At 34.5% G+C, this 72089-nt stretch overlaps 2 protein-coding genes across 2 annotated transcripts; one reads left to right on the top strand and one right to left on the bottom strand.

Moving 5' to 3' along the window:
* The first annotated feature begins 39541 nt into the window (after nucleotides 1-39541).
* LOC116022729 (protein NRT1/ PTR FAMILY 1.2-like) lies at nucleotides 39542-44080 on the top strand. The gene is made up of 4 exons (XM_031263580.1): nucleotides 39542-39885; nucleotides 40355-40572; nucleotides 41869-42413; nucleotides 42993-44080. The coding sequence occupies exons 1-4, from the start codon at nucleotides 39771-39773 to the stop codon at nucleotides 43864-43866; spliced, it is 1752 nt and encodes a 583-aa protein (XP_031119440.1). The 5' UTR covers nucleotides 39542-39770; the 3' UTR covers nucleotides 43867-44080.
* A 9599-nt stretch (nucleotides 44081-53679) lies between these two features.
* LOC116021583 (protein NRT1/ PTR FAMILY 1.2-like) lies at nucleotides 53680-58795 on the bottom strand. Its single transcript, XM_031262017.1, has 4 exons — nucleotides 58544-58795; nucleotides 57886-58103; nucleotides 56409-56941; nucleotides 53680-54678 (listed from the first exon to the last, which is right to left on the bottom strand). The coding sequence occupies exons 1-4, from the start codon at nucleotides 58644-58646 to the stop codon at nucleotides 53802-53804; spliced, it is 1731 nt and encodes a 576-aa protein (XP_031117877.1). The 5' UTR covers nucleotides 58647-58795; the 3' UTR covers nucleotides 53680-53801.
* Between the last annotated feature and the right edge of the window lie 13294 nt (nucleotides 58796-72089).

Raw genomic sequence — 72089 nt, 5'->3', positions numbered from 1 at the left:
GCCGCTTCTCTGTCTGCTGCGCATCACTATGTTAGCATTAAGCTAACGAACAAGAATTTCTTGTTTTGGAGGACGCAGGTTATTCCGTTTCTTCGTGGGCACGACCTCATGGGTTTCGTTGATGGCACGAACTCTTGCCCTAATCGTTTTCTTCCCGTTTCTGAAGGCTCCTCCGCTGCTGCTGCTCTACCCAACCCGCTGCATGCTCCATGGGTGCGCCAAGATCAGGCGGTCCTTAGCATGTTAATCTCTTCACTTTCGTCGGAAGTTATGTACCTCGCAATTGGTTGCACTACGTCGCGTGATCTCTGGTTGGCGCTTGAGCAGGCTCTCGCCTCTTCCAGTCAAGCTCGGATTATGCATATTCTTGGACAGCTGTAAACAATACGCCAAGGTGATGCCTCCACCGTCGACTACATTGCTCGTGCGCAAGTTATGGTGGAAGATCTAGCTCTTGCTGGCCGTGCGGTTCCTTTGGAGGATCAGAATATGTATATTTTCAGAGGTTTACGTCCAGAATATCACTCTGTCGTAGCCTCTTTGAATGTTCGAGGTCAGCCGGTGCGTCTTCCTGAACTCGCCGATCTCCTTGGCTCGCATGAGTTCGCTACCGGTGATAGCTATGGCAGTGTTCCAGCCCCTGCAGCTGCGGCTTTTGTTGGCCAGCGTGGTAGTGGAGGTCGGTCGCGGTCTTGGCGTGGCGGATCGAATCGTCGCGGTGGGAATCAGTCACGTGGCGGTGCTGTTTTCGCCGACCAGCAGCAGCAGCAGGGCGGTGGTGTGCAGCGTGGACATGGCTCGCATGGCGGTGGTAGGTCACGTGGGCGACGTGGTGGTAATTGGCAGCCTCAATGCCAATTATGTGGCAATTATGGCCATCTTGCACCAGCCTGTTTTTCTTTAATTGGCCGTGGACTCCAAGCTCATTTAACATATGCTGAGGATGCGCCGAATCTTGTGTCTGACTCGCATCTTTGGATTCCAGACATTGGGGCGACAAATCACGCGACCCCTGATATTGCTGCGCTCTCTACATCTAAAGAGTACACTGGTGGTGATGCTCTTCGAGTTGGTGATGGTACAGGTTTGCTTATTAGTCATACTGGTCATGCTTCTTTTTCTACCCCGTCTAAAGTATTTAGGATGTCTGATATTTTACATGTTCCTGGTTTGTCTTCCTCTCTTTTATCTGTGCAACGCTTTGCAAAAGATAATAAAGTCTTTTTTGAGTTTCATCCATCCTTTTTTGTTGTGAAGGATATAGCAACCAAGGCAATTCTTCTTCGCGGCAATAGTTGCGGTGGTCTCTACACGCTGCCCATTCCGAAAAACAGTCCCCGTGCGTTTATCTCGTCCCGTGCTTCCTCTTCCGTATGGCATGATCGTTTGGGACATCCTCATCAACGAGTCTTAGATCGTATTCTTCCTTTTTGTTCTGTTAGTGGTTCTAGTCACAATAATCGTTGTACTTCTTCTTTGTGTTCAGCGTGTCAATTGGGCAAGTCTGCTCGTTTCCCTTTGCCACGTGTAGACTCTGTTAGTTCGAATATTCTTGATTTGATTTATACTGATATTTGGGGACCAGCTCCTGTTTTGTCTTCTTCTGGTTATCGTTATTTTGTTCTTTTTGTTGATGACCATTCTCGTTACACGTGGTATTATCCTATGAAATTGAAGTCTGACTTGTATGCCATTTTTGACAAGTTCCGTGCCTTAGTTGAACGGTCGTTTAATCGCAAAATTAAGGTTATTCAGTCTGACTTAGGAGCTGAATACAAAAAGTTACATACTGTTCTTCTTCAGTTAGGGATTAATCATAGACAATCCTGTGCCTACACTCATNAGCGTGGACATGGCTCGCATGGCGGTGGTAGGTCACGTGGGCGACGTGGTGGTAATTGGCAGCCTCAATGCCAATTATGTGGCAATTATGGCCATCTTGCACCAGCCTGTTTTTCTTTAATTGGCCGTGGACTCCAAGCTCATTTAACATATGCTGAGGATGCGCCGAATCTTGTGTCTGACTCGCATCTTTGGATTCCAGACATTGGGGCGACAAATCACGCGACCCCTGATATTGCTGCGCTCTCTACATCTAAAGAGTACACTGGTGGTGATGCTCTTCGAGTTGGTGATGGTACAGGTTTACTTATTAGTCATACTGGTCATGCTTCTTTTTCTACCCCGTCTAAAGTATTTAGGATGTCTGATATTTTACATGTTCCTGGTTTGTCTTCCTCTCTTTTATCTGTGCAACGCTTTGCAAAAGATAATAAAGTCTTTTTTGAGTTTCATCCATCCTTTTTTGTTGTGAAGGATATAGCAACCAAGGCAATTCTTCTTTGCGGTAATAGTTGCGGTGGTCTCTACACGCTGCCCATTCCGAACAACAGTCCCCGTGCGTTTATCTCGTCCTGTGCTTCCTCTTCCGTATGGCATGATCGTTTGGGACATCCTCATCAACGAGTCTTAGATCGTATTCTTCCTTTTTGTTCTGTTAGTGGTTCTAGTCACAATAATCGTTGTACTTCTTCTTTGTGTTCAGCGTGTCAATTGGGCAAGTCTGCTCGTTTCCCTTTGCCACGTGTAGACTCTGTTAGTTCGAATATTCTTGATTTGATTTATACTGATATTTGGGGACCAGCTCCTGTTTTGTCTTCTTCTGGTTATCGTTATTTTGTTCTTTTTGTTGATGACCATTCTCGTTACACGTGGTATTATCCTATGAAATTGAAGTCTGACTTGTATGCCATTTTTGACAAGTTCCGTGCCTTAGTTGAACGGTCGTTTAATCGCAAAATTAAGGTTATTCAGTCTGACTTAGGAGCTGAATACAAAAAGTTACATACTGTTCTTCTTCAGTTAGGGATTAATCATAGACAATCCTGTGCCTACACTCATTAACAGAATGGTCGTGTTGAGAGGAAGCACAGGCATATTGTCGAAACTGGTCTTACTCTTATGGCTCGTGCGTCTGTTCCATCTCGTTTTTGGGACTTTGCTTTTGAAACTGCTGTTTACTTGATTAATAGAATGCCATCTAGTGTTTTGCAGAATTCCAGTCCTCATTTATTGTTGCATAAATCTTCTCCCTCATACTCTTTTCTTCGTGTGTTTGGTTGTCTTTGTTATCCTCACTTGCGTCCTTATAATCGTCACAAAATGTCGTATCGGTCATCTCCTTGTGTCTTCTTAGGTTATCCTGAGTCTTTTAGGGGGTACAGATGCATGGACTTAACGACTAATAAGATTTATATCTACAGACATGTACACTTTGACGAGAATGTGTTTCCCTTTGTTAGTAGGGTTGCTGTGCCATCTCCTCCCTCTGTGCAGAAGTCGTGGGCTGAATCGGTTTTACAGGTATTGCCATCTTCTCTTGCTGATTCTGCTTAGGCTGATTCTCCTGTCACCACCACTGCTGCTCCTACTCGTCAAAGAGGACGACCCCGTGGCAAGTCCACACGTCCGAATGTTCGCTCCCATGCAATGGCTACGAGGAGTCGGTCTGTGGCTCCACTTTTGGCTCTCTCTGCTCAGGCCTGTCCTACCGAGCCCACTTGCTACACTCAGGCAGTTAAATTTTCTGAATGGCGAGAGGCAATGGATCTGGAGTTCAATGCACTTTTGCACAATCAGACTTGGGTTCTAGTTCCTCCTCGCCCAGGTATGAATGTGATTNAGTCACGTGGCGGTGCTGTTTTCGCCGACCAGCAGCAGCAGCAGGGCGGTGGTGTGCAGCGTGGACATGGCTCGCATGGCGGTGGTAGGTCACGTGGGCGACGTGGTGGTAATTGGCAGCCTCAATGCCAATTATGTGGCAATTATGGCCATCTTGCACCAGCCTGTTTTTCTTTAATTGGCCGTGGACTCCAAGCTCATTTAACATATGCTGAGGATGCGCCGAATCTTGTGTCTGACTCGCATCTTTGGATTCCAGACATTGGGGCGACAAATCACGCGACCCCTGATATTGCTGCGCTCTCTACATCTAAAGAGTACACTGGTGGTGATGCTCTTCGAGTTGGTGATGGTACAGGTTTACTTATTAGTCATACTGGTCATGCTTCTTTTTCTACCCCGTCTAAAGTATTTAGGATGTCTGATATTTTACATGTTCCTGGTTTGTCTTCCTCTCTTTTATCTGTGCAACGCTTTGCAAAAGATAATAAAGTCTTTTTTGAGTTTCATCCATCCTTTTTTGTTGTGAAGGATATAGCAACCAAGGCAATTCTTCTTTGCGGTAATAGTTGCGGTGGTCTCTACACGCTGCCCATTCCGAACAACAGTCCCCGTGCGTTTATCTCGTCCTGTGCTTCCTCTTCCGTATGGCATGATCGTTTGGGACATCCTCATCAACGAGTCTTAGATCGTATTCTTCCTTTTTGTTCTGTTAGTGGTTCTAGTCACAATAATCGTTGTACTTCTTCTTTGTGTTCAGCGTGTCAATTGGGCAAGTCTGCTCGTTTCCCTTTGCCACGTGTAGACTCTGTTAGTTCGAATATTCTTGATTTGATTTATACTGATATTTGGGGACCAGCTCCTGTTTTGTCTTCTTCTGGTTATCGTTATTTTGTTCTTTTTGTTGATGACCATTCTCGTTACACGTGGTATTATCCTATGAAATTGAAGTCTGACTTGTATGCCATTTTTGACAAGTTCCGTGCCTTAGTTGAACGGTCGTTTAATCGCAAAATTAAGGTTATTCAGTCTGACTTAGGAGCTGAATACAAAAAGTTACATACTGTTCTTCTTCAGTTAGGGATTAATCATAGACAATCCTGTGCCTACACTCATTAACAGAATGGTCGTGTTGAGAGGAAGCACAGGCATATTGTCGAAACTGGTCTTACTCTTATGGCTCGTGCGTCTGTTCCATCTCGTTTTTGGGACTTTGCTTTTGAAACTGCTGTTTACTTGATTAATAGAATGCCATCTAGTGTTTTGCAGAATTCCAGTCCTCATTTATTGTTGCATAAATCTTCTCCCTCATACTCTTTTCTTCGTGTGTTTGGTTGTCTTTGTTATCCTCACTTGCGTCCTTATAATCGTCACAAAATGTCGTATCGGTCATCTCCTTGTGTCTTCTTAGGTTATCCTGAGTCTTTTAGGGGGTACAGATGCATGGACTTAACGACTAATAAGATTTATATCTACAGACATGTACACTTTGACGAGAATGTGTTTCCCTTTGTTAGTAGGGTTGCTGTGCCATCTCCTCCCTCTGTGCAGAAGTCGTGGGCTGAATCGGTTTTACAGGTATTGCCATCTTCTCTTGCTGATTCTGCTTAGGCTGATTCTCCTGTCACCACCACTGCTGCTCCTACTCGTCAAAGAGGACGACCCCGTGGCAAGTCCACACGTCCGAATGTTCGCTCCCATGCAATGGCTACGAGGAGTCGGTCTGTGGCTCCACTTTTGGCTCTCTCTGCTCAGGCCTGTCCTACCGAGCCCACTTGCTACACTCAGGCAGTTAAATTTTCTGAATGGCGAGAGGCAATGGATCTGGAGTTCAATGCACTTTTGCACAATCAGACTTGGGTTCTAGTTCCTCCTCGCCCAGGTATGAATGTGATTGGGTGTAAGTGGGTTTTTCGTACCAAACGTAAAGCTGATGGTTCAATAGAGAGGCATAAGGCGAGACTTGTGGCGAAAGGGTTTAATCAAGTTCTTGGTCAGGACTTTTTTGACACCTTTAGTCCGGTTGTGAAACCCACTACAGTCAGATTGCTTTTGAGTTTGGCTATTTCCTCAGGTTGGGTGGTTAGGCAGCTTGACGTACACAATGCATTTTTGAATGGTGATTTGGCTGAGACTATTTATATGCGTCAACCACCCGGGTATGCTGATGCTCAATTGCCTGATCACGTTTGTCTGTTGAGGCGTTCCTTATATGGCTTAAAGCAAGCTCCACGAGCTTGGTTTAATCGGCTGCATACTTTTTTACTCTCTGTTGGGTTTATAGCTTCAAAGACTGATGTGTCATTATTCTATTACTCTCGTGGTTTTGCATGTGTGTATCTTTTAGTATATGTTGATGACATTTTGGTAATGGGGACTGATGAGCTACTAGTGTCTGATTTACTCTCTAAACTGTCTAATGCTTTCAAAATTAGAGATCTTTGTGAACCTGGTTTCTTTCTTGGAATTGAGCTAGTCAAAACTAGCAATGGTGTTATTCTTTCTCAGCAGCGGTACATGTCAGACATCTTGAAACGGGCTAGAATGNGGCTAGAATGACTGATTGTAAACCTCTCGCCACTCCTATTTCTACATCGAAAACTCCATTGCTTAATTCAGATTCATATGAAGATCCAACGAAATACAGGAGTTTGGCTGGTGCTCTCTAGTATCTCACAATTACACGGCCAGACTTATCCTTTGCGGTCAATCAATTGTCTCACTGGGAGCAGCTAAAACGAGTGCTCAGGTATGTCAAAGGCACCCTCTCATTCGGCTTGCGTGTAACTCAGTCAAATTCTAGAGAGCTTCATGCTTTCTCTGATTCTGACTGGGCTGGTTGTCCTGAGGACTGTAAATCTACTAGTGGGTATGCAGTGTTTCTTGGCACCAATCTTATCTCTTGGGTGTGCAAGAAACAGAAGACAGTTGCAAGATCATCCACGGAAGCTGAGTATAAAGCCTTGGCTGATGTTTGTGCTGAGGTCATATGGATCATGTCCTTGCTGCGTGAGATCAAAATTGATGGCATCCTTACTCCCAAATTATGGTGTGACAATCTTGGTGCTACTTATATGTGTGCAAATCCAATTTTTCATGCAAGAACTAAGCACGTGGAGATTGACTACCACTTTGTTAGAGATAGGGTTGCCAATGGAGATATTCAGGTTAACTTTATTTCCACAAAAGATCAATTAGCTGATATCTTTACAAAAGCTTTGCCTAGTCCTAGATTTTCTTTTCTTAGGGACAAGCTTCAGGTTAGTAGTTTACCCTGCGCTTGAGGGGGAGTATTAGGACTCTCTGAGTTTGAGTCACGTTAGGACTAGCTATCCTACTCTACCTGAGACTCCCCTTGTATATATATCTCCTATTCCTCATCATTGTAATTGTTCAATTGAATCAATACAATATTCAGTTCTCATCCTCAAAATGAGATAGTACTCAACCAAATAATTTTGTTTGGCGACTCACTGCAAAAATTAGGACATCTAATGAAAAAAATTGTGACACTCTTTAACTTCAACATAAATAATAGACATTTTGTGACAAAAAAGAATTGATTGACATTATTGCTCGTGATAAACAAATGCGATGATAATTGTGATGCTTTAGTACTTGTTACTATTAAATTGTCACTATTGGCAGTCCTAGTTTAGAAGAATAAGTCTATGTTGGGGGAAGGGGTGAGGGGTGAATAGAGTGTTGGTCTCAAATGGTGTTTGAACAAGTCTAGATGGTGAATATACTTTTTAACTTTGAAAACTTTTTGCAAATAAATAATTTTGTAAATATGAGTTTTAATGCAGTGGAAATAATGCTATACCATTTTTAATTATGTGGCACGCTTGTCTTTGTTTACAAAATTTGTTGTGATGAAAGATAAAACAAGGCAATAAGTAAATGTGATATGTAAAGAGAGACAAGGTCTTCCAGATGACCTCTGGGGCTCATTAAACCTGTTGATCTGTCTATTCGGGTGACGATTCGGTCTATCATTCGGATGACAATTCAGTTTCCTGCTTCTTGAATTGTTAGGTTTCGAGTTGTTCCTTGGCTTTCCTCTCAAGTAGATATTCTTCTTAGGTTGACTATTCGCATGTTAACCATTCGGTCTACTAGTGCTAGATCTATTCTGTATAGTACTCAAGGTACTTTTTAGGTTACCTTTTGAGGTTTTACCTCTCGGAGGTTCCACAACCTTCTGAATAGTGTCACCTTTCAGTTGACTATTTGTTTGTGGTTCCTTGCCTTTATCAACAGCTCTCGTAGGTTCAGGTAGCAAGGTTTGACCTTTAATGAACATAGGATTTATACATCCACTGGTTGAAGGGTCTCTGGGTTTGGTCAATAATATATGTGAAGAAGAGTTGGGATTATAGCCAAGTCTGACCTTATCACCACTCGGTCTTTGCTCACCCACCATTCAATCAATTATCTTGGATGAATTAGTGAAAGTGGCTATGACCTCACGCAATTTTTGCTATCTTACCTCTCTTGCTTTGCACTCTTCCTTAAGTAAGAGAATTTACTTCTCGAACTAAACTATTGTGCTCATCATCTTAGTATTTTGAGCACAATGCTCTTGAGAGATTCACATTCTGCCAAAAGTCGAACATTCTCTTCTTTTAACTTAGATTGAGTGCTCTTAACATTTTTGAAGTCCTTCATCCGCTTAAAGATTGAATCCATAGGATCTTCATCGCAACTAGAATCAGATTCACATTGGGTTGAAAAAGATTAAGAATTGACCTCTTCATCCTTGACCATTATTAAGCACAATTCTTCATCATATTCATGCTGGATGAGTAGGCAAATGAGTCCATTCTCATCTCCTAAGCTTTCGCTCTCTGAACTTGAATTGGAGGAGTGGTGGGTGCCGAAACCAACATACAATAAATTACTTATTCTTATAAACTGCTATAGTGATGAGTAAGGTCATATCCACATAGATTGGTTAGAGTTATTTTTAACAAAAGACTTAATTAAGAATGAGATGAGAATTGAAACTTAAATAGCAACAATAAAACGGCAAACAATATCAAATCTATACTATCTATACTATCTATACTATATATAAAAGCATTATCCTCCTTCCAAACTTTCCCGCCCAAAGTTAGTGGCATTTTGGTAAATTCAGTTATTTTATTTATTTATTAATTTATTTATTAATTATTAATTTTTTAATTAATTTATTAATTATCCACCCGTGTGTGCCTATTATGGTTAAATGCTGGTGATTGAATAATTGGATTTATTAATTATCCATATATATATATATATATATATATATATATATATATATATATATATATATATATATATTCACCTATAATACTATTATGGTTAGATGTTAAATTAAAATGTTAAATATGTAATATAATATGGTAATATTAATTGGTGATTGAATAATTGATGATATAATTGGTGTGATATATTTGGTGATATATTTGTAATATATGTAATATATGTAATAGTATAAATAGAGCATTCTGCTTGACATTGTCAATCGCCACCGCTTTCTCAATAGCCAAGTACGTATTCATGTACTCTCTTATTTACACTGAATAGCAATGGCTTCACTTCACTCTGAGATTGTTGGTCGTGAACTCCATCCAAGGCTCATATGGAATATCGTCAAGTTTAGAGTGCTCCGTGTCGTCCGTCTTCCAGAGACAAGAGGTTTTGCAAAAATAAACTCCATAGAGTGTGTGGTTCATGATTTAGAGGTATTTTTTTTACTATAATATTAATATTTATGCATATATGTAGTTTTTTTCACAACATTTTATTTTGACTCTACAAATTCAGGGAATCTTTATACACATGCATATTCTGGAAAAGTTGGTTCAACAAATTTAAAAAAGGTGGAGTATATCGAATTTATAGATTTCAAGTGGTTTACAATACATATAGAAACAAAACAACAACACACAGGTATATGCTCCAGTTTTCTGACAAAACCACTGTATAGTCGAGAATTTTATAATCGTTTGGTGGGTGATATAACGTCACTAATTCCCAGTGGGGCATTGGCTCTTTGTGCTTCAGTAAGTTGAGAAAAGTATGTATGAACAGATACTACATTGTAACAGAGTCAATAGTATTTTAAAAAAAAAAAAAAAACGTCACTAATCCAGTCCTCATCTCCATATATATTTCTTTTTTCCTTTTTTATTTTATTTTATTTTTTTTTGTGCGAATCTCTCCATATATATCTCTAAAGAGTGAATGCACTTAGTATTTGTTACCTAAATACAAAGCGGTGTATCCTTTTAGGAAGGTTAATGCAAAATCACTCTGCTACTTGAATTGGCCATTGTAGCCGAGCCAGTTCGCGAGATGTCATCGTTGTCCAATATCCAACGGTTTTTGCATTCGATTACTCCTTCAGTCATGGCGCAGCATCACCCTAAGGTTCATTAATTAAACTTATTTTTTATGAATTATGATGGAGTTCGATTAAGTTTTTTGGAATCATTGAAGACTTAAACTTTTACGGAGTATTTTATACATTTATGATAGGAAAGATTACAATTTTTTTGAAGAGGAATGTGATTCAAATAATGAGGAATCTGTTTAAACCTCTGAAGTTTGAAATAGTTATCCAAAGATTGAAATAGTTATTATACTATAAAATAAAATGCTATTACAATTCGTTATTTCGTATATTATTCATTGTTCTTCTGCAATACGCATTTGACACTTATTAATAATAAAAGTCTATTAATAATACGCATTGTTCTTCTATAATACGCATTCTTGGAATTGGAATTGGATATTATTAGTGCTGATTAAATTACACGATCTCTTCTATAAAAATCAATCACATATTACCAAATAAAGAGTTAAAAATTAAGAGTCAAAATTAAAAAAAAAAAAAAAAAAAAAAATGAACTTATTTTCACTCTTAAAATGATCAGACACATATATAACTTAATGGACATTATAGAAGGTCCAATATATATTAAAAAAAACAATATATATTTTCCCTTCTTTCAATACCGACGTACTATTATTTTTATATATAAAATGAGTAATTTATGAAACGGGTAAGTGTTAGTTGGGACGAAATTTATTGTATTTTAATTTTAATTTCTAACCATTTATAATCAAAATTCAAATGGTAATATCCTACTAACATGGTCAACCTTATTCCATTTTATATTTATATAACAACTTAACAAAAATATCAATTTTCTGAGTTTAAAAAAGAGACACATTAATAGAAGGTATTTTAAAAATGAATAATGACATTCTTTTTCTAATTTTATCTCATAACATTCATGACAATAAAATCATTTTTAATCATTGACTACTATAAATTGGCTGACCCCATCTTGCATTTAAGTTTTTTTTTAAAATAATTTATTAATTAATCAAATACTATTATTTAAAAAGTCAATCACATATTACCAAATAAAGAGTTAAATATTAAGAGTCAAAAAAAATTTTTTTTAAAAAAAAAGGAAAAAGAAAAAAAAGAATTTAGCATCACTCTTATAATGATCACACACATATATAACGTCGCATATTAAAACCAATATATATTTTCCCTTCTTTCAATACGGACGTACTATTATTTATATATATATAATGAGTAATTTATGGAACGGGTAAGTGTTATTTGGGACAAAATTTATTGTATTTTAATTTTAATTTCTAACCATTTATAACCAAAATTCAAATGATAATAACCTACTGACATGGTCAACCTTATTCCATTTTATATTCATATAACAACTTAACAAAAATATCTTCAATTTTCTGAGTTTAAAAAAGAGACACATTAACAGAAGGCATTTTAAAAATGAATAATGACATTCTTTTTCTATGTCACCCCATCTTGCGTCTAAGTTTTTTTTTTAAAAATAATTTATTAATCAAATACTATTATTTAAAAAATCATACACATATTACCAAATCTATATCTATCTATCTATATACTATATATAAAAGCAATATCCTCCAACAAAGTTTTCCCGCCCAAATGTAGGGGTATTTTAGTAATATGGTATTTATTAATTATTAATATTTATTAATATTGAATAATAATATTAATGGAAATCGTAATGGTAATAAATTGTTATTGATCATAATCGTAATGGTAATTATTAATTATTAATATAGAAAAATAATATTAATGATAATTTTTATTGTTATTAGCAATTTGTAATTATTAATATATATATATATATATATATATATATATATATATATATATATATATATATATATGTATTATAATTAATATTATTAATATTATTCTATAATCTATACTATTCCAGTATTCCTGTTGAAATCCTAGACATTTATGTTTTTGGGCATTAAAGATTTCAAATTTTAAATTTGTGTAATTTATTTAAATATTAACATTTCATGATTTTACATTACTTTGAATATGCAGTTGTTTTATTCGTTTATTCATACCCTGTTCAGAGGTGAAATTATAGTTCAAAAAGAAAAGAATATTAAAAAATAATTAACTGAAAATTAAACGGCACGGAATTTAGGCCATTTGAATAACTAAATTCATATTAATATTTGATTCGAAATTGAACGAAAAAGGAAATGAATTTATTTTGACAATTAAATTATTATAATTATATTAATCATATTAATATTTATGAAGGAAAAAAATGAATATATTAATATTTCATTGGAAATATAATTTTCAATTATATTTTTATAATTATATTACTTATTAATTTTATGGAAATGAATATTAAAATCTTTTTATGAATGAAAAAGGGAATAAATATTACATACGGGAATTTGTTATTATTATGTTACTAATTTTACTAATTGGCACAGGAATCAGGCCAAACGAAAAAGGAGATTAATAATAAAAATTCACTATAAATATAACATAGCTTTCCCTATGCAAAAATTAGTAACCACCAAATGAAATATTAGGAATATTAGGAAAAAATTGTGAAGGAAAAAGAAATGGAAATGAATATTTATTACTTTTATCAAGGAAAAAGGAAATGAATATATTCATATTTCACTGAAAATATAATTGACAATTATATTATAATTATAATTATATTAATTATTTAGAATGAAAAACAAAATGAATTTATTAATTATTAATATTTCACTGAAAATATATTCAACAATTATATTTTTATAATTATATTAATTTTTAATCATATGAAAATTAATATTAGATTTGATGAACGAAAAGGAAATAAATATTACACGATAATCTGTTATTAATATTTTCTTACTAATTGGCAAAGAATCAGGCCAATTAATTGGCAATTATCAGGGAAAAAAGAATGGAAAGCAATATTAATTTTTTTGATGAAGGAAAAAGGAAATGAATATACTCAAAAGAAAATGGAATATTATGAAAAATAAAATGAATATATTAATATTTCACTGAAAATATAACACAAGTTTTCCCTGCGAAAAAATTAGTAACTACCAAATGAATGATTAGGAGAAAATTATAAAGGAAAAAAGAATGTAAAATAATATTAATTATTTTTATGAAGGAAAAAGGAAATGCATATATTCAAAAGGAAATGAAATATTATGAAAAACGAAATGAACATATTAATATTTTACTGGAAATATAACACAGCTTTCTCTACGAACAAATTAGTAACCACCAAATGAAATATTAGGAAAAAATTATGAGAGAAAAAAGAATGGAAATGAATATTAACTTTTTTATGAAGGAAAATGGAAATGAATATATTTATAAGGAAATGAAATATTAGGAAAAACGAAATGAATATATTAATATTTCACTGGAAATATAACACAACTTTCCATATAAAAAAATTAGTAACCAACAAATGAAATATTATGAAAAAATTATGAAGGAAAAAGGAATGGAAATCAATATTAATTCTTTTTTTATGAAGGAAAAATGAAATGAATATATTTAAAAGGAAATGAAATATTAGGAATGACAAAATGGATATATTAATATTTCACTAGAAATATAGCATAGCTTTCCCTATAAAAGAAATAGTAACCAACAAAAAAAATATTAGGAAAAAATTATGAAGGAAAAAGGAATGACAATCAATAATTCTTTTTATAAAGGAAAAAGGAAATGAATATATTCAAAAGGAAATTAAAATATTAGGAAAAATGAAATGAATATATTAATATTTCATTGAAAATACAATCGACAATTATATTATTATAATTATATGAATTAAATATTAATTAATTAATTTATTATATTAATTATTAATTATATTAATAAATACTACTCCATAATAATTAATATTTATTAACTAGAAGGTTGAGCAATTCTCTCACCAACTTTAGATGTCATTGATCAAATTAATTAGTACACGTGTGTGACATTAACACTGCAGAAGGTCGAACATATTTAATTTATAATAATAATAATTTTTGCATACACAAATTGATATTCATGTTAACGAAAAATACTTAATTTAGTGTAATTGACTAATAATAATTGCCTAATAATTATTATGGTAATTAAGCTAAATATTGGTCGTTGACTTTATTTTTATACTCCGTAATAATTAAAGTTACATTATTTCTCATTTTTTCATATTTATTTTTGTAATAATATAATTACTTAAGTTATATTAAATATCGATCTTTTATAGATAATTGTAAACAAACAAGTCATATATTATTCAATTAATTGAGTGATACTTTTGCACTAATCTTATAATCAATTAATGTACATGTTTAATATTAGATTTTTTAAAAATAATTTTATCTTTAATTTTATTATCTAAATAAGTAATAAAAAAATTTATCTCTCAATGGCACGGGTAATTGGACAATTATTTGCTCTAATTCAAGCAAAGAAAACATAATCAATTCAACCAATTTCATCAATTGCGCTATATAATATTCGATGTTATAATTTATATAATTGTATATCGATCCAAATATTTCTTAAAATATTATAACAAATTCATTTCGTGCAACGCACGGGCGAAAATACTAGTATCAAATAATAATAATTAATAGCAACTAGTATCCAACACAAGACATAATATCAATTTAATTCTAACAAGACAGATCATTGATTTTCAAGACAAAATGACTTTACTGTTTGTTAAATTGTTTATGGTTATTAACAAACTCTAACAACCTATCTTTCCTTACTTTGTCAGTAATCAAAACAAACTCTTTGATTACTTACCTAGCTAATAAACAATTCTAAACAAGCTCTTATGATTTAATTTACTAACATTATAAGAATTAGAAAGACTACCAATCTAGCCAACAAACTCTCGCAAGCTTGGTTCATTTAAGCTAGACTGTATATCTTCATAATACAAACTAAAAATCCATATATAATCAAATTGTGCCATTTGCTACCAGTTTAGAACACTTAAACAATTACAGATTCAAGGTTCTAAATAGCAATTTAATACATTGACAATTGAGCAAAGGAGCATTTGCAACAATTAATCAAGCAATAATTCAAATGTATATAACAGGAGATATATAGATAATAAAGTGCAAATAATAAATTAAGCTAAATAAATCTCACTGGTCTTGAAGATTCAAACTTCAATAACCCTTAAATTGGAAAATTAAGTGCCCGTTTACTAACTGGAAATTTTCTCCATTTTTCTGGAAATTTGGAAAACTGGAAAACAAAAAACAGAAAACATGTTTACTAGCACAATTTTTCATTTTGAAAACAGGAAATAATTTTCCAGTTTTCAAGAAAACTGAAACACTATAAAAAAAACTGTTTTCTAAATGGAAAACAGAATCAGCTATCATCTATTAGACTATATGTCACTATAACCACATTCTCACCATTATCTATTTACATATTTATTCATTACTATGATTACATTTATTATAATCTTCTTTCACTTATCATCATCTTCTTACTTATCATCATCTTCTATCTTTCCTACTTGCATTACTTATTTAAACATAACTTATTTGATTATGCTTAAAATTATACATCATTCACATTATCAAAATTAAAAATTGAAATCTATATCACGTTTTATATTTGGATTGAACTCAATTGATTATTGGTTTGGATATTTTTAATTATGTTATATTGGTCCAGATTATATCGGATACAAGTTTGATTGAACTAAATTTTATGTGAACTTAATAAGTTATTGGTTCAGATATATTTATATATATAAATTTGGTTCGAATATCAAATGTAAAAATTTTACATATATTGGACTTAAAAGAAAAATATATTTATTCTATTTAAACCAAAAATATTTTAAATATAAGGTCTAAAAATCACTCGAAATTAAACTTATTGTTAATTTTATAACGTTAATCTAAAAAAATAAATTTCAAAAAATAAGTGTTAGTAAACAAGTTTTCTAAACAGAAAACAGAGAATGAAAAACAGAGTATGAAAACTGAAAAATTAGAAAACAGAAAACAGTTTTCTGTTAGTAAACAGGCTTTAAAATTCAGCAGAACATTGCAAGGATTGTTTACAAAGTAAATAAAACTATTCTATGAAAACTAATGATACTCTACTGAAACATTCATCCTATTTCTAAGGGTGCAAGAGAAACGCCTCCATGCTTCCCCAATTGTTTCCATTGAGCCTTGCTTAAAATCTTGAATTTGTTTCCGGATTTTCAATGTCTTTGTGAGCGGGAAAAACTCTTGCATGAATTCCCTATGTAGTTGCTCCCATGATCGGAAATGATTGTCTACATGGGAGTCAAGCCATCTCGCGACCTCACCAATCAAGGAGAAAGGAAACATTTTGAGCCGCACTACCTCTTCGGGGACTCCATTCTGCCGGTACATACCACATAAACGAATAAATCGTGTAATGTGCACATGGGGATCCTCCGCCGGCGAACCGCTAAATGGTTGATTCTGAACAAGTGTAATCATGGCGGGCTTGATATCAAAATTGTTGGCCTCTACTGGCGGGACATATATAGAATTGTGCATGTTGAACTCTAGAGTCATATAATCGGCGATAGTCCTCCTTTCTTCCCTTCTTTGGTCTCTAGGATCATTCCGGTCTCTAGGATCATTCCTTGGAACATTTCTTCTAGGCCTAGGTGGTTCATAGTAATCCTCATCATCTTGTGGCTCATAATAAGCTTCTCTCCTTTGTTTAGGAGGTGGTGGTGGTTGCCTCATCGGTGGTACATCATAGAGTGGATTGTTGAATTGATCTCCAAACTCTAGTGCATACCTCCTTCTTAGCCTTGGTTCAACAAACTCGTCATCTTCGGCTTGAAATTGGGGATGAATGGGTGGTGCTCTTTGTCGAACCTCCTCCCTTTGTCTAGGAGGTGGTGCTTCTTGCTCATCGAATTGATCACCTCTTGTATTATCCCGCGGCGTATCCGTGTCCGCCCCTCTTGGTGATTCAACCATGGCATTGTTTGTATTGTTTCCACTTGTTGTAGCCATTTCGTCTTCTTGAACAACTTGTTGAGGTGGTTGGTCTCTACTAGCTTTCTTCCTTCTTCGGGCTAGTGCGTAGATCTCGGGATCTAAGGATAGTAAACCTTCACTACCTTTGGAACGGGTGTGCATACAATTGCCTTCCACCTACAAGTAACAAAAACAGGAGAGTAATTATGCAACTAAAAGTAGTTGCTCACAAGGTAAGCTCTGTGTGAAGTAACAAGTAAAAGAAACAAGTAAATGCAATGAACAAAAACAAGTAAACGAGTGGACTAGACTCTCTAATTTAGAAGCCTACTCATGTCAATCCCAAAGTGGACTTGCTTACACAAAACCGATGCCATCCCCGGCAACGGCGCCATTTGAAAAGCGTGTTTTGTTACGTGTGTGATGTTTGCGGTGTGAGTGAAGAGCTGTATAGTAGTAAGTGAAGAGTGTCGTCCTCTAGGAAGGCGTAAGGGGGGTGGTAAGCAAGCGGATTAATCACAAGAGCTTAAAGTGTTTGAAAGTTAGTCCGGAGCATATGTAGGAGTTAATCATGCAAAGAACAAAACAAGAAATGCAATAGAGAAGTAAACAATTAAGATAAAGGGATTCGAACCAACTCATCAAGCATATTTACCCTTGATTTCTTACGGTCCTAGGACCTAGCAATGCTTATTGGACAAGATTGAGACAAGTTCATTAGTGCCAACGCCACTCTCGTGGGCAGTGGCCTCTCTACCATGCCTTATCTTTATCCTCATAATAGCTAGGCTAGAAGAGGCAATTCATCGAACACTTGGTGTGCCTCATGCCTTCCAATCCCCCTTTTCTCAAAGGTGGGAAGGAAATGTGAATGGTGAGGGCTTGGTATACTCCCTACTCTCGTAGGTGAGTATTCCTTTCCTACTCCTCTATTACAATCGGATCCTTGTTGCATAGAGTCAAGACAATCATCCCAATCCACAATCAATCATCAAACAAGCATTATCTAATCCTAGGTTTAAGAATTTTAGAACTCAAGGGAGATTATGCAAGACTAATTGATTCAAATCCTCCAAAGATCTAGCTACTCATAGCGAAACTTGAAATCAAAAAGCAATTGAACTAAGCAAAGCAATAGATTCAAATCAACAATAGAAATTGAAATGCAAGAATAGAAAATGAGACTTAGCTTGAAATTGAAGTAGATTCCTTGAGTAATTTGGTTCAATACAATCTTGCAATGTAAATTCTTCTCTAAATCTAGCTATGGAACATCATTTTAGAGTGCAATTGAGCTATGGAATGGAGAGAATTTTAGAGCTAAAACCTAGAGAGAGAAAAGTTTCTGAAAATGGTTCTCTCCTCTCTTTTTAATATTTTTCAGAGTTGATAACCGCCACTTTACGCCCGATGGACGCTAGGTTGGACGCGCGTCCAATGGCGCGTTTGTCCAAGTGACGATTTGCGGTCTGCCTTGCAGCTTCTAAGGAGGGATACTTGGACGCGCATCCATGGGCGTGTCCAAGGCATGCTTCGCGGAATGCCTTGGAGACCTCCGAGGGGAGAGATTTGGACGCTTGGTTGGACGCGCGTCCAAGGGCTAACTCCCTTTTTCTCTTGCTTGGTGAACCGCACTGGCGTTCAATGCGGCTTTGCGTTCTCCCCCAACTTTGGCTTCGTGCATTCTTCTCCAAAATATCGCCATTTTCCCTCTTTAAGCACTTCTTTTTACCTACAAAACAATCCGTAAAGTGTGGAAAGTGGTACTACTATAATATAAAGTATTCTAAGGCAAATTAGGACTAAATCACTCATAAAAGCCATGACTTATGCGCTAAATGATCCAAGAATAACCTTATAAAAATGGCATCTTTTGCACTTATCAATCTACAAGATAGAGCCTAATGGATATATATTAATTGTGAGGATAAATGAAGACAATTAGTATTTACGAACTCAATGAATATATATTTATTTAAAGGTAAAGACTTATGTGGGACCATCTCACTTATCTTAATTCGTGAGACGGGTCATATCAATATAATTTGGGCCATATAGTTAATATTATGGGTCATAATTGTGTGAGAAAGATCCGTGAGAAGAGTCGGGTCAAGATGAAATGTAATACTTTATTCATGAATGCAATACTATAAGTATTACATTTCATCTTGACCCGACTCATCTCACGTACGATAAAGATCCGTGAGATGGTCTCACACAAGTTTTAGCCTAATATTATGAGTTGGTCTTTGGTTGGTTTCTATGACCCAAATTATGGTGACCCGACCCATTTTACGAATTAAGACCCGTGAAACGGTCTCACACAAGTGTGACCCTTATTTAAAACAGTAAAATTACTTATCTCGTACAGTACGTACAAGCTGTATCTTCAATGAGATTGTAGATAGGAAAATCCACTCCTCGTGAATAAACTGTTGAAATTTTTAGCTTAAAAATGGCATATAAGTGACTATTTTGTGGTACAAATATATGTGTGATTTATTTTCGATTTGGGTCGGGTTAAAGTGGACTCACACTACTCGTAGGGAGACAAAGAAATTGATATATTATATGCTCAAATATATGTGCGGTTTATTTTCGATTTGGGTCGGGTTAAAGTGGATTGGCACTACTCGTAGTGAGACAAAGAAATTGATATATTATACGCTCAAAACGGATAATAGGTGAAAGAGAAATTGATTCTCAAAGTAGACCATTTGAGTTAGAAAATAAAGGTGGAAAGACTTTGTAAAAACACTTGTCCCACATTAATTTGAGAAGTAGATTTGCATCACTATATATAAAAGAGTTGTTTTAATAGTAATTAAGTACAATTGTATAGTATATAGGCTTTCTCTTATGCAAATTGGTCCTCTCTAAATATACTATTTATGTGTATGGACTTATTCACAAACATAAACTAATCGTCTTTGGATTCAACTCCGGTTTATGAACTTTGTTCTGTCATGCATGGCCTTTTCCAAGAAAATTTAATGTTTGGCACGCAATTTTCTGGTCATTGCAAGACTCAATTCCATCTTTGCTGTGATGTCAACCATTGTTCTCATACTCTGAACGTTGTCGTAATCACAGCGATTGAAGAGCAATAAATATAATCGCTAATATCGTCGTCTCCCTGTTGGTTTGGAGTGTTGGCTACGGTCACCTGCTAGATAATGGCCCTGTTTAGTAAATAATCAGCCTATCAGTCAACTTATTTGATGACTATTAATTGGTAAATAATAAGCTTTTTGTAACTCCAAAATGCTAAAATTCAAAATGCTACTCAAAGTAGCCTTTTCAATTAGCTTTTTAAGAAAAGAAATTATACCAAACAGCTATCAACTAACAGCTAATTTATCAAACAACTTTCTATAATCAGCCAATGTTATCAACAAATCATACCTTCTAACCCAAACAGCCAACCCAATCAGCTAACAACCATTTACCAAACAGGGCCAATGTGATGTAAATCAGAGCATATTCTCATGTGAATCTTGTGTAATTGTATATTATACTCGGAACAATACAAAGAAGAAAGCGAAAGAACACCAGCAACCCGTTTTATTAGATAACTACATACAATAATGGGAATTGAAAATTGTATGCAATCAGGGAAAAACTAGATAATGACCACAAAATTTAAAACACAGCTTTTTTTTAAACATAATTTCACATACTAATTGTGACATCATTTGATTAATTTTAGTAGAATACTAGAATCTATCGATTTACAAATAATAATATTAGATGTAAAATCATATTAATTAACTTGTGTAAATTTATGACAGAATTTCTTGTATAAATAACACTTTCTCAACATATCAACACGGTTAGTTAAAAAATTCCATGTCCCATTTTTTTTTTTTTTTTACAATCGATTAGTATAATACTAAATTTTGTATAAAACCATTTTATATGAGACTTGAAATACTTTTTAATTAAGGGTCCATTTGGAAATACGAAAAAATGACTTTCAAAAGTCATTTTCTGGATTTTTTTTTGTGTTTGGGTATTTAAGGAAAATAAAGTCAACATTCTCTTCAATAAAAAAATGTCCAATTTGGTCAAAAATATATTCCTAGTTTTTTTGACGGAAAATATTTTCCTGATTCTTTATTTTCTGATCTCTCTTCACTCTTTCTTTTTTAAAGTTAGCTTTCAGATTATTATTACCATAATGACAAGCACAACAAAGAGCACACCAACACCAGCACCAACACTACCAACATCACAAACACTAGCACCACTAACATCACCAGCACGAGCACGTACCACTACCACTACTACTACTACACCACCATGGCACCATCCACCAGGCCCGTCCCTGGGCAAGGGTGGGCTGGGCCCTTGCCCAGGGCCCACGCGTGAAAGGGGCCCACCCTAGTCCACCACCGTTTATATACATATACTATAAAGTTTTAGTATAAGTATTAAATATACATTTACATTCACATTCAAGTAAAATAAATTTAATTTAGCTTAGTTGGTAGGACTTATAGCAGGCATTGTTGAGGTCCTGGGGTCCAACCCTCATGGTTACATATGTTTGTTTTTAGACTTTAAATTTTTGAACTCCCATGGATACTTTAAATTTTTCCTCCCACGAATTTAGAAATACATACTAATTTGAACTCCCATGGACACTTTAAATTTTTCCTCCCACGAATTTAGAAATATTATATAGTATATAGTATTAAAATTAAAATTAAAATAAAATTATAACTTATGAAATTTAATTTTCCCTCCCTACTCTTTAGAAAATGAATTTAAAAGTATTATATAGTATTCAAATTATAACATATGGAATTTATTTCTATTTCTAATTGTATTTTTTGAGTTGTAACTATGTGATTATTTTATATTTTTATATGATATTTATAGTATAGATTGATTTGTGATTCATATAAAAGTTTGAATATATTTCTATTCGAGTAATTCATTAATATTTAGAACATGTGTTATTTTGTGAACTTTATAATGATTTATGTATATGTAATATATTTTGTGAATTAGTTATGAAATAATTTTAAAAGATAGTTTTTTTTTATATGAATTATCGAGTCAATGTAGTTTAGAAATTCTATTATGTATCATTGACTCATTGTATTCATATTAATAAAAAAAATATTGAAATTGATCTTACTAAAAGAAAATTATTTATAAATATGATATCAATAGAAAATATGCGTGATTTATAATGTGTTTTCTATTCAAACTATTTTATCCAATTAATCATGTTTCATATTTTGTTATGAATATCATTTATCACGTTTTAAAGTATTTTGATTTATTGCTCCAAGTAATTCAGATTTCATGCTCTACTCTTATTTGTAAGTTGTGTTTTATAATTATTATTAATAATTGCTTTATTATTTTATTATAATAACAATGTGATTTTCTATAAGCTTATTTGGTTTTAAATTGTTTATTCATTTTTATTAACTGAAATTCTTTATTTATGAAGACACATATGCAAATATTGAATATTTTGTATTTTTTAAGCCAACAAAGAAAAATTCATTCATAACTAACGAAAGCATCTAGAGTTGTTTTCATTATTATTATTGTGTATGCAAATTTGTTAAAAACTTGTAATTCTTATTTCAAGTTATTTGTCATTAGTTTTTTTTTCCTTACGCATATATAAATTAATTTTATATGGGGCCCATTTTTTATACTATGCCCTGGGCCTATAAAATGATAGGAACGGGCCTGCCATCCACCACCACTACCACTGCCACAAACACCACCTTACGATCACCACAAACACCACATATTATTATTATTATTATTATTATTGTTGTTGTTGTTGTTGTTGTTGTTGTTGTTGTTGTTGTTGTTGTTGTTGTTGTTGTTGTTATAAACAAATAATATGTTCATTTTTAGGAAAATAAACTGAATAGAAAAAATGCAAGTTCTTAACTTTAAGCCAAACGAAAACATAGTTTAATTTTCTTTTCAGCCAAACACTAGAAAGTTATAATATTTCTAAAAAAAAAAAAAAAGAGTCATTTTCTGGAAATCATTTTTTGGAAAATATTTTCCAGGTATCCAAACCGACCCTAAAATGTTTTTTTTTTTTTGTTTTTGTTTTAGTTTATAAGAAAGTATTACTATATTTTAACTAAAAAGTATTACATATCTAATGTGAAACAGTCTCATACACGACCTATTATTATTTTTTTAGTATTAGGGATTTCAATCAGCCAAGCCCCCTCAGCTTTAGTCTAGCCCTAGCCCTATCAGGCAAGCCCCCTCAGCTGTTGAACGTATAGGGAGGTAAAATCGGGGACTATTTCCTATCAAGTAGGCCCCCAATCCGTGCCTTGATATCAAGCTAATGAGAAAGGTTTCGGGCTAGAAAATCTGACTATATAGTTTGTGACTTACTGCCTCGTTAAAATCCTTAGACTTAGAAAAAACCCAAAGGGAAAAAACTCTTAGCCAAGGAAAAAAAGAGCACAACCTGAATTAAGCGTCAATGAGGAAGAGTTCGGGGTTGGAAAATCTGACCCTATAGTCTGTGACTTACGCCGATTGCCTCGTTAAAAACCTTAGACCAAGAAAAATCCAATGGAAAAAATCTTAGCCAAGGAAAAAAGAGCACAACCTTAAGCATAGTCTTTCAGACTATAAGGGTCGTATGAACTCTACGGATCTAGGGATCGGATTTGCGATACCATTGAGATGTCGAATTTCATCGATCTAGTGACTGGATTATAAGTTATGACCTAGAGGTCAAATTAATCATTATTTAGAGATTCGATTTTAACAGTCGAGGGATTGGACTCACCTACGATCTAAAGTTCAAATCTTACCAATCAAGAGATTGGGTTTCACTAATCGAGAGATTGGTTTTCTAATGAGATCTAGTGATCAAGTCTTACCAATCAAGGGATTGGATTTATTCTCTGTCCAAGGACCTCTATTGCTCTTATCGATCATAAGTGGGAATGCTTCTCCCAATGCCCTTTACTCGAGCTAACTGATCTAGTTGGCTTGAGCTCGATCAAACCTCGATCCGGATTACCCGGCCACAAGATTGTTATTAGCTTATCACACTCGGTTGGTTTTGATTACCACTTTAATCATTATAACGGGTTTTTGAAAATCTAAACCATTTAAACATGGTATTTTCCCCCTTTTATGCTCGATTTAGGAACTAAGAATCCCATGTGAAGGGACGCTAGGAGACCCGAAAGTCTAACAGGACCGTGAAGGTCAATATGCTCGGGAAGTGCATTACGGTTGGGAATTGCTTTAGCGAGCTCCGTAGTATGAGGGAGTTGCCCTATAATCCCAGTAGTAGCCCCCCTTCCCTATGCTACGAGAACCACTAGCATAAGGGGATAGATATGATGGCTACCCGAGTTCATTTTCAATTTCGACTGTGGTCGGGAAGTGACTCGGTCGAGTTCACGGTGCCAATGTATTGGACTATACTTATAGTACCGAAGATCGATTTGCCTAACTTGTAAGACTTTGGGGATTGATGAGGTATAAACTTACCGATCAAGGGATCAAACCTCTAACACGATAGAGGGTTTGAATGCTATCAATCGAGCGATAAGATTTTTAACGTGACAAGGCGATCAACTTTTACAAATCAAGAGATTGGATTTACCTGGGGCAAGAAATCCGACCTGGCGGACTTAATTGCCTACTACGTAGGGCTTATAACGATGGTGGCTATAATGCCGACCTAACCGAACTTAATTGCCTACTATGTTGGGCGTATGCCAAGATATGATCTTGGGCTTATAGGGCCGGTGGTGGCAGTACCAACCAAATCGGGCTTCGCCATGGTTGCAGTAGGCGCTAGGCGCTAGTCGGGCGGTAGACTAGCGCCTAGCGCCTAAGCGGTCTGGACGGCGCCTAGGCGGTAACTAGGCGGTTCTAGGCGGCGACCTATAAAAACAATAAATTAATTCATGTGTGTGGGGGTATGTCATATATTTTATTATATATATTATATATATATATCTNCTCTTTAGAAAATGAATTTAAAAGTATTATATAGTATTCAAATTATAACATATGGAATTTATTTCTATTTCTAATTGTATTTTTTGAGTTGTAACTATGTGATTATTTTATATTTTTATATGATATTTATAGTATAGATTGATTTGTGATTCATATAAAAGTTTGAATATATTTCTATTCGAGTAATTCATTAATATTTAGAACATGTGTTATTTTGTGAACTTTATAATGATTTATGTATATGTAATATATTTTGTGAATTAGTTATGAAATAATTTTAAAAGATAGTTTTTTTTTATATGAATTATCGAGTCAATGTAGTTTAGAAATTCTATTATGTATCATTGACTCATTGTATTCATATTAATAAAAAAAATATTGAAATTGATCTTACTAAAAGAAAATTATTTATAAATATGATATCAATAGAAAATATGCGTGATTTATAATGTGTTTTCTATTCAAACTATTTTATCCAATTAATCATGTTTCATATTTTGTTATGAATATCATTTATCACGTTTTAAAGTATTTTGATTTATTGCTCCAAGTAATTCAGATTTCATGCTCTACTCTTATTTGTAAGTTGTGTTTTATAATTATTATTAATAATTGCTTTATTATTTTATTATAATAACAATGTGATTTTCTATAAGCTTATTTGGTTTTAAATTGTTTATTCATTTTTATTAACTGAAATTCTTTATTTATGAAGACACATATGCAAATATTGAATATTTTGTATTTTTTAAGCCAACAAAGAAAAATTCATTCATAACTAACGAAAGCATCTAGAGTTGTTTTCATTATTATTATTGTGTATGCAAATTTGTTAAAAACTTGTAATTCTTATTTCAAGTTATTTGTCATTAGTTTTTTTTTCCTTACGCATATATAAATTAATTTTATATGGGGCCCATTTTTTATACTATGCCCTGGGCCTATAAAATGATAGGAACGGGCCTGCCATCCACCACCACTACCACTGCCACAAACACCACCTTACGATCACCACAAACACCACATATTATTATTATTATTATTATTATTGTTGTTGTTGTTGTTGTTGTTGTTGTTGTTGTTGTTGTTGTTGTTGTTGTTGTTGTTGTTATAAACAAATAATATGTTCATTTTTAGGAAAATAAACTGAATAGAAAAAATGCAAGTTCTTAACTTTAAGCCAAACGAAAACATAGTTTAATTTTCTTTTCAGCCAAACACTAGAAAGTTATAATATTTCTAAAAAAAAAAAAAAAGAGTCATTTTCTGGAAATCATTTTTTGGAAAATATTTTCCAGGTATCCAAACCGACCCTAAAATGTTTTTTTTTTTTTGTTTTTGTTTTAGTTTATAAGAAAGTATTACTATATTTTAACTAAAAAGTATTACATATCTAATGTGAAACAGTCTCATACACGACCTATTATTATTTTTTTAGTATTAGGGATTTCAATCAGCCAAGCCCCCTCAGCTTTAGTCTAGCCCTAGCCCTATCAGGCAAGCCCCCTCAGCTGTTGAACGTATAGGGAGGTAAAATCGGGGACTATTTCCTATCAAGTAGGCCCCCAATCCGTGCCTTGATATCAAGCTAATGAGAAAGGTTTCGGGCTAGAAAATCTGACTATATAGTTTGTGACTTACTGCCTCGTTAAAATCCTTAGACTTAGAAAAAACCCAAAGGGAAAAAACTCTTAGCCAAGGAAAAAAAGAGCACAACCTGAATTAAGCGTCAATGAGGAAGAGTTCGGGGTTGGAAAATCTGACCCTATAGTCTGTGACTTACGCCGATTGCCTCGTTAAAAACCTTAGACCAAGAAAAATCCAATGGAAAAAATCTTAGCCAAGGAAAAAAGAGCACAACCTTAAGCATAGTCTTTCAGACTATAAGGGTCGTATGAACTCTACGGATCTAGGGATCGGATTTGCGATACCATTGAGATGTCGAATTTCATCGATCTAGTGACTGGATTATAAGTTATGACCTAGAGGTCAAATTAATCATTATTTAGAGATTCGATTTTAACAGTCGAGGGATTGGACTCACCTACGATCTAAAGTTCAAATCTTACCAATCAAGAGATTGGGTTTCACTAATCGAGAGATTGGTTTTCTAATGAGATCTAGTGATCAAGTCTTACCAATCAAGGGATTGGATTTATTCTCTGTCCAAGGACCTCTATTGCTCTTATCGATCATAAGTGGGAATGCTTCTCCCAATGCCCTTTACTCGAGCTAACTGATCTAGTTGGCTTGAGCTCGATCAAACCTCGATCCGGATTACCCGGCCACAAGATTGTTATTAGCTTATCACACTCGGTTGGTTTTGATTACCACTTTAATCATTATAACGGGTTTTTGAAAATCTAAACCATTTAAACATGGTATTTTCCCCCTTTTATGCTCGATTTAGGAACTAAGAATCCCATGTGAAGGGACGCTAGGAGACCCGAAAGTCTAACAGGACCGTGAAGGTCAATATGCTCGGGAAGTGCATTACGGTTGGGAATTGCTTTAGCGAGCTCCGTAGTATGAGGGAGTTGCCCTATAATCCCAGTAGTAGCCCCCCTTCCCTATGCTACGAGAACCACTAGCATAAGGGGATAGATATGATGGCTACCCGAGTTCATTTTCAATTTCGACTGTGGTCGGGAAGTGACTCGGTCGAGTTCACGGTGCCAATGTATTGGACTATACTTATAGTACCGAAGATCGATTTGCCTAACTTGTAAGACTTTGGGGATTGATGAGGTATAAACTTACCGATCAAGGGATCAAACCTCTAACACGATAGAGGGTTTGAATGCTATCAATCGAGCGATAAGATTTTTAACGTGACAAGGCGATCAACTTTTACAAATCAAGAGATTGGATTTACCTGGGGCAAGAAATCCGACCTGGCGGACTTAATTGCCTACTACGTAGGGCTTATAACGATGGTGGCTATAATGCCGACCTAACCGAACTTAATTGCCTACTATGTTGGGCGTATGCCAAGATATGATCTTGGGCTTATAGGGCCGGTGGTGGCAGTACCAACCAAATCGGGCTTCGCCATGGTTGCAGTAGGCGCTAGGCGCTAGTCGGGCGGTAGACTAGCGCCTAGCGCCTAAGCGGTCTGGACGGCGCCTAGGCGGTAACTAGGCGGTTCTAGGCGGCGACCTATAAAAACAATAAATTAATTCATGTGTGTGGGTGTATGTCATATATTTTATTATATATATTATATATATATATCTCTTACTTCTTTTACTTATATAAATAAATAAATTTAAATATATATAAATATAATAATAAAATTAACAAGGCCTAATCGCTCGAGTTAACTCGGCTAACTCTGCCGAGTTGGGCGAGTTAACTCGGCCAAATTCAGCCTAGTCGGCCGCCAACTCGACCCAGTCGGCCGAGTTAGGCGCTAGGCGGCCGGCCACCTAGGCGAACGCCTAGGGAGCAATTCGCCTCGGTCTAGGAGCGCCTAGCGCCGAGGCGGCCTAGGCGGGGATTTTTGCAACAGTGGGCTTCGCACACGACTAATCTATATACATGATCGTGTACTTTATAAACTTTGAGTAATACTTGTGTGAGACCATCTCATGGGTCGGATCTTTGATTAATTGATTAATGGGTTAGATCTTTGATTAATTGATTAATGGGCCAGGTCAGATCTTTGACCTCGTTGATTAAATATCCGACCCATCTCACGGATTGAGACCCATGAGACGGTCTCACACAAGTTTTTGCCTTAAACTTTTGTTTGTTATCTTAAATAGTAAATAGATGTCTAGAACCATTCAGTTTAGTTTCTAAATATTTTTCAACCCATAGATGTAGCACAATCAAAACCTCTCTAGATCATCATTTAAGTAATAGGTTCATAATAGACTTTGTGGTTCAATATTTGTAGATCTATGATATGTTTTTAACTAATTAATTTATTGAAAATTTATTTCTTTTAGTTCTATTATATCTTATTCCTCTTCATTTTAAATTGATAGATCCCGAGATGATTCATCATTCTTAAATATGTGAATCTCAATTAATTTAATAATATTATATTTAAATGTGAGACATTTAATTTACCCAATAACATTATATTTTTTTAAACTCCGCAAATGTAAGTTAGTTCAATTAGTTCATTTTTATGTTAGTTTTCTTCAGTTATGTTATTAACGTAAATTAATTTGTTTTGGGCTCATAATATTTAAATAATAACTATTATTTTAGATTTGTAAATTTTTATAATTTATGGTATTTTATAAAATTTGTTTATATCATTTGTACTACAAAACATTTAATTAATGCAATAATACTTATATTTGTCAGGAGTAGAATGCAAAAATCATAATAATGATATATTTTACCTTTCACATTTTTAAACTTTGAAAACCAACATCATTTATGTAGGGATAAACTTATATATAGTAGTAATAATATCGTAGTTATTTAAAACTTAGATGAAGTAAATAAATTGACCTGCACCAAATTTTTTTTAGTGAACTTTTGACATGCAACAATGATTCAATATGTATATATGAAATTGTATTGTGGGTCTTGAATGTACAATTTTCTATTAAGGTTCCAACATTATTTTAAAGCAATTATTTATCTGAAAGAAATAAACTATAAAAACAGATAAATAAACAACATGAAAATAAAGCAATAAAAATGGAACCAGACACCAGAATTGATCACGCAGTTCGGAGCTCCACTCCTACGTCTGCGGGGCACTTCACGTCAGCCCAATCCACTAGATGATCACAAGGGTTACAAGGAGTCTAACAACAACCATCCTACACTAATGGTTACAAAAAAATACTCCTAGCTAAGCCTTCCTCATCTTGGAGCTGACACTGTGCAATACATCACGATTCACCAACACGGCTGAATCTTCAAGCAACCAGAATAAGAACACGTGAAGAACTGTAGAAAAACCAGTATGAAATCCTCTTGTAAATTCTGATTTGAAAGAGTAATCGAATTGGGATTAGAATTGTAGTTGAGCGTGTGTAAAATCCCATGAGTTTGAGCTATATTTATAGCCAAACTATTAACCAATCTTCCCTCAATATTTGCAGCTGAAAACCACTCAAAATAAGGCTCAACCAGAAGTGTAGATCTGAGCAAAATGTGGATCATGAAGACTGAAATCTGATTTGAATAAAAATCGTCCACTGGACTGCTCGCTAGCTCTGCTCCAGAACTGTTCCAGCGAACTGACAAAACCACCTAATAAAAAAACCTATGTTTTTGACTAATAATTAAGCCAATTAAAGGTGGGACAAATGTGTATCATTTGTACACTTACAATCTCCCCCTTTGGCAATTATTTGTCAAAATCCTAAACTACAAATATACTTTTGAGGCAAAGGAATATGTAACCAAATTTCATTAAAATAGGCCTTCAAGTATATTTGTTTACAATGAATAGCCTATGAAGCAAAACTAGAAAGGCATAACGTATTAGAAGTACCTGACATAGGCTTCCAAAGATCTTCAAGGGATATTATACCCAATTCAACCAGGATCAGACAGACCATACCAAAAACGGATAGTAGATACTCAAAATAATTCTGATAATATACTTCAATGATAATCCACTCCCCCTTAATATTTACTCCCCCTTTTCGACAAAGGAATTGCCAAAGGTGATCATCCAGAGATAGAACTGGAAGCTGACGGGGTGCCCAGACGATTTGTAGTCACAACCAAAGAGAGTTGTACCCTGTTTGACACTATATGGGACTGTATCAGCCAAACTTGATATAACCAACCATCAATCTGATAAAGAAACATCCAAAAGAAAACCACTGCAGAAGCTTTTTCTCAGAACCACAACCCAAAACCTTAACTCATCATGGACTGGTTGACAACACATAACATCACATAGCACATAACATATTTTCACATAAGAAGTCATATAGCCATAGAGACACATATACAAACACATAAGTCACTTAAAGGCAAATAAGGCAAATTCAAGTCAACCAGAACATAATGAGCTGACCAAATAAGCAGCCAAAACACCAAAGAGAGCTGCTCCCCCTAACTTTATTCATCTCCCCCTTTTTTTTGACACAAAAAATGCCAAAGTGATCATCAATCTAGTGGACCGAGGAGCCTGACGGAGTGCCCTCATCACCCTGTGTAGGGTTTTCATCCCTTGCAACTTGAGAAGAAACACGCTCCTCCAAAAGGTTGATCTGACCTTTTGATAAATAAAGTTTTGTTTACTCCCCCTCTCTTGTAGTCATGTTGGAGTAGATATTGAGACAACCATTCATACCATACCCTTGGAGCCTGTTTAAGTCCGTATAGTGCTTCGTCAAGCTTGTATACGTAGCCAGGATGAGTTGGATCTTCAAATCTTTTGGGTTGAGCTACGTAAAAGTCTTCATTTAGGTATACGTTCAGAAATGTTGTTTTGACGTCCATGTGATATAGTTTGATTTGGAGTGCACAGGCAATCGATAGTAGAAGACGTATAGATTCAAGGCGAGCTACAGGAGCAAAAAGTTTCATCATAGTTGATGCCTTCAATTTGGGAGTATCCTTTTTCTACCAGCCTGGCTTTGTTCCGAGCAATGTTGCCTACAAAGCCTGTCATCTTTCGAAATATCCATTTTGTACCTACAACATTAACACCGTGAGGTTTAGGGACAAGATTTCATACCTTATTTCTTTAATATTGGCCGAGTTCTTCCTGCATGGCCTTGATCCAGTGTTCGTCCTGTAATGCTTCCTTTACATTCTTTGGTTCGATTTTCGACGTGTAACATGCGTACCCTGCAAGTTCAAGATAATCACGTTTTCTCCCTCGAGTTCTAACTCCAGAGCTGGGATCTCCAATGATGTTCTGTACTGGATGATTCCTTTGTATGCGTGTTGGAGCGTCTAGAGCAGTTCCTGGAGTTGTTTCTGGATTATAGACCTGGATCGCACCCGTATTAGGTGTAGAGGGTTCTGACGCTGCTTCTGGAGATTCTGGCTTATTTGTGGAGTAGTCCAGTTGAGATCGGGGTATTTCAAATATATCTTCTGGTTGATCATCCACCACGACATTTTCAGATTCCATAATGACTTTTGTGACTTTGTTATAAACTCGATAAGCACGGCTATTGTATGAATAACCTAATAATATACCCTCGTTGCCTTTTGGTTCAAACTTTGCCGTGGAAGTTCTATCCTTCAAAATAAAACACCGTGAACCAAAAAAATGGAAGAATTTGAGATTAGGATTCTTACCTTTCCAAATTTCATACGAAGTTTTGTTTGTCCCAAGACGAAGATAAACTCTGTTGATAGTGTGGCAAGAGGTATGAACTGCTTCGGCCCAAAATTTTCTTGAAGTTGTTACATGAACCTGCATAAGTAAAAAAGAAACGAGAAACCCAGAACTAGAAGACAATTCAACAATTAATATAAAAAACACTTATAGTCACAATTGCAAAAAAATTGTCAATCGGGTCAAACACAGCGCATAAAAACACTAAACACATTCAGATAAAGCAAATTTAGGCATACATTCAAATTGGATAGCACAGAAGCGCACACACAAAGTCACAAAAAGAATATTAAAATCAGATTCAAACACCAATTCAGAGAAACACATAGAATCACTCTGGCACGGATACAAGCAAATCAAGCAAAACAAGTTCAAAAACAGATAAAGCGAGCACAGACTAGAGAAAATATATATAAACAAGAGATACGCCGATAATATTAAAAAAAAACTTCAACTTAGGCATATTTAAAGAGAACATAGATAAAGGAAGCAAAAAACAGGTAAATGCCAAAAAAAAAAAACAATTAGATTTCAAGACTTATGGCATAAGTTAAATTGGGTGATGGTAAATTGGGTGACAACAATGACAGGCAGTGCAATATAATCATTCCTTCAAAGTTTGTATTGCAATACAAAGGTGATCCTATTGCAGCCATTGTTGATAGCACTTTCCCGTCATACAGGAGCGGTAACATGGAGACCAGTCAACTTCATAGTAGTGCCATATTGGCTCCAACACTAGATGTGATCGATCATGTTAATGAGTACATGAACAGTTTGAATAATGGTTCGGCACAAACATATTTGAGTTGTGATTCCGTGTGCAAGTCTGATTCAAATGTTGATATATTAGCTGAAGTCCACACGATGAAATTTTTAAATAGTTTGAGGTGTTCAGGTGTACCAAACCATTCTCTATCATTAAAAATTGGTTCTCCAATTATGCTGTTGAGAAATATTGACCATTCATTGGGTCTTTGTAATGGAACACGGTTGATTGTGTCCAAATTAGGAAACCATGTCATTGAAGCAAAAATCCTATGTAGACACCATGCAAGGACAGATGTCTTAATATCAAGGTTGGCATTGACGCCTTCAGATCCAATACTTCCTTTTAAATTTCAAAGGAAATATTTTCCGGTCATGTCATATGCAATGACAATCAACAAGAGTCAATAACAGACATTATCACATGTTGTATTGTTGCTTAAAAAGTCAGTTTTCAACCATGGGTAGTTGAATGTTGCAGTTTCTAGAGTTAGTAATCCAGACGGTGTGAAAGTTGTAATTAATGATGATCATAGAGAGATTCTTAACACTACTCAAAATGTTGTTTACAAAGAAATTTTTAATAATTTGTAATTTTATTCCTATTGAATGTAGTCAAATTTTCTTAATTTAATTCATACTTTTTCACAATTCAATTATTTAACAAAAACAAAAAATAATGACCGTGCATCGCACGGGTGCAAATACTAGTTGTATGTTAAACCAGCTTGGTTGGCGTGAGTGGCAGAATATTCTTGTCCCTTAAGAGAGGTCAGGAGTTCGAACCCCCTCTTGTATGGAAAAACAATATGGCCAGCACTTTGCCCCTTAATTGGGCCGCCACTTTGCCCCTTAATTGGGCCGGCCCAGTGCGAATGGGGATTAGGCTGAGTATGGTATGGGCTTAAAGGTGCCTCCTATGAGTTAGGGCCTGTCCAAGACACCTCATAGTCTAACAAAAAAAATATATAATTGTATGTTAATTTAATAAATATCAATATAGGTGTTATTAAAAAGTTTTTAATTAGAATTTTTTATTGATATATTTTTTATATATTAATTTTATTTGTATATATAAAAAAAATTGAACTTAAGTTGAAAAAGAATATACTGAGCATTAATTTAGTGTATCTTAAAAGTAGACCATGATTCAGGGTATAATAAATATATTAGGTAATCATTACTATAAATTAAATTAACATGCATAGTATTTTTGTTATTATTTAATTAGGTAAAAAAATGATTGTAATTTTAAATTTCAAAACAGAAGTATTTTCTTAGGATGGGCGGGAAAACAACATTTCTGTTTATATATATATATATATATATGTGTGTGTGTGTGTCTTAAAAGTAGACCATGATTCATTGCATAATAAATATTTTTGGTAATCATTACTATAAATTAAACTAACATATATAGTATTTTTGTTATTATTTAATTAGGTAAAAAAAATGATTGTATTTTCTTAAGATGTGCGGGAAATCAACACTTTTGTCTTAATATATATACTAGTATTTTCGCTCGTGCGTTGCACGGAATGAATTTATTATCATATTTTAAGAATATTTGGATCGATATACAATTATATAAATTATAACATTGAATATTATATAGCGCAACTAATGAAATTGGTTGGATTGATTATGTTTTCTGATGTTTTCTTTGTATGAATTAGAGCAAATAATTGTCCAATTACCCGTGCGATTCACGGAAAATTTTTTTCATTATTTATTTAGATAATAAAATTAAAGATAAAATTATTTTTAAAAATCTAATATTGAACATGTACATTTATTTGATTATAAAATTAGTGAAAAAGTATTACTCAATTAATTGAATAATATATGACTTGTTTGTTTACAACTATCTTTAAAAGATCGATATTTAATACTCCGTATAACTTAAGCAATTATATTATTAAAAAAATAAATATGGAAAAATGAGAAATAATTTAACTTTAATTATTACAGAGTATAAAAATAAATTCAACGACCAATATTTAGCTTAATTACCATAATTAATATTAGGCAATTATTATTAGTCAATTACACTAAATTAATTATTTTTCATTAATAGGAATATCAATTCGTATATACAAAAATTATTATTATATATTAAATATGTTCGACCTTCTGCAGTGTTCATGTCACACGTGTACTAATTAATTTGATCAAAGACATCTAAAGTTAGTGAGAGAATTGCTCAACCTTCTAGTCTAGTTAATAAATATTAATTATGTGATAAGTTAGCTGTTTTCAGAGGGAGTTTTGGTTAACTGTACGACTAAAAAGAGCATGTTCCCATGCTTATGGAGTAGTATTTATTAATATAATTAATAATTAATATAATTAATTAATTTAATTAATATTTAATTAATATAATTATAATAATATAATTGCCGATTATATTTCCAATGAAATATTAATATATTCATTTCATTTTTTCTAATATTTTAATTTCCTTTTGAATATATTCATTTCTTTTTTCCTTTATAAAAAGAATTATTAATTGTCCTTCCTTTTTCATTCATAACTTTTTCTTAATATTTCATTTGTTGGTTACTAATTCTTTTGTAGAGAAAGCTATGCTATATTTCTAGTGAAATATTAATATATTTATTTCGTTTTTCCTAATATTTCATTTCTTTTTAAATATATTCATTTCATTTTTCCTTCATAAAAAGAATTAATATTGATTTCCATTCTTTTTTTATTCATAATTTTTTCCTAATATTTCATTTGTTGGTTACTAATTTTTCTTATGAAAAGTTGTGTTATATTTCCAGTGACATATTAATATATTCATTTTTTTCCTAATATTTCATTTCCTTATAAATATATTCATTTCCATTTTCCTTCATAAAAAATTAATATTCATTTCCATTCTTTTTTCCTTCATAATGTTTTCCTAATATTTCATTTGGTGGTTACTAATTTGTTCGTAGAGAAAAACTGTATTATATTTTCAGTGAAATATTAATATGTTCATTAGTTTTTCCTAATATTTCATTTCCTTTTTCCTTTATAAAAATAATTAGTATTATTATACATTCATTTTTCATTTATAATTTTTACCTAATCATTCATTTGGTGGTTACTAGTTTTTTCGTAGGAAAAAGTTGTGTTATATTTCCAGTGAAATATTAATATATTCATTTCACTTTTCATAATATTCATTTTATTTTGAGTATATTCATTTCCTTTTTCCTTCATCAAAAGAATTAATATTGTTTTCCATTCCTTTTTCCTGGTAATTGTCAATTAATTGGCCTGATTCCTTGCCAATTAATAAGAAAATATTAACAACAGATTTCCGTGTAATATTCATTTCCTTTTCGTTCATAAAATTTTAATATTAATTTCCATATGATTAAAAAGAAATATAATTATAAAAATATAATTGTTGAATATATTTTCAGTGAAATATTAATAAATTCATTTTGTTTTTCCTTCTAAATAATTAAAAGTAGACCATGATTCATTGTATAATAAATATTTTTGGTAATCATTACTATAAATTAAATTAACATATATAGTATTTTTGTTATTATTTAATTAGGTAAAAAAATGATTGTAATTTCAAATTTCAAAACAAATTTATTTTCTTAAGATGTGCGAGAAAACAACACTCCTGTTTTAATATATATATATATATATATATATACTAATAAGAGCCAAAGAGAGTTAGACCTAAAATGGGTAGAAAAGTGGCGGTCAAATTATTTAATCAAATGGATGGTTCAGATGAATTATTTAATCAAATAGATGATTAAGATAATTCAGATTAATATTATTAATAGAGATTACCTAATTTAACATTACTTTTATGATTATCCGTTAAGTTTTCTGTTAAATATTCTCTTCTCCGTTAATATTCCGTTAAGTTTTAACTTACCCATTAATTTCTATACGAAAGGTCTTAGGTTCGAATCCCATCTCAATCAAATTTGACATAATTAAGTTTGTCACCCTATTTTACTCTTATTAAATTAAATAAATTAGTAGCTACAACAAAAAATGATACATATGTATTTCTTTAATTTAAAATTATGTGTCTACAATACCTTTATTTGAAAAAATTATTCATTATCAAAAAATTAAATTAAATAAGAGAAATAATTTCATTAGTTATATTGTCTTTATTTTCTCTCATTCAAAGATTCTTTACATTCAAATTTCATTACATTGTCCATTATCTTATTTTTACAATATCTTGTAATTAAATATCAAAGTTATAGTACAAAATAATGTTATATATTTATTTACCAAGCATTTTATTAATACTATGAAAAAAAATTAAAATAATTTGAAGTTAATTATATTAACTACTTGGGGATTGGTTGACAAAGAGAGTACTCAAATAACCCAACAGATTGAAGCGGAATCACTCTATTTAGTAGTTACACCAAAAAATGATACATATGTATTTCTTTAATACCATGAAAAAAATTAAAAAGAATAGTTTGAAACCAATCATATTAACTACTTGGGGAATTTGTTGACAATGAAAGTACTCAAATAACCCCTTACCCAGCAAATTGAAGCGAGAAACTACCTTTTAATATCTTTGGAATACATAATATTTTAAAATTTCAAATTTTTATTAATTAATTTAATTTTTTTTCTTAAACTAGGGATTTCTTTATCCACAATAACTCATTCAACAATAATGGTTGAACCAAATGAACCCCAAGCAGAACACCTAAAGGAAAGTCCATATCTCCTATATCATAATCTCATTGCATGACATTGTCATCTCTGTTACCAACAATAAGGCAAATTATACTGTGCACCACATATCTAAACGATGTCGTTTTGAGCATTGTAAATTAATCATCCGTTTTTTTTTGGAAATTACGTTTCCCGTTTCGGTCGGTTTTTGTATTTATGTTAACATTCTGTGTATTCCAGGCAATCATTCTGTGTATTCTAGGCAACCGTTCTGTGTATTCTAGGCAACTGTTATGTGTATTCATGTTAGTAACACATGTTGTGATGTGTTTGTACATTCGAATGTTTAGGAGGATGAGTTATGTGTATTTTGTGTCAATATTCTGTGTATTCATGTTATTAACACAGGTTGTGATGTGTTTGTGCATTCGAATGTTAGGAGGATGAGTTCTGTGTATTTTGTGTCAATATTCTGTGTATTCTGGGCAAACATTCTGTGTATTCTAGGCAAACGTTCTGGGTATTCTATATAATGATTATGTGTATTATAGATAATGAATTTCCTAATGTCGTTCGCGTCCGCGTCCACTAACACCAAAACGACGTCATTTTATGTACGTGGTGCACATTGCTATGTGCACCGTGGTGTAGGGTATAACGATTGCAACAATAACCAAATTGCAAATAACACTCTACCAACAAAAAGGAAGAGAACAAATAGTAAAGATGAAGACAATGGCAATATTACTCAAAAGAGAATTAAGAACACTTAGAAAAATTCAAATTAAAAGTAGTATTTATTTAGACTATCATTTTTAGACCAAATATTTAGACTATCGATTTTACAAGGTTGCAAACATTTATTTTAGTAGTAATTATAATGAATTTTCTATATTATCTTGGATTCATATACTTTGAGTTAGATATTTAAATAAAAAAATTCGACATTCAATTACCCATGTATAAACTTCTCCTATATAAACTTGCATTGATATACTTTCAAATATTTATTTAAATATAAACATTGAGCATTAACCCATTCGCGCAATGCACGTATAAAACTAGTATATATATATATATATATATATATATATATATATATATATAGATGTACCATTTTTTATGGTTCACACAGTATTTGTGTGAACCATGGTCCGCATAATAATTTGCAAATTAGTATAATAGTACTACTCCGTATTATACCAATAGTTATACCATGGACGTGGGTCCACATTGTATGGTGGACCTGTCACAATTTACATACTGAATGTTAAGTATGTAAATTGTGAATATTTAGTATATAAATTTTGAATATTCAGTATCTAAGTTGTGTATTTTGAAACTAGACCTACTTGGCAAAGTGGGTCCGGGTCCACAAAATAATTTGCCATATCAAACTTTCCTTAATAATGGAGATTTTGGTGTGGTTTTTAAAGAATTTTTTTATGTGTGATTAGGAAAGAGAAAATGAGAGTAGAGAAACAAAGAAAAAGAAAAAAAAAACAAAATAAAAAACTATATATATATATATATATATATATATATATATATATATACACACACACACATGCGGAATCTGCACCTCATGCACATGAAGCGCAGCTTATCTGCTCCAAAGTGAGCCCTAACACTACTACCAAAATCCCCACCCAGAGGGAAAATTCACAAAAATCCTACCCTTCACATTTTTTAAATACTCCCCACTATTCTTTTTTTTTTTTTTGAGCAAATACTCCCCACTATTCTAAAATCTCCACAAAATGTCTTTTATGGGAATGGCCTTATATAGCTTCCATCCAATCCATCATGTGGGCCTCAGTTAAGTTGTTGGGCGCTTGGGCAATGGCTGGTGTGGTGGTATTTTTGTCATTTCCTTCCTAAAATTCATCGCGATGTTTTATGTTTATACAGGCTCATGCCGCTGACACTGCACAAGTGCATATACTAAAAAAAGATAAGACTAATCATCGTTTCTACTCTCTTCTTCTTCTTCTGAAGATCGAGTGGAACCCAGTGAATTTGTGTCACTGTTGCCATGGAAAATTTCTCAGACGAAAAGGGGGAGATGGCCGGTGAGCAGCAGCCTCTCTTGGAGACTTCCGCTCCTCAGCCTCAGGGTGGTGGCTTAAGAACTCTGCCCTTCATTGCTGGTAATATAATTTTTCTTCTCCTTAGCTCTTTTCTTTCTAAATAGCCCTGATCAGTTCATAGATATGTATGCGTTCAAAAATTGGGGTAGTGTTGGGCATAAGCCAGTAAAGGCCAAATCTAGCACCAATGGTTGGAGAATTATTGGCAGAGGCAGGTAAAGACCAAGTATAACACCGGGTGGTTAGGAAATTGTTAGATGGAGGCCTATAATAGACTTAGGGTCAAGTCCATCACTCAATGTCTCAAACAATGCGACGACGGTCTATAAGGAAATAAAGTTGCCCTCTGCTACTACTAACTATAACTTTTGGCGGGGTAAGCGCTTGATTTTCTTGGGTACCGCCGGTTCACATAGCTTGTTAATTTGAACATGGAGTTGTATAATAATTTTGGTAGCAATAATGAATCTTGAACTGGTTTTTATCTTGTTGTAATTTTGTGGTTTTTGTATGCTCTGGTCATGGATAGGAAATTTGGCATTGACCAATATGGTGACTAGTGGGTTAGCTCCCAACATGATTCTGTATCTGATGAGGGAGTATCAAATGGATATGGCTAGTGGATCCAATGTACTGTATTGGTGGAATGCAGCTTCTAATATCACCCCTGTTATCGGAGCTTTTATGGCAGATTCTTTTGTGGGCCGGTTTCAAATAATTACAATGGGATCTGTTATTAGCCTTGTGGTAAAAGTTTTCAGTTAATTCTTATAGTTTCTGAACTGCATAATCAAGCATATTTTACATTTTTACACAGCCAGTTATTGTGGTTTTATATGTTCTTACAGTTTAATTTCTGGCTAGCTTTACTAATTTCACTAGGATGCAGGATTCAATGTTGATAATTATGTACATTAATTGCTTATTTATTGACACTTTGACTATTTTAAAGCATTTACACTTCTTTAAACAAGAAAAGGACATTATTTAGAAAATAAGATATAAGCTCTGATTTTACTTTTCCGAAGTCCTGGCAATGAGTTTTTGTTTTCCTTAAGGAGGGGAAACCCACAGCCACTACCTGATGGTAGCATTGGGTAAACCTGTTTGGTGGTCCTAGTCGGCAAAGGACCGCAAGGAGATAAACCAGCCTAGGTTGCCCATAGCTTATCAACTCAAACCAAGAGAGATAGGATTCAAACTTGTGACATTTTGTTTACAAGTTTGTACCCTTAGTCATGTTGTATGGGTTACCCCAGTTTTTGTTCTCCTTTGTGTGGTGAGTGGAAGGTGGAATTATCCTTTGGGCAATTATCCTTTGGGCCATTGATATGATAAGGCACTTCTGGAGTAATGGGTGATGAAAGCTATGTTACATTGGTCTATTGTAAACATCAAGGGATAAATTTTAGGGGCAAAGTCATTGTCAATACAGCTAATGAACTTTTGTACATATATTTGTTGGTAGAATGTCAGAAGCACATAGGGTCTCTCTCCTTTTTTTTTTTTTTTTTTTTTTTCCTTTTTTCTTTTGATAAATAAGCTAGATTTTAAATATTTAGGCAACTTTTTGACACAAGCTAGGTTTTATTACAGCAGCTTCAAATCTATCCCTAGAAGTGAAAGAAAGTCACGCAAAACCATTTAATTGTCTTTATCCAGTTACACTGATTCATTGTGGTTCTTCTTTCTTTTTTTTCTTTTTTATTTTGACCACAAATTCTCTGAGTAGTCAAGTTTTCCTTTGATTAGACTGTATGTTGTTTTGCTGGAATGTTATGTTATTCTCGAACTCTTGGAACTTCATTCCAATTGATACCCACATTCTTTACACACGTGATACGAAAATTGTTTACTATTGGATTTGTTTGTTAGTTGATGCATTGCATGAAAACTCTACTTAATTGTCAGCTTTTATGAATCTGGTTCTTATTTTCCCTTAGTGCTTAAATTTTCTTCAATCATAATGCCACTAGTAGAAAAGGCTTTTTGTTGCAGGCATAGAACTAAAGTGTCTTGGACGATGAAACCCATATTTTGTAGGGAATGTTTCTCTTTTGGCTAACAACTGTTATACCGCAAGCAAGGCCCCCTCCTTGCTTGGATTCAAACAACACTTGCAGTTCTGCAACAGCGGTCCAACTTTTTCTTTTGTTTACCTCTTTTATTCTTGTGTCCATTGGTTCTGGAGGGGTAAAATCTTCTTCATTGGCGTTTGGTGTTGATCAGTTAAAGAATATCCGGAAGAATGAGGGTGTAAAGATGGAGAGATACTTTGGCTGGTACTATGCTATTACAATAGTGTCGGCCCTCGTTGCCATGACTTGTCTGGTTTATATCCAAGAGAACATGGGGTGGGAGATCGGCTTTGGAGTTCTTCTTTTGCTTATGCTCTGTGCTGCTGTTTTAATCTTTCTGGGTTCCCCTTTCTATGTGAAACCAAAGCCCAAAGGAAGCTTAATCACAGGGTTAATTCAAGTGATTGTAGCTTCTTACAGAAAGAGAAGTCTCCTGCTTTCATCTGGCAATGGAGGTATAACATACCATCAAGAAGGTACCATGTTACGTCTCCCAAGTGAAACACTGAGGTAAGATCCATTTTATGAGTTCTTTTCGCACTTTTGGTCCCACGGTCGTAATAATATTGATCTATTACTTTGAAAAATGAATCCTAGTATCATTTTCTTAGCATATAGCTAGCCATATATAAATGGTCCTTCCTGTGATTAAATCTCCATTATATTCATTTTTCACTAGGGAAAAATATTTCCCCTTATAGCAAGGGTAAAACTGTCTTTTCCTTTTACCACCATTAATGATCATCTAATTGCTTTTCTGGACAGATTTTTATTATTATTTATTTTGGTCAATAGAAAAGAAAAAGACAATTTTACCCTTGCTATATTATTTTTTTCAGTGAAAAATAGACATAAATTTCAGTGGAAGGACATTTCGCTAAGATAATGATATTGGTGGACCAATTATGTAAGTTTTGAGAGTAGTGAATTAAAGTTGTTAGTGACAAAATACTCCTGAACTAAAAATGCTAAAAGCTCTATTCTTCACGGTACCATTACTAAATACCAAGTATCTGATTTACATTACTATTCTGATTCTAATGTTTGAAACAAATACACCCTTACATTTAAATCATTGATTATATATAGGTTTCTTAATAAAGCTTGCATCATACAAGACCCCCATCAAGACTTGAACTCAGATGGAAAAGCAGCAGATCCATGGAGTCTTTGTACAGTAGATCAAGTAGAGGAGCTGAAAGCAATCCTAAAGGTTATCCCAATCTGGGTTACTGGTGTTATAATGAGCATAAATATCTGCCAAGGTTCTTTTGACACCCTTCAAGCCACCACTGTGGATCGCCATATAATAGGCTCGAGCTTTGAAATTCCAGTAGGCTCCTTGGCAATTTTCGCATTCGTTGCTGTGGTAATTTGGTTTGTGTTATACGAACGAGCTATTATACCCATTGCTTCGAGAGTCATGAGAAAGCCGGTTCGTTTCAGTACGAAGACAAGAATGGGATGTGGGATCTTTGTATCTTTCCTGTCCGTGGTGGTGGCAGCTGTTGTGGAGACTGTTAGGCGAAGCCTTGCAAATAAGGAAGGATACTCGGAGGAGCCAGAGGGCATAATCAAGATGTCAGTATTGTGGCTAGTGCCGCACTTGATGCTTGTAGGCTTTGCAGAGGCCATGAATGCAGTTGCTCAAAACGAGTTCTTCGTATCAGAGTTCCCCCAAAGCATGGCGAGCATAGCGTCCAATCTTCTCGGACTAGGCTCCGCTGCAGGGAGCGTGGCGGCCAGCTTTCTGATGAGTGCTATCAACGACATGACTGAAGGAGGTGAAAGCGGGAGCTGGATATCCAGCAACATAAACAAGGGTCACTACGACTACTACAACTGGATTCTTGCCGGGTTAAGCATGGCTAATATGTTGCTTTTCTTGTTTTGTAGCCGGGCTTATGGCCCCTGCCGGGGAGAGAATGACCTAAACGCTGTTGTAGAAGTAGAGGCGTCCTAAACTAGTAGTAAGCAATTTAAAGCCTTCATATCCCCTATAAATCTATCATTACATATAAGATTGCCATGTATATGCCCGGCCATAATGGATAAGTAAATTTTGGTTAGTTTGTAGTTTATTTAGTTGTAGTATCAGCCTGTACGTGTACTAAATTTGCTGCACTATCATATTGATAATTATAATAAGATGATGATATATTGTAGTTTCAACTTAACTTTCAAATTCTATTTTACTTGAGTTAGGGCAAAAACATTGCTGCTATTGCCCTTGAGAAAAATTGTATCAGATTCTTATGAAAATTTTGAATGTGGAAACATTTTTGAAACAAGAAAGCACAAACTCAAATGTTTTTTGAATCGTAAATTAGAGTATTAAAAAAATATTTAAATATCCCTTGTCTAAAAAAATTCAGTTATAACAAAATAGTTTAATAAACCTTTGATGACACCAATACCAAATACTCCATCATCGTCAATAACCACTAAGAATCCTAATGGAGATATTGAGATTAACCTAAGAATGGGCCAAGACCTATGCGATCAATGTTAGACATTAGGTTATAGGAGCCGACCTTTATTCTTTTGGGCACTGATTTTTTATTAAATAAATATAATAAATAAATATTTTATTTATTTTATTTTAGCTTAATTAATACTAGCGTTTGCACCCCTGCGATAAATTTGCTATAATATTTTAAAAATATTTTGATCAGTATATAATTATAGAAATTATAACATCAAATATTATATAGTGCAATTAAAATGATGGTTTTGATCGATTATGTTTTGTGATATTATCCTTGCATGTATTTGACCAAATAATTGTTGAATTAATAGCTAATGTGTATATGTAAGCATTTGGTGCTAAAACTTTGAGGATTTATTATAAGTGTTTAGGATTTGTATAAGTTGGACAAATTTTCTCTTTGAAAAAAAGGTATAATATCACCAATTCGAATTATACATTATTAAAAATCTCTTTGTAGATGACATTGGTAGTACTAACAGAATCTTGTACATTCTCGTCTAGCACTAACACGTTCAGGCCATCAGGATGGGTGACTCGAAAAAGAGTCACGTACAATTGACCGTGATTAAACACCAGTCGATTTGCAGGAACTGTAACACTAGTCAGTAGAACCCTCTATACCAACAATTCTAGCTGCAACCCAGTAGTCATCATACTATAACATAAACACATTTAGAATGAATATAACTATATAAGTATGCATAAGGAATATAAATTGCATACATAAGCTTTTAAAGAAGGTTTTGATGTATCTAATTATAAAAAGAATTAGTTTCAAACAAAAAATGCCTCTCTCATTTAGTAAATCTCAGTGATGGTCCACATATCTTGAGAACCACTTGTAGAATACTCCATCATTCTATCGTAACTCAGACTGGAAAATGATGCAATGCTCTCATAGGGGTTTGCTCACCACAAAGACTTAAACTAAAAAAAAAAAGAAGGAAAAAAAAAAAGAAGATAAAATGGTGTAAGATAACAATTTTAACAGTACATTAAAATACTAAGGATGGAAAAATAATAACATTCCATAAACTCCAAGAACTCTGGAGTTTCTTGATTAATTAGGACATGGGTCACATAATACGAACTGCAAATCCTCGCCTCATCATCTAGGGATTTTAAGTATAGTTAGAAAGTAATCACATAATTTTACAAATGTTGTGTAGCCTACCCTATATAAAAGAGAAGTTCTATGATGAGTATATGTATCCGTATATATTGAATGTGAGGAAAACCTATATTTTTAGAGGGCCCGTCTGGACAACTGATCTTTTCGGTAGAAATGATGAGATGATACCCAACTGGACGGAGGATCCTTTTGGAGTTTATGTTATGATGAGAAAAGTGGTTTGGTAGAAAAATTCTGGGTTCACTTTAGGGCTTTAAGCTATTACTCGCTGGGCTTGGAATCTCAGTTAGGGGTATGCACACTAAAGGTAGCGGTACTGTTTCCAACGTATGAGATTGATTATGATAGGGAGATGCCTTCGGGACTGGGTCTCCTATGGAGCATTCACCCTTGTGTGATTTATCCTCCTCCCTTTGAGGGGGGAGTAGTTTATTAGGCCAGTGGAGAGTTGCTGAGCCCGGATTAGAGTCGTTCACATATGGTGAAGACATAACCTCCCCCTCCTATGAGATATGATGAGATCGATGAAATGAATGAGTTTCCTCCAGTATTATGATGAGTACTATTATTTTCCTGAGGGTGAGAGTATTAATAGTATATGATATTTTAAAATGTTATGTTACTATGATCTCTCTATACTTATGATTTAATAAAAGAAGGGTTATAACCTTAATCTCTTGATCTTTCGTGCGTCATCTTTATAAAGAAGGAACTTTGTTTTCTATTCATGAATATTCCCTAGTATACAGGACTAGTTTTTTTTATTTGCGTGGCCCTGTGCTGGTAAATAAGTGAGGACTTATCAAAATATAAATAAATTGCGAAGAGAAAAATGCAAAAAAAGCTAAAACAAATTCAAACTTTGTTTATTATAAATAAAATTATAACATATTGCAAACTAGATACTACATTGTAACATAGTCAATAGTATTCAAAAAACATATTACAAACTAGAGATCTTTTATTTAAAAAGATATGTCCTTCTAGCATTCTTTGACGCAAATTTATCGATCAACTCTTCATGATCTACTTTATCCAAAAGATCATTTTCAATAGATATCATCGCTAATCCATTAAGTTGTTCTTGTGACATTGTAGAGCGTGAGTAGGAATTCAACAATTTCAACTTGGAAAAACTTCTTTCGGTAGATGCAACAGTAACAGGAATAGTTAATAAAATTCTGTATGAAATAATCGTATTAGGATAACAATCAAACAGTTTCAAATCTTTCAAAATTTCAATGGGTCTTTTTTCATGTCCATATAACTCTCTTCTTAGTTTTAACTCCACATACAACTCATCCCCATTAATATCTGAATGTCTATTATGCGTAAGAGCATTTTCAAGATGACTACAACAAGACTTCAAACTCATATCATCTAAAGAACTTAACCTGTCAGAATTAAACAAGAAATCAAATATTTGCTCATACTTTTGAAATTGCTCAAATCTATTCTTAAGAGAAACAATGGCTTGATCAACAATGAAAAGAAAATAGTCAATGGTTTGATTTGTTTTAAACTTTAGATGCAAATCATACCAAGTCGTCATATTTTTAATATGCTTCATACATGTCTCATGTTCTCCGAGTCTTTCTCCAATATGAGCCCAATCTTTGAAACCCTCATTTGTTAATTGACCTTTACCAATACCATTTTTAAAGATTTTGCAACAAAAATAAAAAACTCTATCAAGCTCTTTTGAGTACACTAGCCATTCTCTATCACATCTTTCTCCATTTGATAAGACCCTAGTAAACAAATTTGCAGTAAACCGCTTAGAAAACATATCTTTATGACCTTTTACAATAAAATTGTCTCTCTCTTAGGACCCTCGATTGCAAATAAATCAATCATTCTTTAATCAAGTACATCCAAATTTCTTGGATCAAAAATATCAAGCAAACTAAAAGTTTCACATGAATAATCTTGGCCAGCATTACAATTTTCAGTTTCATTTAAAACATCATCATTGACTTCATTATTGGGTGAATTATTCAAATTGTCATTCTCTACTTCATTAATATTGTTATCCACATTGTTATCATTCTCAAGATCAACATCAACACCAACATTTGGATTTTCAGAAGAAACTTGTGGTTTAATTACAAACTTATCTAATGTTCCTCTTTGTAATCGTTGTAACTCTTTTTTTTTTTGTTTCATACGTTTTTCATAGCCAGATTTATATATATTTTCTAATGCTGAGAGCCATAATATTAATATGTAAATATGCAATTGAAATTTGAAACCAAACAAGTGAAACAACAATACACAAGCAACCACAGTTGAACAAAATCAGCAAGACAGTGCATAGTAGACAGCAAACACTGAAACACATTACACATGTAAAATACTAAAATTAGAGGTTTAAAGTAAAAAAAGATTGAAACAACATGATCGTAATCTGGAAATTGCCAATCAAAATTTGAAAAATCGAAATCTGGAAAGCCGATGCAGTAGTGTTCCGCTCTCCGTCGACTTGCTTAGTTCCTCGTGGCTCGCCGGTCAGCTCAGCTGCTCTCGACGTCGCTCGCAAGACGCCAGTCGCTTCCAGCCTTCCGCTGTCAGCAGTCCGTAGCTCCTCGCCTGGCCCTCGAAAAAACAAACAGAATGACAGATACAGACAATGCGGATGAGTTGAGGACTGAACGAGAATATTATGGGGTAGAATTTAGATTAGAGGAAAACCTAATTCTGGCCCAAATTAATCACAGATATATATACTATAACTATTGGGCCCAGGGTTGGATTAGGGTACCCCAAAATTTTGGGGCTATGTGCTATTGGGCTGCTTGCATAGTCCAAAATCCCTACTAGTATATTGACCCTAATTGCCCATCCTCTTGAATTGAAGTTGTATAATTTGTGTAATTAATTGATTGATTAGTCATATTATAAGCGTGATTAGTCAATATAAATGTACCATGATGTTCTCATGTGTGTTTAAGCATATAAGTGACCTATCCTTGCATGTATTTTAGCATGATGTCATTCTTTTAAGTCTTTTGGGGTGTATTTTATTTTATAATGTCAAAACTATCTATTTCCCTTAAGCCTATATTCTCTAATGGGTCACACTTGTGTGAGACCGTCTCACGGGTCTCAATCCGTGAGACGGGTCGGGTCACACAAGTATACGGGTTAATGTGTGCATATCATGTGTCTTTTTATGTTTCTCTTTATGCATCTAACGTTGCTCACTCTTCTCACCCTCTACATCTCACGCCGCATCTCGCGTCATTGTCTCTGTCTCCTCAACCCAATCAAACTCAATCATTCTCAAACACTTTTGCCATCTAATTTATTCAATTTGAGCAGACTATACTGCCATAGTACTCACAATTAAAACAACCCAATCTCAAACAATTCAATATTGAATTTTCAAACCAAACTGCACACACTTCTATCAGCAAATTACTGCCCTTTATTTTCCAATAGCAGCACATTGTATTGCCTCTCAAACAGCAACAAAACATACATTCAACTTCAAGCACGTTCAAGCCATATAAATCATTGAACCCATCTAATCAAATGACCTCCAATTCTAGAAATTATTTAAAGAAACCATTCCAGATTCACAATTTCAACCACAAAGAGATCCACTATCTTAGAGCATTATATTATTAAAACCAGCCGCAACCACAGTATTTAGATGAAACTCACCTACTGTTAGCATATCTGCACTGCCATTCAATAAGAGCAGCTGCTCATAGCATTTCAAAATTTCATATTAAGGTTAAATCAACATTGCAGCAGCAACATTAATGCAACAATACTTCCATTCTCAATTTATTCCATTCCATTACCTAGCAGCAGCTGCGAATATTCTACTTCATAAGACAAATGAATATTTATAACTTTAATCATCAAACACAATACTTTATAGTGCAAAGATACTACTTCATATAACAAATAAATAATCAGCACTTTAACCATTAAATTGAATACTTTATAGCCTAAAACTAGTACTTTATAACACAAATGAATACTCAACACTTTAACCATTAAATTGAATACTTTATAGCCTAAAACTAGTACTTTATAACACAAATGAATACTCAACACTTTAACCATTACATCTAATACTTTAATCATCAAACACAATACTTAATAGCACAAATGTACTACTTCATAACACAAATAAATACTCAACACTTAAAGAATTAAATCTGATACTTTATGGTGCAAATATACTACTTTATATCACAAATGAATGATCATGACTTTAACCATCAAACACAATACTTAATAGCACAAATGAATACTCAACACTTTAACTATTAAATTGAATACTTTATAGCCTAAAACTAGTACTTTATAACACAAATGAATACTCAACACTTTAACCATTAAATTGAATACTTTATAGCCTAAAACTAGTACTTTATAACACAAATGAATACTCAACACTTTAGCCATTAAATTGAATACTTTATAGCCTAAAACTAGTACTTTATAACACAAATGAATACTCAACACTTTAACCATTAAATCTAATACTTTATAGTGCAAATATACTACTTCATATCACAAATGAATACTCAACACTTTAACCATTAAATTGAATACTTTATAGCCTAAAACTAGTACTTTATAACACAAATGAATACTCAACACTTTAACCATTAAATTGAATACTTTATAGGCTAAAACTAGTACTTTTAAACACAAATGAATAGTGAATACATTAACCATTAAACCTAATACTTTATAGCCTAAAACTAGTACTTCATAGCACAAATGAATACTCAACACTTTAACCATTACATCTAATACTTTAACCATCAAACACAATACTTAATACCACAAATGTATTACTTCATGGCACAAATAAATACTCAACACTTAAAGCATTAAATCTAATACTTTATGGTGCAAATATACTACTTTATGGTGCAAATGAATAATCATAACTTTAAGAATTAAACATAATACTTTAAGCATTAAATCTAACACTTTTTACCCTAAATTAGTACTTCATAGCACAAATGAATACTCAACACTTTAACCATTAAATCTAATACTTTATGGTGCAAATATACTACTTTATGGTGCAAATGAATAATCATAACTTTAAGAATTAAACATAATACTTTAAGCATTAAATCTAACACTTTTTACCCTAAATTAGTACTTCATAGCACAAATGAATGATTAATACTCTAATCATCAAACACAATACTATTTTAGCACAAATCTAATACTGTGAACATCCAATGACATATTATTCTTGCTTTGCTGACTATATCTGTTATTTCCACATCTGTCTGATGATGTTGTTGTTTCTGTTTTCTTTGTTTAAAGTATTGTTTTTCTCTGTAAGACTAATACTTGGAGTCATGTTAAGAATACGTAATATTATGTGTAATCATTGAGCATATATGTGGGTTAAATTCAATATGGAGTTTTTGGCAAGTGAGAAGTGAACATAGTGGTTCTGTTTTAGACTTTCAGCATTACTCAATCTAAATGTAATTAAAGTTGGAATAAGAATTACTCAAATTATCACAATAATTATTCACAAGCTTCCAAACATGTACTCTAAAACAAAAAAGATACATTGCAGTTTCTGCTCAAACATAGCTGAGATGAGAGAAATTCTCATTTGCCGAGTTGCAATACTTACCGAAGTTGGAGGCTACGGCAGAAATGGAGATGGGGGAGATGAGAGGTAGAGAGCTTGAGCGGAGGATTGGAGATGGGAGGATACGGAGATGCGGATGAGATGGGAGCAGAGGATCAGAGATGTGAGATTGATGAGTGAAATTCTCATTTGCTGAGTTGCAATACTTACCGGAGTTGGAGGATACGACAGAAATAGAGGTGGAGGAGATTAAAGGAAACGCAGAGCTTGAGCAGAGGATTTGAGATGGAGGGAGACGGAGAGCGCTAGCTTGAGCGGAGGAGATAGGAACGGATGATCGGAGATGCGATCGAGATCGATCTGTAGAGAGAGAAACATTGACGGTAGAGAAATGATAAAGGGAGGGCGTGAGATGCACATGTTGACCCATTTAATAAATAACCCGACCCGTCTCACAGATTGAGATCCGTGAGACGGTCTCACACAAGTTTTTGCCTTCTATAATTGGTTGATTTATTCTTCTATGAACTTGATGCTCTATGTGATTGTCTGAACCACTCGTTTCAAAACCTATATATGTATAAATCTATAGGTGCATAATCTCCATCAAGCATCTTAGTGGTTATTGATGGGCAATTTATATCGTGGACCATGGTGCATAATGCATTGTGCATCTCGTACCAAAACGACGTCGTTTTGGTCATTTTAATTAACGATTTGTTTTTTTTTTTTGGAAATCATGTTTTCTATTCCAGTCAGGGTGTTAATATTCTATGTATTCTTTGAAGACATTCTTTGTATTGTAGACTACAATTCTGTGTATTCATGTTAGGGGTACTTAAACATAGTTACATAGGTTGTGGCATGTTTTGTGTATTCGAATGTTAGGAAGATGATTTCTGTGTAGTTGTGTCAATATTCTGTGTATTCCTTCAAGTCATTCTATGTATTCTAGATCATGATTCTGTGTATTCATGTTAGTGGTACTTAAATACAGGGGTGATGTGTTTGTGTATTTGGTGTTTTCATATTCTGTGTATTTTTTGAAGGCATTCTGTGTATTGTAGACTACGATTCCGTGTATTCAGATTAGGGATACTTAAACATAGGTTGTGATGTGTTTTGTGTATTCGAATGTTAGGAGGATGATTTCTGTGTAGTTGTGTCAATATTCTATGTATTCCCTCAAGTCATTCTGTGTATTCTAGACAAGGATTATGTGTATTCTGGACAATGAATTCCCTGAAGTCATTCGCGTCCGCCGTCCACTAACATCAAAACGACGTCGTTTCGAACCAAGGTCCACAGTGTTTCAAAAATGTTTCCACATTCGAAATTTTCGTAAGAATTTGATACGATTTTTCTCAAGGGCAATAGCAGTAATGTTTTTGCCCTAACTCAATTAAAACAGAATCCGAAATTGAAGTTAAGTTGAAACTACAACATATCATTATCTTATTATAATTATCAATATGATGGTGCTCTTAGATATAAATAATCTAATCATACAGAATAGTTTACGAGAAACCTGACCTCGTAGTAGCGGAAGCAGTGTTGATCTCCAACCACAGTTGATGTGATGCCTCTTGAACGGTAGACCGTTAGGCATATTTGCCTCATACTTGACTCAGAATCTTGGTGTCTACTGAGCAGTATGAGTACCGTAAACTGTATGTGCTATATAATGCATATCATGTATCCCATCAATCCAGGTTTATATAGGCATAGAGTCGAGTTGAATAACAATTATTAGTTATTCAATCCAACCAAACCACTTAATAAGCCTAGTCAACTTGCACCACTTAATTAAAACCCTAATATATAATATATAATATATATTATTAGGGAAAAATCTTACATTCTCCCACTTGGTGCAAGTACTAGCACAACCCTCATCAAAGAACAAAATACACGAATCATAGTGATATGTCCTCTATTTTACAGAGTATATCCATTATGGCCACACGCATTTTAATTTTCCAACTTAGGCCCCTCATGAACAAACCCAATATTTATTCTCGGTAACTTAATGGATGTTTCTCAAAATATATTATGTGCACAACTGAAGAGAAGAACTCATCCAAAATATTTGTACAAAAGAGTACACGATATGTTCTCTAAAATCCTTAAAACCATGCCTTAAGTAGAGATCTCTTAATGTTAGCATAATGCTAATTGTATTTCATGACTTCTTTATAACTGAACTTAAACACTACCTGTAACGGCCAAGAGCTTGGAATTGATAGCCAAAAGATAGATAGCTAAGTCACAGAAGCATTCTAATAACTTAGACAATAAATCAAAACTCTAAGCCCCTAAATTTGGAATGTTAACATACACCATAACTGTAGACACTAATATACTATCTAAGGTTCTGAGTCAAGTATAAGCCAAATATGATTAACGGTCTACCGTTTAAGAGGCATCACATCAATTGTGCTTGGAGATCAACACTGCTTCCGCTTCTGCTACTACGATGTCAGGTTTTTTGTAGACTATTCTGTATGGTTAGATTATTTATATCTAACAGGTGCAGCAAGCTTGGTATACAGGCTGATACTACAACTAAATAAAATACAAACTAACCAAATTTTATTTATCCATTATGGCCAGGCATATACATGGCAATCTTATATGTAGCTATTTACAGGGGATATGAAGGCTTTAACTTTCTAATACAGTACTAGTTTAGGACGCCGCCTCTACTTCCACAACAGTGTTTAGGTCATTCTCTTCACGGCAGGGGCCATAAGCCCGGCTACAAAAGAAGAAAAGCAACATATTAGCCATGCTTAACCCGGCAAGAATCCAGTTGTAGTAGTCATAGTGACCCATGTTTATGTTGCTGGATATCCAGCTCCCGCTTTCTCCTCTTTCAGTCATGTCATTGATAGCACTCATCAGAAAGCTAGCAGCCACGCTCCCTGCAGCGGAGCCTAGTCCGAGAAGATTGGACGCTATGCTCGCCATGCTTTGGGGGAACTCTGATACGTAGAACTCGTTTTGAGCAACTGCATTCATGGCCTCTGCAAAGCCTACAAGCATCAAGTGTGGCACTAGCCACAATACTGACATCTTGATTATGCCCTCTGGATCCTCCGAGTATCCCTCCTTATTTGCAAGGCTCCGCCTAACGGTCTCCACAACAGCTGCCACCACGACAGACAGGAAAGATACAAAGATCCCACATCCCATTCTTGTCTTCGTACTAAATCGAATGGGCTTTTCCATGATTCTTGAAGCAATGGGTATAATGGCTCGTTCGTATAACACAAGCCAAATTATCACAGAAACGAATGAGAAAATTCCCAGGGAGCCTACTGGAATTTGAAAGCTAGAGCCTATTATATGGCGATCCACAGTGGTGGCTTGAAGGGTGTCAAAAGAACCTTGGCTGATATTTATGCTCATTATAACACCAGTAACCCAGATTGGGATAACATTTAGGATTGCTTTCAGCTCCTCTACTTGATCTACTGTACAAAGACTCCATGGATCTGCTGCTTTTCCATCTGAGTTCAAGTCTTGATGGGGATCTTGTATAATGCAAGCTTTATTAAGAAACCTATATATAATCAATGATTTAAATGTAAGGATGCGTTTTATTCAAACATTGGAATCAGAATGGTAATGTAAATCAGACATTTGGTATTTGGTAAAGGTAAAGAATATAGTTTTTCACACTTTTGGTCCCCGAGTATTTTGTCACTAACAACATTAATTCACTACTCTCAAAACTTACATAATTGGTCCACGAGCATCATTATCTTAGCGTAAATGATCCTTCCGGTGAAATTATGTCTATTTTTCACTGAAAAAATTATAGTAAGGGTAAAATCACCTTTTCCTTTTCTATTGACCAAAATAAATAATAAAAAAACAATCTGTCTAAAAAGCCATTAGATGACAAAGTGGTCATTAGTGGTGGTAAAAGGAAAAGACAGTTTTACGCTTGTATAAAGGGGAAATATTTTTCCCTCGTGAAAAATAAATGGAGATTTAACCATAGGAACTCAGGAAAGACCATTTATATATGATTATACGTTAAGAAAACCTATATATAATCAATAATTTAAATGTAAGGGTGGTTTCGAGTCTCAGTGGAGGCGATATTATTGACTCTTTGTGCTTCAATAAGTTGAGAAAGTAGTTATGAACGGATAATGTATTATAACAGAGGCAATAGTACTCAAAAAATGTAAGGGTGTGTTTGGTTCAAACATTGGAATCAGAATGGTAATGGAATTGGTAAAGGTAAAGAATTAACAGCATGTTTGGTTCACAGAATGAATTTTAATGGAATATGAATAGTATTTCATAGGTAATTAAATAAGGAATAGAATATGAGTTGTATTCTATTGTTTGATTCGCCGAAGGAATAGATTTTAGGAATGTAATTTCAATGTTTGGTTAGTTTAAGGAATAGAAATGGAATGTGTGTAAAAGACATAAATACCCCTACATAAAAATGTATTATTATTATTTTTTTGAAAATCAACTCATAACTTAGAATAATAAAAATGTATTATTATTATTATTATTATTATTATTATTATTATTATTGTTATTGTTATTACTTATATTTTTAATATATATATTAAGAATTATAATATAATACAAGAGGGTATTTACGCTATTATAGTACAAAAGTTATTTTCAAATACTTAGGAATAGCTAATACTAGGGGGTCCTTTAGGAATTGCTATTCACTTTGCAAAGGGAATAATAGCTCATTCCCGGGAGTGCTATTCCTAGGAATAGAATGACAAACCAAACAGGGGAATATGTCTATTCTCAGAAATGGTATTTCATTTCCGACCTATTCCACAAACCAAACACGCTGTAAGTTTTTCATACTTTTGGTCGCACAAGTATTCTGTCACTGACAATATAGATCCACTACTTTCAAATTTGCATAATTGGTCCACGAGTATCATTTTCTTAGCGTAAATAGTCCTAGTAAAATTTCCGTCCATTTTTTACCGGAAAAAATTATAGCAAAAGTAAAACCGTAATTTCCTTTTCTAATGACCAAAATAAATAATAATAATAAATCTGTCTAGAAAAGCCGTTAGATGACAGAGTGGTCGTCATTAGTGGCGGTAGAAGGAAAAATATTTTTCCCCGGTGAAAAATGGCCCGAGATTTCACCACCGGAAGAACCGAAGAACCATTTATATACGTCAAGAAAATGATACTTGGATTAAGCGAGTTTTGAAAGTAATAGATCAACATTGTTAGTGATACAATAGTAGGACAAAGTGTCAAAAACACTCGTACAATGGATCCCCTTACCTCAGTGTATCACTTGGGAGACGTAACATGGTACCTTCTTGATAGTATCCTATACTTCCATTGCCAGATGAAAGCAGGAGACTTCTCTTTCTGTAAGAAGCTACAATCACCTGAATTAACCCTGTGAGTAAGCTTCCTTTGGACTTTGGTTTCACATAGAAAGGGGAACCCAGAAAGATTAAAACAGCTGCACATAGCATAAGCAGAAGAAGAACGCCAAATCCGATTTCCCACCCCATGTTCTCTTGGATATAAACCAGACAAGTCATGGCAACGAGGCCCGACACTAAGGTAATAGCATAGTACCAGCCAAAGTATCTCTCCATTTTCACACCCTCATTCTTTAACTGATCAACACCAAACGCCAATGAAGAAGAATTTACCCCTCCAGAACCAATGGACACAAGAATAAAAGAGGTAAATAAAAGAAAAAGTTGGACCCCTGTTGCAGAACTGCAAGTGTTGTTCGAATCCAAGCAGGGAGGGGGCTTTGCTTGCGGTATAACAGTTGTTAGCCAAAAGAGAAACATTCCCTACAAAATATATATGGGTTTCATCATCCAAGACACTTTAGTTCTATGCCTGCAAAAAGCCTTTAATGAAGTTCCAAGAGTTTGAGAATAACATAACATTCCAGCAGAACAACATACATTGTAATTAAAGGAAAACTTGACTCAGAGAATTTGTGGTCAAAAAAAAAAAAGAACCACAATGAATCAGTGTAACTGGATAAAGACAATTAAATGGTTTAGCCCGCGACTTTCTTTCACTTCTCAGGATAGATTTGAAGCTGCTGTAATAAAACCTAGCTTGTGTCAAAAAGTTACCTAAATAATTAAAATTTAGCTTATTTATTAAAAGAAAAAAAAAAAAAAAGGAGAGAGACCCTATGTAGGTGCTTCTGGTATTCTACCAACAAATATATGTACAAAAGTTCATTAGCTGTAATGACAATGACTTTGCCCCTAACATTTATCCCATGTCCAAGTGTCTGAACTGAGACCATCCTCCATCCCAAAAGATAATTCCACCTTCCACTCTCACCACACAAAAGGAGAACAAAAACGGGATACAAACTTGTAAAGACAAGGTCACTAGTTTGAATCCGAACTCTTTTGGTTTGAGCCGGTCAACTATAAACAACATAGGCTGGTTTATCTCCTTATAGTTCTTTTCCAGCTAGGGTTACAAGGTGAGCAGTGTTTACCAAGACTTCAGAAAAGTAAAATCAGAGCTTATATATATCTTATTTTCTAAACAATGTCCTTTTCTTGTTTAATGAAGTGTAAATGCTTGAAAATAGTAAAAACTGTCAATAAATAAGCAATTAATGTACATGATTATCAGCATCCATCCTAGTGAAATTAGTAAAGCTAGCAAGAAACTGTAAGAACATATAAAACCACAATAACTGGCTCTGTAAAATATGCTTGATTACGCAGTCCAGAAACTATAAGAATTAACTGAAAACTTTTACCACAAGGCCAATAACAGATCCCATGGTAATTATTTGAAACCGGCCCACAAAAGAATCTGCCATAAAAGCTCCGATAACAGGGGTGATATTAGAAGCTGCACTCCACCAAAACAGTACATTGGATCCACTAGCCATATCCATTTGATACTCCCTCATCAGATACAGAATCATGTTGGGAGCTAACCCAAGAATCGCCATATTGGTCAATGCCAAATTTCCTATCCATGATCAGAGCATACAAAATTATAGTAAGATAAAAACCAGCTACCAAAATTATTACACAACTCCATGTTCAAATTAACAAGCTAAGTGAACCGGCGGTACCCAATTTTTTGGATCAAATGCTTACCACTTACCACAAAAGCTATAGCTAGTACTAGCAAAGGCACAACTATATTTCCTTATAAACCGCTATTACATTGTTTGAGACACTGAATGATGAGGTTGGCACTAAGTCCTTTACCGGCCTTCACCTAATAATTTCCCAACCACTTGATGCTAGATTTGTCCTTTACCGACCTTCACCCAACAATTCTCCAACCACAGTGCTAGCCGGCCTCTCCCCAACACTACCCCAAATTTTGAACGCATACATAACTATGAACTGCTCAGGGCTATTTAAAAAGAAAAGAGCTAAGGAGAAGAAAAATTGTATTACCAGCAATGAAGGGCAGAGTTCTTAAGCCACCACCCCGAGGCTGAGGAGCAGAAGTCTCCAAGAGAGGCTGCTGCTCACCCTTTTCGTCTGTGAAATTTTCCATGGCAACAGTGATACAAATTCACTGGGTTCCTCACTTTCTAAAATCCACTCGATCTTCAGGAAGAAGAAGAAGAAGAGAGTGGTGGAACTGTGGGAGTGGAAACGATGATTAGTCTATCTTTTTTTAGTATGTGCACTTGTGCAGTGTCAGCGGCATGAACCCGTATAAACATAAAACATGCAAATATGCAATGAATTTTAGGAACGAAAGGACAAAAATACCACCATACCAGCCATTGCCCAAGCGCCCAACAATTTAACAGGGGCCGGGGGCCCACATGATGAAAGCTAAAATTCAAAGTTAAAAAAAATGGGAAGTATGGGCCACTGTGATAACGACAAAGTAGAGGTATATATATATAAGACGGTAAATTATTGTATGGACACTATGATCCACACAGTTCTGTGGACCACAGTTTAAAACAGCATCGTTGAATTTTATGAGTTAGAATAATGTATATTATGTATTAGAATATGTCTATTATGTGTTAGAATAATAAAATTTTTAAGGTAAGATAATGTACATTTATACTAATTGACAAATTATTATGTGGACCATAGTCCACATAATGCTGTGTGAACTATAAAAAATATACATTTTATAATGTAATAGAAGTACATTATTTGTGTACTGAATATATATTATACAAAATAATATACTTTTAGTAGTCAAATAATTTATTTTCCCTGAATACAAGGTATATTTTTAATATACTTGATAAGCGCAAAAAACAGTCAAGTTTCGGGTCATATTTGGATAACATTTTACATTTTCAGCATCCTATTGTGATCATCTTTCATAGATAAAACCTCTAATTAACACATAATTGACAAATCCAACTCAAAGGATGTGTTTTGAGTCGTTTCCGCAGGATATAGCAAAGTCCTAGAGCAAAAAGAAGCAACAAACCAAGAATCGACCAGCAGGAGGCCACCACGCACCACCACACGCGTGGTGGTGGACGTGGAACAATTCCAGAATGCAACCACGCGGCACCACACGCGTGGTGACGGGCGTGGACGCGTCCAGTAGGGTAACAGCGGAATTTCAACTTTTTGGACAACTATTTAAACCCTCCTTTCTCATTTGGGGGACTTCCACAATTTCAGATCTGATTTCTTTTTCCATTCCTTCCCCTTTGGGGAGGAAGAACATACTCATTCCCACTAGTTAGAATAGTTTTTTAGATTAATGAAGATGGATTGAAGATGTAAAACTCATCACTCCTTAGGTAAAATACTCTTTTCTTAAGATTGCTTCTTTAAAATTCCTACTTAGTGTAATTTTACTTTGTTGCTTGAATGTTCACCATGTTTCAGTAGAATACTTTGGGGTGTGTGTGCCCATGTTAAACATTTGATTGATGCTTAAATCTTGCCTTATGATTATGAGAATGGTGGAGTATGATTGAAGTTTTGTATGGATGGTGTTGTTCAAACTTTGCTTCTATTTCGGCCGGAATAGTTAGTGAACCAAGTGGAAGTGAGAGTGTGCGCAATAGCGGCCTCTCACGAGCCCGACTCATCTACATCCCCGCCCTTAGTTCGAAAGGACAAGGTCCGGGAGGAGTGGTAGGCAAGGTGTTCGATAAAATGCCTCAACCGAATGAGGATTGAGAGTCTGAGTGTGACGCCACTCGGTATAAATACCGTGACTCCCTAATTCAATCTCGAAACTCGTTTTCAAATCCCCTTATGACGATCAATCGATTTGTCTAACCTTGGTGTACATGCCCTTCATTTCCCTTTTATATTGTTTAGTTTACTCTTGTTCCTACAACCCCAACTTACTTATCAAAACAACCCTTAGTAATACTTGCAACTCTTACCTTTTAACACCTTTAATGTCAACACTAATTCGTTCCAATTTGTCATCCTTGAGAGACACGACACTCAGGGAGTTTTGACTCTTCGTTTTATCACCTTCCATACCACATTCACTCACACTAAAACTCACAACATCAATACTAAAAACACATTATTTCATAGTGATGGTTTTATTGGGACCGGGTCTACCATAAATTGGGTATAATAATATAGAACAAAACAGGAAATGATAATATTATTGATTGGGGGCATGAGTCCCAGCAAAATATGTACAAAACCCAAAGATACTGACCCAGGAAATTGCGGTCCAAAATAATAAGTAAATAAATAATATTGGACTACTAAATAAATACAATAAATAAGGAACTTAGAGACTAATAAATAATTAATAAAAAATACACAACTACGTTGCCACTAAGACTTGAACCCAGGAACACCAACTAGGGGAGAAAGACCTGAACACTGAGCTATTGAATGGATCCTAATAGGAGGGATGCCTTACATGGACCAGACCGCTCCTTTTATACTACTAGTGGATCCTCATGCACCCTCCACGTGTACGCCATCCAAGGAATGCCATCTTCTTCCAAACACGCGTCCCATGTCGTCCCGTCGCACGATCACCCCATCTAGCTATCAAGCGACACGTACCGCAAGGAACATGGAGGAAGTACCCACGCGAGGGACGGGCGCACTGTCGCGCCCTGCACGCACCAGGCAGGCGCGCCTAGTCCACCCGGGTGGTGGCACGACTGGCTGCCACCCCGCGCCAGGCAGCTAGGCCGCCTAGGTGGCGGTACGACGAGCCGCCACCCTGCGCGCCAGGCGTGTGCGGGGCACGACCGTTGGCCCTGGGCGCCCCGACGCCCTCCACGGTGCTATGGTGCGCGCCGGCGCCCCTTCCTCTTCAAATCACCATCCTACGAGTTCTGCCTTGAAGAGTTGTTAAGATCTCGATTGCCTGATCTTATTGTGCTGAGGCTCCCCCTCAATAGTAGCGCACCGCGCTTTGATCAGAGTGAATACATGCCCATATTCTCTCACGAGAATTCCAACTTCAATCAAAGGCAGTCTTTGTCAAGTTTTTTCTTAAGCTCCATCAGACTTAATATGTGGATCAATATCTGAAAATCAATAACCCTTTTATGAGAGTAATCTTCCTATTTATAGCACCTGGAATCAAAATTAGTTGTAACTGAATAACCGCTCTGAATGACCTCGTCTGAACTACTGTGTGTCCTGGTTCAGGTCAACGTCTTTGAGTCTTCAGATCTTCAGATCTCTGAATCTTCTGAACTTTATGCTGAACTACTAGCATAGACTCGATCTACTCTTAATACAATAAAACTTTGCTGAATTATCTTCTGAACTATCAGATAGAATAACTGATTGACATGAAACTATAACAACTTGGGAGTTTTAAATCTTTTCAGATATTCTTTTAACAAAACTCTTTTATTAACAATCTCCCCCTTTGTTTTAAGTTTCCTGGCAATGTAGTATTCTACTTTGAACAACAGTTTCCTAATTAGATAAGATAGTTCAGATATACCATAAAGACTTAATTGAACATTAAAGAACTGAGTGCATTCGAGTAATTTCAACTGGACCCTATTACATGATTTTATTACAGCAGCCTATGCTAAAAGATAAAGTCTTCAACGATAGCAGCTACTAAGGGTCTTCAAAAAATAGAATAATCCCTAAACAGAGTAGCAACCTTTAAACTATAACTAGGGGACAATAGTGAATATAGTAAACTAGGAACAAGTAGCAAGTAACAGTAGTAACCATAATTAGAAGGGTTGTTCAACTCCCCCTATTGCTAGAAAATTGTGAATCTGTAGCCACAAGATTTTATAGTAGGACCAAGTAGAAAAAGCAACCCCAGATATAACTTCAGAATCGTTCCGATTCTGATGACTCAGCACACTAGCTGGTCCCAGCAGTCTCAGTAGATTCAACAGTTGCAACATTTCTAGTTCTTTCAGTAGAAGAATTTTGAGCAGCCCGAGCAACAGTAGCTATCTCCTCTTCATGTTCATTCAACCTAAATTGCTCGAGAAGCTTCATTTCCATATTTCTTTTCTCTACTAACACTTGGATTACCATGTTCAGATCACTTATGTTCTTCTCAAGGATCTGAGATGTCATGACTTTGTGTTTGGAACTTTGAATGACCATGGGTGGAGTTGGATTGCCTCCTTGTTCTAGGTAGATATCAAGCACATGAGTGTTCTGCTTCAGACGATAATTGATTTTTCTGATTGTGGGCTTGTCTAGAGTTTCACCAGCATAAGGTCTAAAACCTTGAGACCACAACAAACCATAGATGGTGCTAGGGAATGTCAGCTTCACCTTAGACTCTTTCAGCTCCAGAAAATCGATTACATGGTGATAGATTATGTGATCCATATCAACTGGTATGCCTTTGCAAATCTTGTAAGTTCAATTCACCTCTGTGTTCAATGGGGATCTAGTTTGCCAAGACAATTTTATGCAAGATAGCATGCTTAGTGGTAAGGTACTTGGCAAGCAGCAGGTTTGTCTTAGTTGGCCAATAGCTGACCATGCCACCTGTGATTGTCTTGGCAATTGTATTCTGGTCCACCTCTAGGTCCTCAATATCGTCAGCCTCCTCAATTCCTAGATATAGGTTGATTGTCCCTAGAGTGAAATTCTAATAGTTGTTCCTTATCTATACACGACCAGAGAGAGGTGAGCTAGGTTGATTTACTAGTTCCATAAGATTAGCATAGAATTCTTTGATAGCCACTAGGGGGGGGGGGGTAATCCTTCATGTGTGTGACTGTCTTCATCAATTTCAATTGTTGAAAGATGGGCAGCAGTTGGCATTGAGATATGAACTTTTCAACATCCAAGAATCTTTCTCCCAGGATTTGGCGCTTACTGATTGACTCCCATCTAGCTTTTGCATTTCCAGTAAAAAAAATAGAGGTTTGTGAACCTCAGCCGGTGTAGCTTCAGTCAGATCAATGGTCAGGTCAATTGATGGTGAGGATTGATCTTTTGCAATTTTCTTCTTTCTCTTCTGACCTTTGGATTTGGGAGGAGACTTCTCAAGCGTAGACTATTTCCTATTAGTCCTTATGGTTTGTGTTGGCGATGGTGCTTCAATTTGGACAGAGGCAAACCTAGTCCTTCTTCTTACAGCAGGTGAGCTCTCAAGGAACACTTTGATCATCTGGATGGGATTTGTGTCTGCATCACCTTCTGTCACCTTTTGCTTGCCTTTTCTTTTCTCCTTTGACTTCCTAATCTAGAATAGGGGTTGTAATACCCATATTTTTAGAAAAGCAATTCTATTTAGGTTTATTAAATGAGGTCACCAAGTCAAAGGTTATTAAAGTTGGATATTAGATAAAATTACTAAATTACCCCTCTTTATCCTTAAAGATTAAGGAATCACTTTGACCTTTGGATAAATATCTCACTTGAAAGAAAATAAGCAGAGTTGCTAGAGAGATAAGGGAAGGAAAAATCTTGAAGCTTTGATCTCCATCTTCTTCAAGCTTAGGTCTCAAGTAATTTTAGGAGTATTCTAGGAAAGTTTGACCTCCATATTTCACTCTTTTTGAGTTGGGTTTATCATTGGAGCCCTAAGATTGATGTTTTGAAAATATTAGGGATTTTGACAAGGAGTATGTGGGTGAGCTTAATAGCTAAGATTTGGATGTTTTAGGTAAGTGGTTAAATCTTATTCTCTCCTTATTTTGAAAAACCCATAACCTATTTTGGAATCTCTATTCTCTACTACTTGGAATACCTAGGGTTAGTTTGACTTAAAATTACTTTGGGCTTTTGATATAGTATGACTCAAGCTATTTACGATTGTTAAAGTTTGATTTCACTATTATTCGATCTATGGGTATGATTTGTACTAAGGTATTTTGCTCTAAAAGAGGATCAAGTAACTTATTTGACAATTATTAGTTTATGATGTCATATTTGTTTTGCCAAGTTACGAGCTATACGGATTTCATATTACTTTTGGATATGTGTTTTGTTATGTGATTTTAAGAAAATGATTTTTGCTACAATGGGCTATTTGATTATAAGAATTATTTTGAACGTTTGACCAAACTCATGAGGCAACCTACATTTTTTTGTTTGTTTTGTTTGGCTTGGAACGTTCCTAAATGCTCATTCCAAATCGTCGAGCTTAACTCATTCCGAATCGTCGAGTCTTTACTTTTGAATTATTTGTTGGAACGTTCCATCCGGCTCATTCTGAATCGTTGAGCTTGATTCATTCCGAATCGTCAAGTCTTTTTAGACCATTATACCGATGATGGCCCGTGCCACAAGGTATAACGGTGATTGTAGGTTGCCAATGAGTCATGGGTTAAAGAATGATTTGAACTTTTGAAAGTATTGTGTTATGAAGTAATGTTGATGCCCATGTAGCTAAAGCTAAAGTTTTTATTTTGGAGAACTTGTGTACATTATGATATAATTATATTATGAATTTGGTATAGTTAAACGATCGAGATTTGCATCTAATTATTACTCTAAACCTTATTGTATTATATTAAGGTTACTTGATCCGGGGTTGAGAAGAGTAGCACTTACTGGGCATTAGCTCATTATTTGTATTTTCCTCATGTTTCAGAGTAGTTAAGGATATGTGAATAGTACGAGGCGCAAGTGGTGGGGTCTTGAAGGTGACTTTTGAAACTAGGAGACTTAGTCCTAGTATTGGAGCTTATCATGGATTTTTGCTTGTGAGGGATAATAGTTTTGCCCCATTTGTATTTCTAGTAAACCATTGTGCTTGATTTTGGTGCTTGTGGTGCATTCTGGACATACTACTATTGATTATAAATATTTAATAGTGGTGAACTGATGAATGTTTTGGGAAGAACTAGTTCTTTGTAGTGGAATTATTATGTATTCAAGTGTTGTTATGAAGGTTTCGAGAGGTATGTATGGTTAGGCTTCGTATTGTTACAAGTTTTCACGTGACGATACGGTCGGGTCATGTTATAGAAGTGGGGCGTGACATAGTGGTATCAGAGCCTAGGTTTAAATCCTTAGGGTGTATTGTCACGCTTTTAGCATCCTTACATGATAAATTGTGATCAAATATGCTTTAAATTCACTAACCAACACGCAAAGCTATTTTTAGCCTAAATGAGGTGATACAGGAGTCTCGGGAGCAAATAGGAACGAAAACCGAGCTTAAGGAACGAACCAGGTAAGATCGGAGCCCCGAAGGACCCAAGAAGACCGCCACACGCGTGTGAGTGTGCGTGGCCACAATCCAGTAGCCTCCCACGCATGATCACACGCGTGTGGAGCGGCGTGGAGACTGCAATGCGCGAATTTCCCTAGGGTTGCTTTTCGGAGACTATTTAAACCCCCTTGATAGATTTTCAAAGGAGCTTTTTCCATTTTTTAGAACTACCTTTTCCATTTTCCTTTCCCAATTTTGGGAAAGATTTTAGATAATTTTAGGAGTAGTTTAGATAATTTCCATTGTAGAAGACAACAAGCTTGGATTGAAGGATCACTTCAACTCTAGGTGATTTCTATTACATTTCTATTATATATTACTATTTTGTTCTTGGATTGAATTAGCTTTTGTCTTGAATTTCATATCATGAGTGGCTAGTTTAATCTAGGGATTTGGATTGTGGGAAGATATGTTGCTAGTGTGAGGATCTTATATCTATTTTTGGATCTAAATGCTTAGATTGTTGAGTTATCTATTCTTGTCTATTGATTGTTGTTTTGATGATATCTTGTTAGGATTTGGCCAATCTAGATGAGAGATTGAACTCTTGACTCTTTCATGTCTTTGATTAGAGTTGGGATTGAAGCTTTGTAGCAATCATAGATCCTATGAACTTCTTAAGAATAGTAGGATAGTGTGTAGCTAAAGTGTTTGATAAAATTCCTCTTAGAACTTTGGATGCTTGAAAGCATTACTAAGTCCAAGAAGCCTTAGTACACAAAGGTGGAAAAGGACTAAGAACACACACTCTTGAATAGCCAACATCTTTGTCTTGTTTATCCATTACCTTAGACACACCAAGATGCAACATAGATGAGCACTATCCAATCCCTACCTCTTTACATAATTTTCAATCTCTTTTACTTTACACCATTTTCTCACACAAACCCAATCTTATGAACTCTTTTCACTCACAAATCACAATTCCCCACTCTCAAATCTATTGCATGACTCAATCACGTGAACACTCGAACATTTGACACACCTCCACGTCCTTCCTTCGACACCGACACTCGGGGAGTCACTGACTTTCCGTTTTAACACACACATATCTTTTGACATTTCATCCTACACATACAAGCTTTGTCAAAATGGCGCCGTTGCTGGGGAAGGCAATAGGTTGTCAAATGTTTTCGTTTACTTTGATTGAATGATTGCTAGATTTGAGCATTGTTAATCCACACCACTTTATTTTGTTTATTTTCTATTTTGTTTGTTTTTGCTACTTACCCAATTGACTACTTCTAGTCAATTGTGGAATCTTTGCTTCATTGATAATCTTAATAGGTGAATGCACACGCGAGCAAAAGGAAATCAAGGCTTACTACCTTACATTCCAGAAATCAATAGAGCAACTAGGAAGAAAAATACCCAAAGGTCACAAATGGCTTCATCAAGCGCAACAAGAAATTCACAAGGAAGAGGAGCGACTATACCAAACCCGCCCCCAACACCAGTTAATCCACAAGGACCAATTAACCATGAAGAACCAATTCTTGAAGAACCACAAGCTAACAGAGCAAACCACCAAGAAAACATTCGTGAAGAAGAATACTATGGAATCCCTCAGGAACCACAGAGATCAATTGCAGATTATAAGACTCTGGATTTTAACATGCACAACTCGATCTATGTACCGCCGATGGAAAACGTCAACTTTCACGTGCATCCAACTATTCTCACACTGGTCCAGAATAGTCAATACTCGGGATTACCATCCGAAGATCCCAATGCACACATAATAAGGTTCATACGAGCATGTGGGATGTACATACAAGAAGGCGTTAGTGAGGAGATAATTCGACTTAAATTATTCCCATTTTCAGTTATACGAGAGGCAGCACGTTGGCTGGAAAGCCAAGACGACAATCATTTCAGATCATGGCAATAGTTGCATCGTGAATTCATGAACGAGTTCTTCCCCATCACAAAGACTATGAGGATTCGAAGGCTAATACAGGAATTCAAGCAAGGAAGGCTTGAGAGTTTGGGGGAGGCTTGGAGACGATTCAAGGTTCTCAAAAGACAATGCCGCAAGATCTGATGCACCCATGGGACGTGATTAGCTCATTCTACAGAGGGCTAACCGATGACGGAAAGATGTTACTTGACTCATCCTCCAGCGGTGCCTTTGTCTCCTTAGGTTTGCCTGAAGCTGAAGAATTGATCGAGAGAATATCTAAGAATACCTCTTGTTGGTATGACCGACGAGGAGAGCACGGAGGCATGTATGAGAGTAATAGCCATGTGGCGAGTGAGGCTAAAATAGAGGCAATGAATCATGAGATCAAGAAGTTACAGGCCATGGTAGAAAAAATGGAAGGAAAACCCAAGCCTTGTATGGCTTTGGCACTTTACTGTAACATCTATGGAGGACCACATGATACTAATATTTGCACTTCACCGTCTGCACCCGAGCAGGTTGAGGCGGTGGACTATCAAAGAAACTCCAACTACAATGCCTATGGACAAAATCAAAGGTCGAACAACAATTGGAAACAGGGCGAGGGATGGAACAACAATGATGGATATCAAGCGCGAGGACAATACAATTATGGAAACAAGGCTGCTTATGGACAAAATGACAAGGGCAGATTGATGTATAATCAAAATCAAGGCAATGGAGGCCAAATGACCTAGTTCAGGCTACAATACAACTCTCAACTTGGCTTTACTCAACAGAGGAGGGAAGATATCCGTGAAGTAGATGAAAAGCTTACCAGGACGATCATGGAATTGAAAAATGATCGGGCAAATCTTAAGCAAGAGATCACTCAGGAAATCAGACAAGAGATTTCTAGTCTCAGACAAGAATCCAAGGCTACACTCAAGACCATTGAGAATCAAATCTCACAAATGTTCAAGATGATGTCTGAGAGACACTATGGACAACTCCCTAGTAACACAGAGAATAACCCAAAAGAGAGAGTCAATTGTAACACCCCCAAAAACGGCCTATTTTTTTTCTTTATTTTCACCAATCAATTAAGTAAATCTTAAAACATAATTCGAAATGCGGAAGCTTACAAACTTTATTAAGGGTACTACCGCCACACTTAGGCAACTAAACAACCTAAGTGCTAAGGCTAATCCACAAAACAATAGCTCATATGTTTTCAAATATAAGTCTTAAACAATAGGATCTTAAAACAAGTCCTGAATACAACAATTTAATTACTAAGTTCCCAAAGCCAACTGCAACTCATCCTAGTGCACTTGCCACTGCATCTTTCATCAACTATTTCCTGTTACTCAAATAAGCAACAGCAACAACATAACAAAGAGAAAGGGGTTAGCATAACATGCTAAGTAAGGGACTGCCTGCCCCAAAGAAAACAATTATTTTTTTAGCAAATAACTATTTACTTTACTTTACCCCTTCTTTCAAAACTTGGATGCTCTGCACTTTTGATTCAGAAAAACAATTTATAGATATTCATAACAAAAAGCATAGGGGACTTTTCATAATATCATCACTTATAATATTTTCTTAAAAACTTTACTTTGTGCCATACTTGCACACCACAAAATACATATGGAAGCACATCAATCACACATAAATGGGACAGGGTCCTTTATTCTTAGGCCCTAGTGAACGGTGCTTCCCACACATCCGAACAATCCACATATTTCCCATTTCTAATGGAATCAGGACTCTAACCTTAAGTGTGCACACCCCCGAGTGAGGATTCCAAGCCTCACCGGGAAGTTACTAGTCCTAGTATTCGGGGATTTTTCCTACCGAATACTCCTCAAAACAGGGTACGTAGACCCTAGTGGAAGGCATAACCTAACCACTCCTCAAATCAACAGGACAATAAATGCCCTAGTATCCGGGGATTGTTCCTACCGAATACTCCTCAAACAGGGTATGAACCCTAGTGGTAGGATTATCCTAACCACTCCTCAACAGGGCATAGCCCTAGTATCCAGCATACAACTGAATGCTCCATAATATCAAATAACTCAATTTATCATACTCAAAGATTCACAAATTCAACATGGCTTCCATAGTTTGAAAATATTTTACTTGGCATAAAATTTGCTCATAGGCATCATAACAATTTTTGTAAAATAAATCATACTTGAACTTTAAATCAATCCCACAAAAAAGGTATACCAATATACAATTTCTTATTCTGAAATTTTCCTTTGAAAATTCATTTCTCAACTAAATAGAATAAATTCCACATTATAGCCAATTATACAAATTGACACTAATATACTTTTACGCAACAATGAATCCAATATATACACAACGTAAATAGAGAATACACATTTCACAAATACTAAATAATTAAATCTTTAACTATATATATACTCATACTATAAGTACACCAAAATGTTTATATTCCAATTATTATTATATTTATTATTATCTACACATTCGTATAACCACAATTTCATACTAACAATTTTAAATCAACAATTTCTTTCATTACTATGTATCTATAACAAAATTTTTATAGATCACGAATACATAATTAGAAATTTTAATATTAATACCTATACATACAACTAATAATCTATAAATGTATATACAGCCACCATACATATACAAATAAATAGATACATAAATACATAGAAAATGCTACATGTAAAATATACGGTGCATACAAGTATTTATATAATTACATTTTTGCAATAAATACCATATATATATATATATATATAAATACATAAATACGGTACAATAGCCATATACATATACTTTTAAAATATGCATACATATATATATACTTACTACACTTACGGTATAGTACATACATATAAATACATTTATTTATACGGCCCTATAATAGAATTAATTAGGTACATATGTATATCGCACATAAACATATAATATACATAGATGATGATTTAACATATAAATACATTTCTCTACACAATTAAAACTAAAGTACTTAACCATTTTATACCTAACCCATACGAAAATGAAGATATACATATATATTCGTAAATACCAAGATTATACATATTATACTTAACGAATAATTCTTTTTTTATTATAAACATANTATATATTTATACTTTAAAAGAGATATATATCATACGTACATGTTTTTTTTTTTTGTTTATATATATATTTTATAAAATAAATATTTTATAAGATAACCTCATACATCTCCATAACCAATTCCTTAGAACAATTTTTATAAAACATGCTATACATGTCTTGATATCAAAATAGGGATTTTCACAAATTCAACCATCAAAACATACTTTATCCTTTTACTAGGATATATACAAAAATCATTTTAATTTAAGGGCAAGCAAGAGAGAAAACAATCCACTTACTTGGCAGGCTTAGTTCTTCCAATATTTCTCTTAAACCTTCAAAAGTTCAATGCCCCCTCCACTATCACCCATCATCCAATCAATAAACATAAGAACACAAATAAGCTCATAAGATCATGAAACCTATTTCTCTTTCTACCCAATAAAATATAAATAAAATAGGATAAAACTTACTAGGCTGGGAGAATAATAATCCACTCTTGAAAGAACATGAGAAGAAGGAAGGAATTTTATTTTTTTTTTAATGGGGGAGAACGGCAATGTAAAGAAGAAGAAGAAGTAGAAGAAGACAACAATTTTTTCTTTCTTTCTTGAAGAAATAATCGGCCAAGGGAGGGAGAAAGATTACTAAAATAATCACTCCACTTGAATGAAAATAAATGGGTAGAAATCATATGATTTGGAACTCCCAATTAGTGATAGTAACTCCCAATTAGTAATAGTAACTCCCAATTAGTATTTGATAAATTTTTATTGAAAGGATCATCATTGATTCTTCTAGATAGTATAGATATTTAAATATAATAATAATAATAATAATAATAATAATAATAATAATAATACACATATATACGGTTACCCATATATATATATATAATATACAATATTATGATAGTATAAATATATATGTACATAGATATATATGGACCAAGTGTAACAAATAATAATTATCTAAGTAATGTACATAAAATATAATTATTTATATATACATACGCACCATACAGTAATCAATATGTATACATTAATTAATATGCACCATATACATTACATATATAATAAATAAATAATCAATATAGACATATATACTACTTTATACGCATATACTCATATAATATATATATATATATATATATATATATATATATATATATATATATATATATATATACTAAAATATAGTTAGTGTACATATCATATGCTTCAAAATATAAAATAATAAAAATAATACTATATGGTACAAGGATTTATTGGTCCAAAAGAATATAACTCATGAGTCAAATNGAAGTGGGAGTGTGCACTTTTTAATTTGAGAAAGATAAATTTAGTGAGGCCCAGAATTGA

Source organism: Ipomoea triloba, chromosome 6 (genome assembly GCF_003576645.1).
Source record: "Ipomoea triloba cultivar NCNSP0323 chromosome 6, ASM357664v1".
In the NCBI taxonomy this organism is placed as follows: Eukaryota; Viridiplantae; Streptophyta; class Magnoliopsida; order Solanales; family Convolvulaceae; genus Ipomoea; species Ipomoea triloba.
Note: the sequence above shows the minus strand (reverse complement) of the source record. Positions and strands in the feature narration are given on the sequence as shown.

Excerpts from the sequence above, each read along its gene's own strand:
- LOC116022729 (XM_031263580.1), top strand. The coding sequence starts at position 39,771 with ATGGAAAATTTCTCAGACGAAAAGGGGGAGATGGCCGGTGAGCAGCAG. Across the intron at positions 40,573-41,868 it reads GATCTGTTATTAGCCTTGTG|GGAATGTTTCTCTTTTGGCT; the intron begins GTAAAAGTTTTC and ends CATATTTTGTAG. Across the intron at positions 42,414-42,992 it reads CTCCCAAGTGAAACACTGAG|GTTTCTTAATAAAGCTTGCA; the intron begins GTAAGATCCATT and ends GATTATATATAG.
- LOC116021583 (XM_031262017.1), bottom strand. The coding sequence starts at position 58,646 with ATGGAAAATTTCACAGACGAAAAGGGTGAGCAGCAGCCTCTCTTGGAG. Across the intron at positions 58,104-58,543 it reads AACTCTGCCCTTCATTGCTG|GAAATTTGGCATTGACCAAT; the intron begins GTAATACAATTT and ends GATCATGGATAG. Across the intron at positions 56,942-57,885 it reads GATCTGTTATTGGCCTTGTG|GGAATGTTTCTCTTTTGGCT; the intron begins GTAAAAGTTTTC and ends TATATTTTGTAG.